A 69619-nucleotide genomic window follows, 5' to 3' on the forward strand; every position below is an offset into this window, starting at 1 on the left:
ACAACAAACACAAGAGGTTTTTGTGATTTCCACTTTGGGTGGGAAAAACTGAGAAACAGTGATTCGAAAGAGCTAAAACTAATCTTGGGTCTAGGACTGATTAGTAACCGTGATCTGAAGATGGTTGTCACTCCTCCTCCTCTGCCTGTGGTTCGAGGAACGTGAACATTTAAATAGTCAGAGGGAGTTGATTCATTAATGCTGACATGATCCACCTGCTGCAGCCAGGTTTCTGTAAGAGAAAATATATCAATATGATGATCACAAATCAAATCATTCACTAACAGAGACTTCGAAAGGAGAGATCTAATATTCAGCAAACCACATTTAATAGTTTGGTGTTTTTGTTCAGTTAAAGTTTTTGTTTTAATTTTTTTTTGCACAAGAGAATTTGCTTCTTTTGTGTTTTTTGATTGGGGGGGGGGGCAGCATCGGGTGAGGACAGGGCAGTTGACTCACGGAAATAAAGATGTTTTAGTTTAAATGAAGAAATTCTGTACCTAGTTTTTGCGTTTTGCTGTTGTACTCTCTATATGGCACTACAAAGTATTATAACTGTACAACTGTGATAAAGATGCTGGGGCACCATAGGATCAGATGGTTTCCTGTTACTATGACTGCTGCGCCTTAAGCGTCTATAATCCTAAATCATGCAAATACATCATATCATTCATTACGGAAAGGTTATCAGGTAACAGCTGCGTGTGGTACCACGCAAACTCAAAGAGCACATCCTCCAAGCAAATTTCCCCACTGGCTTGTCGAATTATCTTTTTACCCTTCCGAGTCCCCGTAGTTTGGGAGGAAATGCAGCAGTGCGGTTGGTTGTAATATTTCGCGGGAGTTTAGCTAGCGACGGACTGTTTGTTGTTGACACGGACGCTAACATTTAATAAACTCTTAACGCCATGAGTTTGTGGGTGGATAAATATCGACCGACTTCGCTCGGTAAACTCGACTTTCACAAAGAGCAAGCGGCTCAACTGAAAAACCTGGTAAGAAGAGAAACACCTTCATGCTTGTCCAGACTAGCATCAGCACTTGAAACGTTTGGTTAAGATACGTTACTCAGACGATTTATTTACTGCTTTGGTTTGGTCATATGTTTGTATAATTGGCACAACAAGCGGAGTTGAGCTAGCTTGTTTGAGTTTACAGTGCTGAACGTATTGAATTTTAGCATTGCGTTTACATACGTTTATCATTTGAACGATATGGCTTTCTCTGTACATTAGCCCGTCGTTCACGACAGATATTACTCTCTTATTTAACAGTGTGAGTGCACACTGAATAGTTTAGGGGGCATTTTAATCCATGGATAAAAGCTAAATAGTCATCTTAAAAGTGATTACGTGCTTAATTTAATTGGTATACAGAAGAATAACAAAAACTGAGGAGAAAGTTCTGCAAGTGAAAGAAATTTCACGCTAAATATTACTACATGGGTTCAAAAAAAGTTTTTCTCAAGAACGGAAACACACCTTAAGTTACTATTGTTGCAGATTAGGCGAATGAAATGTGTTTAAGAGCCCAACCAGTACTTTATTCTTGAATTATATTTATTATACTATATTAACTTATTTGCCACACAACTCAGCAAACTATGAGACCGCCACAACCAGCATCTTTTCAGGGCATTGTTTCCAGAAAAAGTCATTGTTTCTACACATTTTGGTCACATTCAAGTGCGTTTACACAAATAACACGTTCTTTGTGAACGCTTCTTTCAGGTTCAATGTGGCGACTTCCCACATTTGTTGGTGTATGGCCCATCTGGTGCGGGGAAGAAGACCCGCATCATGTGTCTGTTGAGAGAGTTGTATGGAGCAGGGGTGGAGAAGCTTCGCATAGAGCACCAGACCGTCGTGGTGAGAGGGAACTTGATAGATATCACAGCCACTAAACACAATTAGTGTGCAACTCCCCCACGATACTACACTCGCATCGCATCTGCTCTCAGATTTGATGAGCTTGCTGTTACGTTGTCTATAAATACAGTTACAACACCACTCTGATTTTTGACTACAGGCTCCATCAAAGAAGAAAATTGAGATAAATACAATATCCAGCAACTACCACTTGGAGGTCAACCCGAGGTAACTATTTAAGAAAGAAGCACATTGACTTGCCTCCATTTTACCATTTCTTTCCTATTAAGTTTCACAAAATTGCTCTTTTTCTCTTCTTTATTTGACAATAGTATTTATTATTACTTACTGAAAGTTTGTGGGACATTTAGGACACTCTGCATTTGATGAGCTGTAAGTAGTTCTGTTCTGTCTTGTACAGTGATGCAGGAAACCAGGACCGTGTGGTGATTCAAGAGCTGATTAAAACTGTGGCCCAGTCCCAGCAAATCCAGGCAAGCGCCCAGAGAGATTTCAAAGGTATAAGAGACTAACGTCACTCTGTGGCGGTGTACCTTGTGAATAGCAGTTTGTGTTTTAGAGCAGCGGCGCTAACAGAATAGGGGTTATATTCTTTGTTTTCTGTGAAATGGTTTCTGTCAGAAGCTTTGTTGAACCATAATGTGTCACTTTTGTTGGAACTGGAAAACTTTTTTTTCTCAGTGGTGCTGCTAACAGAGGTGGACAGACTCACGAAAGATGCTCAGCACGCTTTGCGTCGAACAATGGAAAAGTATATGGGCACCTGCCGCCTCATTCTCAGCTCTACATCCACTTCCAAAGTCATTGATCCAATACGGAGCCGTTGCCTGGCAGTCAGGGTTCCTCTGCCGAGCCCAGAGGAGGTGAGAAACGGTTCAGAGGTTTAGAAAAGTGCTTAGAAGAAAGCAATTTTAAAACTCGTGCATTTTCTGAATGCATGTTTCAGTTAACTGACATAGAAGACAAAATGTTCACCTTCGTCCTGTTCGTCTCTGTGATCTTCCTGTCTTCCAGGTCTGCAGTGTTCTAACATCAGTCTGTAAAAAAGAAGGTCTGCTCCTGCCACCTGAGCTGGCCAAAAAAATCAGTGAGAAGTCTGGGCGTAACCTCCGCAAAGCCCTTCTGATGTGTGAGGCCTGCAGAGTGCAGCAGTGAGTTCCGGCGAAACCTGTCATTCTTCCTCAGACTTATCCACAGGTCCGTAGCAAATGCAAACAAAACATATTTGCTGCCATAATGTTCTCCAGGTGTCCATTCTCAGCGGATCAAGAAGTTCCAGAGGCAGACTGGGAGATCTACCTGAGAGATACGGCTAACGCCATCGTCAGCCAGCAGACTCCTCAGAGGTATGAGAGAAAATTAATGGGAGAGGTTTAGTTGTTTCTCTTTGGGACAGAAGAAAGTTCAGACTGTAGCATATTATAATGCTGAACCCCAATTTGTCTCTATTCCAGGTTGTTGGAGGTTCGAGCCAGGTTGTATGAGTTGCTAACTCACTGCATACCTGCTGATATTATTATGAAGGTACCGATTTCCATTCCTCTTCTTCCATCACAAGTGTTAAAACCATTTCAGGTAGTTTTTATAGAACTGAATATTAATTTAATTTTTTTTTTTATTTTGTCATGAACAGGGTCTGGTAAAAGAACTGCTGAATAACTGCGATGGCCAGCTGAAGACAGAGGTTGCCCACTTGGCAGCCTACTATGAACACAGACTACAGCTGGGCAGTAAAGCCATCTACCATCTGGAGGCTTTTATAGCCAAGTTTATGGCCATCTACAAGAAGTTTATGGAAGATGGTCTGGATGCTATGATGTTTTGAGTTTGAAAAGCCCCCAAAGATAATACCCCAACAGGACTTTCAGTGGATAGATTTACATGCATATTTTGTGAGGCATTGTGGTAACATTGACTCAGCTTACCACTGGATGGATCTGGACAGTTTGGCTTCATGCCATGGATTGTTGGCCAAACGTCAGCACAGTGTGTAAACTTTGAGCTCTTGTAGTGAAAAAATCCAAGTACGGTTGTGTACAATTCTGTACTGTAAGTTTAAATGGAATCAGTGGCAAACACTGATTTGTACTAAAACTGTTCTGACAGGTTACATAACATGGGTTTGTGATAGACGCTACGTGACTAAATACAGAATTTACTAACATAAATGGAGTTTGCAAAAAAATTTCTGCAAATCCCTTGCTTTTTTCTTTATTGGTTTGTTTTACATCAGTCACATTTATCTTGAAGCCATGAAAATGTGATTGACAGGAGTGACTGATGGGTACTTTTTCGATATAAATGTCCTTACTGTTCGACATTGCTGATAGGTGGCTTGAAACATGGGGATACAAAAAGAGGACGTGCAGTACAACCGTTTCAACGCGGATGTAAAGCACTTGAGTAATTTTGCGATACAACCACAAAAAGGCCAACTAACAAATATTGTTAACACAAGGAAACATAGGAATAAATCACATTATGCTATAAAACAGAAACACTAATCTTCACCGTTACCCTGAACTTACCACAAGCACCTTTTGTCAAGAATAATCAACTTAAATCTTTCAAGAGACAATAGTCTTGCCCCTCGTGTTTAATTTTTGTCACCCAGAGGTGGAATCGGTTTGTTAATTTGTAATCGTCTTGTGTGACGTTTTGCTCGGTCTTATCGCTGGTCTGATTAGAAAGGGTCAGCTCGGGAAAACATTTAATGACGGTGATAACACTTAAAACGTGAAGCTGGCCAGACCACTTGCTCGGTTTTCACATGAAATCTAAAGAAATGTCACAACTAAAACTTTACCTCAAAATCTGAACCTCTGAGCAATAACCACAGTTTCTATGGAGTTTGTTTTTAATCCTCCCGTTAGTAACACTCTTTGTGTCTCTTGGCTGTGTAGTAAATAATAAGGCCCAGGGTGATCAGGACTCCTGAACCAACCAGCGTCAGGAAGCCAACCACAGGCCTCTTAACCAGAACCTGGCAGCCCATGCAGGGTTCTGGCTCATTGGGACACTCCTGAGGAGCAGCTCCTTGAATGGGAAAGCCATTGTGTTGGATGATGTTGCGGTAGTTGGAGAGCGAGGCCTTGATGATGACCTCCTCGTGGACTTGGCCATACAAGCCGAACCCCGGGTCTCTCTGGTCATTCAGGGCATAGGCAAAGTAACCCTTCAGGTTCACGCCGTCCAGAGTGTGTGCTGTGGATGGAGGGGGAGACGCAGCATGTGAGGTGTTCAGTATTTAGTCACCTTAGATTTCACATCTAGAAGTAGTGTTCTAAATGGTCTGTGAATAGTTGCCACCCAACCCAAACATTTTTTTTATACACAGGAAAAGGTTAAGAGGACAGCAAGCAACCTTGACCCAGCAAGTGAGTGTGTAACTCTGCTGGCTGGTGTGTTTGTGTTTGCAAATTAGCGTGCTCTGAGTCAGCTGACTATTCAGGGGTCAATGGCTAAAACAACTGTTTAATGATTAATCTGCTCAGTCACCTGTAAAGAACTGATTTAACAAGATTTTATTAATCCAAATAAGTCTCAGCCACAACAGCTTCGACTCACCTTTAAGTGCCTCGTTGATATAGCTGTACAGGTAGTAAACTCTCAGGCTGTCTTTGAAGCGAGCTGGGTCTTCCTGGACTCCATTAGCTATCACATAGATGGGTACATCATTGTAGTGCTCCTTCACCTTAACGATGAAGAGCAAAGTTAGTTTCTGTCTCCGTTTAGCAGCTTCAATCGAGGTTTATTATAATATTGGAACGCTTCATTTTTAATATTTTCATCTACTCTGTATAAATACAATGCTGGACACAAGAGGCAAAAAATGATTTTTACATAAAGGACCATTTAAACAGCAACTTTTTAACTCTTCCCAAGAAATGAAAAGACGCCTGATGTCCCCATCCTCTGGTGATGACAGTCTTACCCAGTTGAGCGCTTTCCTCAGACCCCAGGGCACAACAGGCCTCGGTGACATGATCCACGTGGTGTCTATCATCTCTTGGACCTCGAGCATTGCTGTGTAGGTGTATCTGCGCACATGGAGATGACGCATCACAGAGAGAGAAAACAGTCTCTGACGACACTGAGCTACTCACGAGTTAGTTGAGTGTCTGATTCTGATCAGAGCAGTTACAAAATAGAGATGAGTGTAGATCTTACGAGTTTTCCTTGGCATGAGTCACAAGCTTGGAACTGAAGTGGCTTATAGCAAAGAAGTCATATGTTCCTTTAACCAGCTGTCTGTCCTCCTCGTTGAAAACTGGTAGGCTGTGGGAGCACAGAGAAGATACCGCATTTATCAAGAAAAGAGAGAAAACGGATATGGAAGAAGTACAAGTTAGTTCTGGATTTGCTCAGCCTCCAGCTGCCCTGAGGCCTATTGGTTAATATATTTAGTGATACAAATGTAGAGCTAGATAAGACATAAAAAATTCTAAAATTCTTGACATTTAAGTCTTAACCAAAATGTTTAACAGAGACAGAATGATCAATTGACCGTTGTATAGCTAAATATATTAGCCACATTAAAAACATGACAGTTCCTTCCCACCAGTTATTAAATAATACTCCATCACATCATACCTTGGAATAATCCTTGTAGAAATACACACGCGGACAAAATTGTTGGTACCCCTCAGTTAAAGAAGGAAAAACCCACAATTCTCACTGAAAGCACTTGAAACTTACAAAAGTAACAATAAATAAAAATTCATTGAAAATTAAATAATCAAAATCAGCCATTACTTTTGAAATGTTGATTAACATAATTATTTTTTTTAAAAACTAATGAAATAGGGCTGGATAAAAATGATGGTACCTCTATAAAAGATTGAAAACTATTTGACCAGAGTGACATGATTAACTCAGGTGTGTCCTTTAATTGACATCACAGGTGTTTCCAAACTCATAATCAGTCAGTCTGCCTATTTAAAGGGAGACAAGTAGTCACTCTGCTGTTTGGTGAAAAGGTGTGTAATAAGACCATCTCTAAACAGCTTGAAGTTCCTGTGACAACAGTGGCTCATATTATTCAGAAGTTCAAGACCCACGGGACAGTAGCCAACCTCCCTGGACGTGGCCGCAAGAGGAAAATTGATGACAGATTGAAGAGACAGATCGTTCGAATTGTATCCAAAGAGCCCAGGACAACCACCAAAGAAATTAAAGGTGAACTCCAAGGCCAAGGTACATCAGTGTCAGATCGCACCATTCATCGTTGTTTGAGCCAAAGTGGACTTCATGGGAGACGACCAAGGAGGACACCACTGCTGAAAAAAAATCATAAAAAAGCGAGACTGGAAATTGCAAAAATGCATGTTGACAAGCCACAAAGCTTCTGGGAGAATGTCCTTTGGACAGATGAGACCAAACTGGAGCTTTTTGGTAAGGCACATAAAATCTATGTTCATGGACTCAAAAACCAAGCATACGAAGAAAAGAACACTGTCCCTACGGTGAAACATGGAGGCTCAGCAATGTTTTAGAGCTGCTTTGCTGCATCTGGCACAGGGTGTCTTGAATGTGTGCAAGGTAAAATGAAATCTGACGACTATCAAGGCATTCTGGAGAGAAATGTGCTGCCTAGTGTCAAAGCTTGGTCTCAGTCGCAGGTCATGGGTTTTCCAACGGGACAACGATCCAAAACACACAGCCAAAAACACCCAAGAATTGCTGAGAGAAAAGCGTTGGACTATTCTAAAGTGGCCTTCCATGAGCCCAGATCTGAATCCCATTGAACATCTGTGGAAGGAGCTGAAACATGCCATTTGGAGGAGACACCCATCAAACCTGAGACAACTGGAGCAGTTTGCTCATGAGGAGTGGGCCAAAATACCTGTTGACAGCTGCAGAACGCTCACTGACAAATACAGAAATCGTTTAATTGCAGTGATTGCCTCAAAAGGTTGTGCAACAAAATATTGAGTTATGGGTACCATCATTGTCCAGCCCTATTTCATTAGTTTTTTTTTTAAATGTTAATCAAAATTTCAAAAGTAATGGCTGATTTTGATTATTTAATTTTCAATAAATTGTCATTGTTACTTTTGTAAGTTTCAAGTGATTTCAGTGAGACTTGTGGGTTTTTCCTTCTTTAACTGAGGGGTACCAACAATTTTGTCCACGTGTGTAGTTGCTAACAGAAATATGTCAATACATTTAATGAGAGAAGTTAAAGATCTGTTGATGTTTCTACATTGTTAAGTCAGGTTTACTTTCTAGCCTAAAAAAAGTGACTGTATTAAAGAACGATTGAAGCATTCATACTCGAGCGAGTTGAGCTGCCGCAGCCAGCTTCTCATTCCCAGAGGATAGTCCCCGCTGCCAAAGATCGGCTCTGCAAACCAGCCGATGCTGAAGTCTAAAACCCTTTTAGCTGGCTCCACGTCTTCCCGGCTGAACGAAAACGCTGGTTCCACCCAGTCCATGTGCAGAGCCAGAGACACCTGAGACACACAAATCATGTTTTCACTCTCCTACTTTCCCCACTCCAGCACAGATCTTTCTGGCAATAGATTTCTGTTTAATTGTGAAATGAATAAGAAACTAATGGAAGAAAAAATGGCAAAAACTATTTCATGCAACACATCTATAAAATATCAAAATGGATCCTGTTGAAACTTTAAGTGCATTAGAAATAGATCTAAATAAGCATTTGTCTATATAACTTAGAACTATGAGAAGAAGCACCAAACACCACTGTTTTACTGACCTTTCCTCCCTGTAAATGTCTAAAGTCGCGGTCATACGCGTGCCAGGCCAGAGCGTGCGCCCGCAGCATCTGATGGCCCTCCAGGTAGCTCACCGTCGCATCATTGGGCTCATTCAGGGTGATCCACATCTTCACATGGGCCCCCAGTTCTCTGTAACAAAGCCTGGCATAGTCTGCAAAGGCCTCGGGAGTCTTCCTGGGAAAGCAATCAAATACGGACATTTTTATCTATGAATCTAAGTGAGAACAATAAGATAACATAATAACATCAAACAAAAGTCAGTAAGGCTTAAGATAAACTGTAGTAAACCATTGTTAACGTCACACTTAGTCCTCAACCCGCATGTGATTGAAAAATTGACTATGAATACTCTAAAAAAATATATATATAGTCATGTTTGCTAATGATTTATTTTCACCATTTACACTTACTTGGAATTAATTTATGTCAATGCAGAACTCATCTTAAATTGTAAATAAACCATGCCAAAAAGATCATGAGCCTTTCTCCCAAAAATAATTACAAATTGAAATTAAAAAATTAGATAAAGCCCCTGGGGAACAGCAGTGACACTATTTCACTGTCCAGAAAACGCTCACGTTCAAATTAAACTTAAAAAAAAAAGGCAAAATGGGTTTTCAAAAATCAAATATCATAATAAAAAAATAGTGCTGGAACTGGAAAAATCTTGCACCAGCGAGGTGCCCCCACCTGTTGAGCCACTTGTTGGCGGCGTCCAGCGGGGCCGGCAGGCTGCTGCGCTGGTGGGTGTGGTAACACAGGGTCACCACAGGTGTGACGTTCGCCTGCAGCAGCTGGCGGGTGAAGCAGCGGTAGTATCCCAGCAGGGTGGCGTTCGGATGTGTCACGTCACCTGTCGGCACCAGAGCAGACCAGTTGAGGGAGAAGTGAAAGTGGTTTACTCCCACCTTCCTGATTTCATCCACCTAAAGGCAGGAGGGAGGGTAAGCACGTCAGCACTCTCGGTGTTTTCAGCCCCGTGATAGAAACGCACAAAACTTGTAAACATGTCTTTGTATGCTCAAGCGGTTCAAGTCGCTGTTTGTGTGAAATAGTTAAAAAAAAAAAACAGATTTGAAACGGAGAAATTTCAATACATGGAACAGTTTTTTTTTCTTTGCATCAACTCTTGTTTTAACAACACTTCTTGAAATGTGAGATATTTTCCCATTCTCCCTTGATATCATAATCAGCTGCTCAACAGTTAAGGGCCTAAAAAAAACCTAATTATTTTTTAAGTTTGGATTGTAATTTAGCACCTTGTCTTCTTTACTTCACAGCCCTGCTGGTGGAACACAAACCCAATTTAAAAAATGCTGCATACGCTTACAATACAGTACATTTGCTTCCGGACGAAAAAGGATAATAGCATCAGGCCGTACCTGATTGTGTGTGTTATTTGTGAAAAATGTGTAGCACTTCAGAGTACAAAAATCTAGATGTTCTGTGTAGTTTTGAACATTTTTTAGGTAGGTAGGTATCAACTAATAGGTCCCTAAATGTTTGGCAGACAGACCTGCTGTCGGATTGTTGCGTAATCTGCGCAGTGAGTCGCTCTGCGTGAAGGTGGCGCGCTGAAGCCGTCCAGCCGAATCAACTCTCCGTTGTTGGAGATGTTCCAGAGGTAAACATTGGGGTCTGCAAACTGGGTGGGAGTGGTTTCGACCTATGACACGAGGCAAAAACAAACAAACAAACATGTCCTCGCTATAGCTTATTGGCAAAGTGACCACGGCGGTTCTGTGCCGCGTTGCAAAAAGCCGGCAGACTGTGACTTTACGTGGTTTATGATTAAGAGAAGATCCGCTGTCGTCCCCATTTTTCAGCTGGACTTTCACCAACAAAATTGCACGCAAATTTAAAACGGCACATACAATACGATGTGAAGAGAAGGAACTGTTCCCAGCTTAATATCCCCTTTTCCCCAAAACAAAATCAGAATGAAATAGCATTAATCTGACTTAATTGTCTGAGGGTATACTGTCAATGTTGTATTTCCCTCATAGGCAGCACACAAAGCTGGTGTTTAAAAGAAAAGTATCCTTTGGCCTTTTTTTTTTTTTTTTTTTTTTTTTTTTTTTTTTTTTTTACAAAACTTCACTAAATATCTGAGGTCGACAGTGGACCTCAACTGAAACAAAGGTAAAATAGAGGGAGGGATTGGGGTGGGGGTTGGGGGCAATATTATCTAAAGCTCCCATTCTAAGGAAGCATTTTGATTGTGTATGATTCATTATCTGATCTCTGCGTGTTGGCACTATCGTTCCCCCATGTCCGTGCACAAATGCGCACACACACACACATATATCTTCTTTTGTACACACACAACTGAAAAGCACCTGTATAGAGTTGGCAGATACCCCCCAGGCAAAATCACACGGGAAGACTCCTTGTGCTGGTCTGTTCTCTGGAAGCTCAGGGAAACCGTTCCTGTGGATGATGTTTCTGTGCGAATGACGACAAAAGAAAAGCCAGCCAAAGGTATGAAAATTAATAATATAACTGTTCGGTTAGTTCGGTTAGTTATATGCAATGAATGGTAAGAGTCTCTTATAAAGAAAACAAACAAAAAATAGCATCACTGAATATCACTTGATTGCTGTTGGGAACCATAAAAAAAGGACTTTTCAGCACTGAAGATGTATTAGTCGAAATCTGTGGGGGTCTTAATAGCGATATTTTTTCCATATAGGAGGAAATCATGTTTACCTTTGATACAACTATGTTAATACAACACAGAAACACTACAAGAGAGCTTAATGTTTGAATTTTAAATAGGATATTTTCAGTTTTGGCTGGAATCATCAATTGAAGCACATGACCTTCAGCAGTAACTGTTATCCTCAAAAAGATCTAAAATGTCAAAGCTAGTAAAAAAATTTAAAAAATACATTTAAAAAAAGCAATTAGTCAGGTTCAGACCAAAGAAAATTTCAAGTTCAAATACCTGGCAAAAAAAAGAATTTGGAGCTGAGCTTTATGGTTTTGCAAACAAGGTACATGAGTTGCTCTGAAATGTCACAAAGCTAAAATCAAACTTGTGACGCTACTCTTTATCCTGTCGGGTTTTGTTTTGTTCATACATGTTTCAAGGGTAATCCAAGTTCTCATAAATATGGGAATTAAAGGAAACAGAATGTTTTGAGTTAATATTAATCAATTGATGTGTAAATGGAATATCAAGAACATCATGTCTGAAACAAAGCTATTTAATGGCTGCATTTTCATGACTGAAGGGAGAGGATTTGATTCCTAGAAATATGCAAAACTTTCTGTTAGTGTAACAATTTAAGAGTTGCCATCTTAAGTGGAACTCTACTAGCCGCTCTTCTGACAATAAAAACGGATCTCTGCAAGTTTCTGCTGATTACATGTAATCTGTTTTATATAAATCGGAGCAGGTATTCAAACTGCTGCGGCTGTAAGTCAGTTATTCAAAATGTGTGATCCCGGACACCAAGTTGACAATGACTAAAATGCTAAAACTTGAGGCTTCAAAATGGTACTTAACAAAGGAGTGACATCATCGTGGCTACATTTCACACTGTATATATGATCTATGCAAAAAGCTTGCTGCTTGTTTAGTCATTTTTTAAACTTTTAGACTATAGAAGAGAAAGGGGAAATAATCTAGAAACATAAATGTTTTTTTTTACCATACCTTTTTTTTTCTTTCACCACGCTTAGCAAAATTCATACTTCTCAAGCCTTTATAGGAACCTCAGGTAACAAGCTGATACCTGATGTGCCGTTGCAGTTTGTCACTACAATGATCATCATTTCTTATTGTTATGGTGGGATGAAATCAATAGAGATCTGCATAAATTTCAATCTTGTGTACCCTGACATTAACCTGTAAAAAGTGGCTGATGTCTTTGGCTCCCTCTTCATGTCGGGTGTGTTGAAATCAACGTAGTACAGTCCACGTCGAATCCCATATTCTCTGTGCCACTCAAAGCCGTCTATCAGAGACCAGGCTGTGTATCCAATCACATTCACTCCATCTATGACGATTGCTGCATTTCAAACACATTCAGACAGATGAGCTCATGTTAAATCATCCTCAGTTGTTGGGAAGACATAGACTCACATTTGAGTGCTTCCGCGATGAAGCTCTTCAGGTAGTACATGTTTTTTGGGTCTTCTGTCTTGGTGCTGCCAGGGACGTACCTGCGTCGAGCATCAGGAGAAAACTGCAAGTTCAACACAGCAAACATCTTTAGGCACAGACTTGTCAGCACAGCATGAGAACCTACCAACCACTCTGCACCACAAATATGGGAGGCTTGTCATACTCTGCGTTCACCCAGTACAGCAGCTTTCTCAGATCCAAATCCTCGTGCTGTCCAAACTTTAGGCTGTCATTGATGAGCTGGAAGCTCAGGGTGGCTCCATGAGAAAGGGCGAAGAAATCAGCCGTTCCTCTCACCTGCTCCATCTCCTCTTGGGTGAAAGAAGGAAGCCGCGAGCCCAGCCTTGTCTTCATACAGGGGGGGTAGTCTCCATCTGTGAATAGCGGCCGGGCAAACCAACCCAGGACGTGGTCCAGGGAGCACTGGCATTCTTGTAGGCTTTCCATGCGGGTGCGGCTGGGCTTGATCCAGTGAGAGGCCAAGGCCATGGAGAGCTTGCCATGTTGCCGTGGGCGGTAGTAGCTGTTGTAGAGATGCCACGCAGCTGCATGAGCCTGGAGACAGATGGAGACAGATGATAAGCAGATGTAGGAAGCACAAAGATTGGGGGAGAATAAGGAGAATGGCTTCAGACAATAAGGTGAGAATAACAGACAAAAAGTTCATACAGATCAGTGGAGGTCAAAGTGCCTCACAGGTAGCTGATAAGCTAATACACAGAATTGAAAATTTAGAACTGAAAGATAAAAAAAACAGATAATCTTCTGGGCACCAAAAGAAAAAAAAAGTGTGAAAATGAAATATGCAGATATGAAATATGCAAATATGAAAAAAATGCAGAATTCCAGCAGTGTCAAATATATTTACTCAAAGTGTGATTTATTTTCTAAACCACTCATACTTCTTTTGAATATCTGCCTGTCTGTCCGTCTTTATATTTACAGTAATCCAAAGAAAAAACCTGACAGCCAACGGATAAAATCATCATCCAAAATATGTTATCAACTTGTAAATGATGACTTGAATATTTATTAAGAGACATATATATATATATATACACACTACATATCCACCTTCAGAAGATTGTGTCCAACCCGGAACGGGAGATCAGGGTCGTTCTTTATCCCGGGTGCAACCACACCGGTGCCATATCCATTCTGCGCCACCACAAACGGGTTATCAATGGTGATCCAGTACTTAACATCATCCCCGAATGTATGGAAGCAGAAATCAGCATAGTCCTTAAAAATCCCCACAAGCTCTGGGTTGCTCCAGCCGCCCAGGCTTTGCTGGAGGTGATCGGGCAGGTCCCAGTGATACAGCGTAACCACCGGCTGCACGTTTATCTCCCTTAACCGTTTGATGAGCGTCCGGTAGTAGTTGGTGCCGAGTTCGTTGTAACTGCCTCGCGTGCCGTTGGGAAATATCCTGGACCAGGACAAGGAGAACCTGTAGTGGCTGACCCCGAGCTGTCTGATGGCTCGGATGTCTGCGTGGATGTTGTGATAGCTGTCGCTGCCCACGTCCCCTGTGGTCATGCGGTTCCCACCGCGCGTAAAAGTGTCCCAAATGGAGAGGCCCTTTCCATCCTTCTCAAATGCTCCCTCCACCTGGTACGCCGCGGTGCCAACCGCCCATATGAAGTCTTTAGGGAAGGTGTCGTAGAGGAAAGCCTTGTCTCCTGGATAGGGCAGTTTGCTGAAGCGCCCCCACGTTTTCAAACCCGCATTAGGCTTCGCGGCCGCGGGGCTGAGGATGAGAACTGTCACAAGGACGATCAAACCACTCATAATTCCCGTTACAACCGGCCGTCCAGTCTGAGATGGTGGCCTTCACTTAACCATGCTTGGAGGATTTCCGTGACTGAACAGATGACTGGAGAGCGCAGCCAGCCAGCTGTGAACCCACCACAAACGGTTCTCAAAATCTATCAATTATTAGCCAAAACACCTGACGCACGAAGGTCACCAGGCACAACACGATTTTAACAGCCCCAAATGGTCAATCGTTTGCATAGCAGGAACACACTAGGAAGGAATTACGAGAAAAACGAGATGGGCTCATATTAAGCTTATTTATTTCCAAATGAGAATTTTAACTGAATTTGATCACCCATTCAGACACGAGGAGAGGAGAGTGACCCAGGTGCAAAACCCTTAATGATCACCATTACATTATATCCTCAGCTGGCTGATAATCTCCTAACTCTATTTCAACGCAGCCTGTCATGGACACCAAAAACCCATCTACATCTGTTTCTGGATCAAGTTCAGGCAGACTCTCAAACAGAGGGTGGGTGGGGGGTAAGATATGCAAACAGTGGAGTCAGTGCACCCTGCGGCACCATGTTCACATTGATTCCTTATCTTCCTGCTTTCAGCTGGTTGCTTGGAAACTCAGGCCTCTGACCTCTGGCCATCTCATTCATACACCAGCATCTGCTTAAATATCTGAGTACGTGTGTGCCAGTTGGATGGTGTGCTGCAATAAAAAGCTGGCGGTTTCAGGCAACATGAAAATTACATTTGATATCTAGATTCTACATATATGTGCACTTATTAGAAGTTGTGATTTTTTTTTTTAAAAGCAGCAAAAAATATTTTGGAATTCTAGATCTGAGATGATTGTATAATTGAGAGATTTTTGGATTAATTGAAGAAAACAAAGAGTTTGGACTGGAGTTTTGATCAAAATGTCAACTTCAGTTCAGTAGCCATCTGTTTGCATTAAAACACAAAGATAAATCAAAATGAATACGAAGCACAACCATGTCTTGAAAGCAATATCTAAATAGAAGTTCCTTGTTCCTAGTTTCTTTTGGACTGTCAACCCCATTTTGAGTGGATTATTTAAAAAAAAAAGTGTCTGCCCATTATTTGCTGTTAGGGGAGAAGGGAGCACTTATATGACAAAATAACTATCAGACAACATATGTTAGTGTTCCTGCAAAATGTTTAACTTCTCCAACATAAACTAATGTCAGGTGAAATTACAGGTGGGATTGCTGTAAAACACAATCCCAGCGCATGTTGTTCTAATATAAAACAAACACCAGTCAGTCTTGGTTGTAGTCCAAGAATTAGTCATGCACCGTTTGACAGACAAAAGCTGTTCAAACACCAAAATGACCGGTTAGGTCATCAAATCTCAGGCAAATCGAACTATCATAGCCAACAGAGTGAGGACGGCAACCATTCACTGAATTTGCTTTGAAAGGCAGCAGATTACACGCCCAGTCACGGATCACGAGCAGGGGCAGAATGTGGAGTGTGGGCGATTTTCCATCGAGCAGAGCTGCATCGGGAAGCTAAAATCTTAAGTGTGCATGCATAAGCAGTGTGAGGCACGTCTGCAACACAGGAAGACACAGAACACCACTGACCGGACTGTGTGCACACAGCAAAGAAAGCAAAAACCTCTGCAAATCTAAAGACTTCTTTACAAGTTGCATAAGAATCATCCAGTTTATCTAAAATGTGTGTGCTGGTTTGTGCAAAGCAATACCTTTAAGAGGTCAGAGAGCTTTTCTCCAGGTCGACTACAAGGTTCCAAAACCTTCAGAGGCTGCCATCTCCCTTTTTTTCTTTGTTTTTAACCTGACAACACATAAATAATGTATTGGTTGTTAAACTGAGCAGCCGATAATAACATGGTGGGTGTCATCAGCGGATCAAACATGCTCTGACCAAATGAAATGACGATGAACCGAGTCACCGTGGCCGATCACAGACAAGAACACACAAGACCTCAGTGTGAAATAAAGAGAAATCAAGGACGTCAGGTTTTATAGAGAATTATATTGATACAACGGAGGATCTGACTGGGTGGGTGTGAAGCCAAGTTAATCAGCAGTGACGAACACGACAACCACAGCCGCTCACAACTTCCTTCTACCAGTGAGTACAAACCTAAAAATGAGACGCACACTACAATAGTATCCAGAAGCAACTCTACATTTGGACAATTTTCTGACATGTTTTTTTTTTCTCTCTCTTTTTTTTTTTTTTTAAAGAATTCAATACATGGTAAAAAAAAAAAAAAGAAGAAAAAAAAGTATTAATATACAGAGCTGTAAACAGAAACATGTAAACAAAAAAGAAAAAAAAAAAAAGAGGTTGATGGATAATCTCGCTCCATTTTTAAAAGTAGGACACAGGGAAAGTCTGATAAGCAACATTGCTTTATGGGAACACTTTAATAATATCAGAGGGAGAAGGCTTTACACCCCCCCTTCCCTCCAGTCAGCATCAAACACAACAACAGAACATGAAACAGACATAAGAGAGTATTTACAATCATCTTTTTTTTTTGTCGTTTTGTTTGGTTTGTTTTTCTGTTGAATCGATTTCTACTCAATGTGGCGAACATCATCACAATGCAACACGAAGCGACGACCCACAGCTGATGATGCGGATGTTCTGATGTAGTGCGCATGTGGTATATGCAAGTGTGTAAATTGGTGTAACAGTAGGAGCGTCGGCATATGAAAAGTTTAAAAAGTTCAAAGTCCGTATTTCCTTTCCTGCGTCATTCCTCCTTGACTTCAGAGGAGACGGGCTGTCTTCTATCGTTCCTCCATTGTTTGTAGCTCATCTTCTTCGCCCCACTGCCTTCTTACGACCCTGGGAGCAAGAAAAGAGTTGGATGAAAAACTGATCGTGCGGATTTCTTTATTCTATTTATGATTCATCATGACATCGTTACAGTTGAATCAGTACCTTCGGTGTTGGCTCTTCTTCCTGCTCCTCCTCTTCTTCTTCATCTTCTTCCTCAGAGTCATCTTTAGCAGCAGCGGCCTTCGATCGGCCACCACGCCTGGAAACCATGGAGGCGAAAACATACTGAATAAGAATGTCTCAACGAGCGGAAGGCAGTTGATGCAAAAAACAAAACAAAACAAAAAAAAAAATAAACATGACGACACAGCAGCACGGCCTACAGAGATTCAAAACTAAACTGTACATAAAAAAAAAATAACGAAACTGTCATCCAAAAGGAGCCAAAAGTGGGTAATAGATTTGGAGCTAGAAAACAGTCCCTTGATAAAAAGTGACGCTTTCAAACCACTTCTACTGTGAAGTCAGTTGCATGCGATAATAAGTGGGGGCAAGGTCATGAACAGAATCTAAACCTGTAAAGATTTGCACAAACAAAGATGAGCGTGTGGACAGTGTTTGGTTGAGTGTGAAAGTGTGAACTAAAGTGTGAAAGCCTGTATCGCAAAACTTGTATTCATCTTACGCTGGTTTCTTGGCAGCTGGCTGGGCTGATTTGGGTGGACGTCCTCTCCTTTTCTGTGGTGTGGACTCTACCGACTCTGAGCTGGTGAACAAAGGCAAAATGCAACCGGCTTCAGTGTTTGAGTCAAAAACTAAACTAGCTAACAGAACTCATAGAACGTGTTATGAGGGGGAAAAGACCCAAATTCAAAGTATATACACACCCTTGTGATCGCCGCGGTGCCCTGGCTTGCCTTCCTCCCTTCGTCTTCACCTCCAGATTTTCACTGCTCCTGTCATCCTCCTCCTCCTCCTCCTCTGCTTCCTCCTCCCCCCTCTCCTCTTCTTCCTCCTCCTCCTCCTCGTCTTCCTCTGGTGGAGGAGCTGCTTTCTTTCGCCCCCTCCGTCCCTTGGCAGGTGTCTCCTGGCTGGGAGTAGCAGACTTCGGAGGCCGGCCCCTGCGTCCTTTTTTTGGCGGGCTGTTCTGTTCATCCTCCGGCCGGTTGTCCTCATCCCACTGGTCCTCGGACTCGGCGGACGCAGTTGTGTTGGCAACCGCCTTTTTACGCCCACGCTTCGGCTTGCTCTCCTGGTCGTCGCTGGAGGCCACGCCCCTTTTGCGACCACGGGGCTTATCGATATCCTAAAAAAGAAACAATTACTTTTTTTAAACACAGGCAGCATAGAAGGAGAGACGGCGTTTGACATGCAGCAGATATCATCCAGGCCTCAAACCAGGCCCCTGAGAATGAAATGTTAGTTATTTGTGTTTTTATTTGACAGGAAGTACATTTTTTCTACATTTCGTAGGAGGGAGACTTTCTAACAAAAAGCATATGCTTCCAGGCCATTATTAACGACAGTTTATACAATTTGGATGTGCTGTACCAATTGCAGGTGGTGTTTGAACAGCAGATTGAAACATCGGGACAAGGATTTACGACAGGCAGCACTCAACCACATCACAGCAACACACTCTTTTCCACTTGTGAGTCACTGTGTAATTTCAGATAACGTTTTGGTTTATTTGACCAGTCTTTCCTTTTAAACATAGCATAAAGTCTCTCTTTATTGCTGTTATTGTTTCTATAATCATTTATAAATAATGTTAAACACTTCTACAGCTTTTCCAATAAGATCACACTGTATTCAAAAGCCATTCTGTCCCTGTCTGCATATCTGAACGGTGTTGTGGTTGCTCCTGATGCAACCTCTAAATAAGGCATTATCTGTCTTTATTTCACCAATACTTTAAAACGAATGAATGAACGAACTCGTACTATTGCTCTGTTAGCACATAGCTGCTGTTATGTGGCTACTTGCAGCTATAGGAGAGCTAACGGAGGGAATTCTACACAGGCACTCTACTGGGACCACTTCATCCACACGCATGGCTGTAGCTCATTCACTCCGGTAAGAACGTACATCTTACTAAAAGTCGTTGTTCATGCTGTCAAAATTTGATAAATATCCTGCCATGTCGCACAAAAAAAAAACTAACTGAAGTTAGCCGACTGTCACAGAGCAAGGAGTAAATAAACTGTGCTCCAGGGGGGCGTGTGGATGAAGTGGTCCCAGTAGAGTGCCTGTGTAGAATTCCTTCCGTTAGCTCTCCTATAACTGCAAATAGCCACATAACAGCACCTATGAGCTAACAAAGCTATAGTACACGTTTGTTCGTTCGTTCATTCATTCGTCTTAAAGTATTGGTGAAATAAAGACAGATAATGCCTTATTTAGAGGCTCCATCGTCTTTGCCCCGTTCACTCCGTTATCTGAATCGTGAGTTATCTAAATAGCTTCAGAAGTTTCCGCCAAACTGTTGTCGGTGAGTAGATAAAAGTATTTCATGCCAGAAATAAGGTCTAGGTTTAAAAACACCCTTTAAGAGTCTGGAACAAATTACTTCATAATGGATGACCAGATGATTCATTTTTATTATTATTTCCATTTGGAATAAAGTATTTTCTCACCTAATTTCAGAAGATATGAATTGATAATGTCTGTAATACTCACATTAATAATGTATAGATTATAAACAACCATCAGTATCTGCTCAGACAATACCCAGAAACACAACTTAAAAAGTCCAAACGTAACATTACTACATCACAGTAATCAGTCTCATGTCACTGTGGTATATCAACATATACATACAACTACATGTACCTTGTCAACACTGTCTGCTCTCTTTAGGCTGAAGTCCTCATTCTCACTATGATCCATCTCTGTGCTGTCGTGCCTGAAAAACAGCAGTCATCAGTTAACATATCATATGCAACGAAAAGCTCAGGAAGTGTCTGTGTTTTGCAGTCCCCCAAAGTTTAGAAAGAGTCCACATTTACAGTCAGTGTGTGCTGTGAGGCTTGTTCTCAAGGTTGTGAATAATTAGCTGCAGCAAAGTGTGCGTCAGTTCAGTGACTGGAAAAGCTGAATGTCCGGAGCTTGAGGAATTGAGCGTTTAACCAGGTTAAAGGCTTGTCAGCATCAGGGTTTGCATTTGACTGAGCATTAAGCTGCTTTTTAAATGGTATAACCTGGTCTTGGCGCGCTGTGGAGAGCCTGGGTTGGACGAGGAGTCGTTGTTACTGGTGGTCTCCATACGAGAAGCTTTACTCTGGAGCTGTTTACCAGCTGACGACAGTGGCTTGTTAACTGCACCCAAAACGTTAGCCGACTTGGGCTTAAGGAGGAGAAGCATGAAAAGTTGGGTTGGATATGGGATGATCAAACATTAGCATTTTTGAATATGTATATATATATATTTTATTTTACCTTTCCTGGAGTGAAGAACGCCTTCATCTCTGAAGGGAGGTAATTTTTAGTGTTGCTGAAATTCTGAAACAAATAGAAATCTGTCAGAAGGCTCGTTTGTGAAGCATGATGAAGATCCCGTGGAGAGGATTTGCTTCCGTCAACAATTACCATTAGTCAGAACATCTGCCGGCTTTTTTTAAATCAAGCTCCCAATCAACAAAAAGTCAGCTTTAGACTCTCAGCACTTCCCTACCATTAAAGTTCTGTCTCATTGATAAACCCCAGAAATAAGCCATTGTGCTTGAAACAAAGAATAAAAACCCTGAATGATAGTTTGGGCTCAAACACTGACCTTGTCTGGTTTGGTGAAGAAGCGTGAGGGTAGCACGGGGTCTTTAGGGGACTCAAGGCTGTAGGTGGTGCTCTTTGACATGATGATGTTCATAGCTACATCGCACACTGTGTAGAGTTTCTGTACAGTGAAGAAAGAAAACTGATGGGCAAACTTGGCAGTAAAACAAATAAGATGCATACTATTGATCTGTTTTGAGCATATCTGATTTAAAAAGTAGCATGTACCTCATTAGTTTTGGGATCGTTGGGGGACTGGGCGTCTTTTGTCTGTTTGATATTCTCCACCATTTTTCTTATGAAAGCGTGGCTGTTGTTCTCATTCTTGGCCATGATAATCTCAAGGACAAACCACAGAGCCCTAACAAGAGAGAGAAGTTTAACCACCAGAGCTCTGAAATTCAAGATGCAGTTTTGAAACAAGTTCTTGGAGATTTTAGTGCGCCACCTTAAGCTTTCATTAGGGCGTGTATTCGCCACGGCAGAGTTTTGATAAACTTATGCCAAGTCATCCAAAGTAGTGTTAATCTATCTACAACTTCTTGTGATGATAATAACTTAATGTCTTCTCTGTCAAATCCTAAGATTCTAAGTCAAGTTAGGGTGTGGACTTTATGGTCTCATGGCTCCCTGAACCACTCCTCCACAAGTTGAACCCTTAAGTCCTGGCATTGTCAATCTTGGAATATGCACGAGTCATGACGGAAGAAGAAGAAAAAAATCTATTGATTGAAAAAACAGGTCTTCAGTATATATTGGTAGTTTAACTGTTTGGACACATAACAACTGAATTTTAGTAGTTTCAGCAACCTTCTTAGTTATCTGTTTGCTTCATGTAGACACAAAAATGGACCCTTCTTAAACAGTAACACCTTATCCATGAACACAAAATGTACCTTCTGACATGGTTGTTTTAGGATTAGAAGCTTTATAAGAAAAAGAAAAGTGTAATGCCACTAAAACTGATCTAATTCAATGCTGAGTTTTTATAGCAAAACTACAAAAACTACAAAAACACGCACCAGGTTGAAATAGTTTGTACTGATCTATAAGATTCTGCTGCTTCATCATCAACACTTTTCACTACTTACTCTTTGATTTCTTTCAGCTGCTCGATATCCTGTACTTTCACGTAGTCTGGGTCATGTGCCAGAAGGTGGATGGTATAGGGCACCACGTACTCCGGCAGCAGAGAGAACAACTTGTCTGTTGGTAGAAATTGTGCGTTTTCAAAAATTCATCCAAAAATGTTTTATCCTTTAAGCATTTAAATCTAAATTTAAGCATTTGAGGCTTGTTTCAAGCTGCTTTTATAGCTGCTTCTGAGGAAATAAATGGACGTCTTTTCAATTTTTTTTTTTTTTTTACCGCTGATGGCTGAATGCTGTTTGAGGTACTCTCTGCGTATGTTGACGTTTTTCACCAAGCACTGCCGAGCGTGAGCCCTCCTCTCCTTCACGGGGTCCTTGGCACACAAAGCGAACACTGCCATGTATTCCAGAGGCAGACGAAGGCGGCACAGGCCTCGGTGAAGCTTCTGGGCATAACACTGTCGCACCTGGTAACACTCGTCCTGCAGCGAGAGAAAGGTACGAGGAGAAAAGTAACCGGTCATGAGACGGAGGAATTGGAGGATGAGAAAGAGGAACAGTGTGGGAAAAAGAAGCAACAAAGGGAAATGTGGACGAGGGAGGACACTGGATTTTTGTGAGAAATAACAAAATTGTTTCAAAAACAATCTTATGTCTAAACAGTAAACTAGAAGATAAAATGCAGAGCCTAAAGCAGGGATGTCAAACTTCGGTCCTCAAGGGCCGTTGTCCTGCAGGTTTTAGATATTTCCCTGCTCCAACACACCTGATTGAGATCAATGCTTCATTAGCTGGTTTGTGCAGAATGTAACAATCTTTTGAAGAGATTAATTTAATCTGAATCAGGTGCGTTGAAGCAGGGAAACATCTAAAACCTGCAGGACAGCGGCCCTCGAGGACCAGAGTTTGACACCCCTGGCCTAAAGAAAAAGCTTCATACAACAATAAGGGACCCGTGGAAGTTCTTACATTGATGACTAGAGCACAGAGTTGATATTGCTCCAATGTGATGATTTCATGATAGCAGGGCTCCTGTGCCAGCTTCAGCAAGGCGCACGCTGCCGCCAACCGCAGCCGTGACATATCTGGTTTGCTAGGTAGGTAGGTAGATAGGGGAAGCAGAGGAAAGAGTAAGAAAAGATTTCTTCATTTATCTACCACAGATGTTTACAATTTAAGCCCCTGTTCCCAACAGGTTCACAAAACCATTCAAATGTTGCACATAACTGAAACATGGCTCTAAATCCTAAAACTTATCACAGGGCCGACAAACACAAGAACTGACTTGTGGCTGATACAAACAGAATTTACCCCATTTTGCCCTGCTCAGTTAGATCTCCATCACTGTGCAGAATAGCTGTCAGCATTCTCAGGGTGGAGTTTCCCGATTTGCTCTGGTTGTTCTTCACTCCCAGCAACCACCTCACCATCAGCTTTATACCCTGGATCTGAGTGGAGATGATTGGAAAAGTGCAGAGTCACAGGTCTTTTCTGGTGGCAGCAAATTGCACCGCCAGTTTAATTACGTTAAATATGAAGAATTTCCTCATTGATGTGGGGTGGTGAATAAAATAAAACTGTGATGTGAACTAAATGAACAGGAAGACTGAGTTTTGATAGTGATCCATAAGAGTTCAGCACTGACCTTAGCCAGAGTCTCTGGAGATACTTCATCATCAGGAACCCAAAGTTTGGTTGTCTTCTTGCCTGGGATCTACAGACACAATAAAACTTATTCAATATGCTTATTTTACATTAAAAACGATGAACAGCTTCTGGAAACTTTGGGTAGTGTTGGTTCAAGGTTTCACCCAGCTGCTTATTTTCCCTAAACCTTAAATACTTGAAAATACTTGCTATCGGCCATCCGATATACACAACGAGTGTGTTTGTACCCTATCGTTCATGAGCAGATCCTTCACAATGAAGTTGGCAACAAGAGATTTCAGTGGTGCGGCAAACTGTTCTGGGGCCAGCTGGGCCAGGTGACCCAGGGTGGTCAAAGGAGTGATGAGCTGCTCCAGGTTAGCAGGGTCCAGGCCTTTGTGCAGGGGCTGGAGACATACACAACCATTCATCAATTCTTACATCCAATCGCAAACAGGTTGATCCACATGTGGGCAAAAACCTGAACATCATCTCTGAAAATCATTTCACATGCACCAATATATGGAACCAAAAACTTTGGCGACTGACCTCAAAGATTTGGGCAAAGTGTGTGTCTCTGTTGCTGAACATGGCGTTGATGCAGTGGATGGCATATTTGGCCTGGCGAGGGGGGCCTCTCTTAGCTTTGGCTTGCAATACTGGCAGTAGAACACTTGGGGGCGCAGGCAGGAGAACACCATTAAAAATGAACAAAATGAGGCATTGTCTCAAGTCACAGAGAGTCTGGCATGACTTGTGCATTTTCAGTCTAAATTACGAAGCTGCAGAGTAATTCCAGTGCACGGCCGAATATCACATAAGAAGTGCATATGTTTGTTGTGTAAAGAAATTAAAGAAAACATACGATTTGATGTGTGGAAAGCTCTCCTCCATCCTGTTGCCTGTGTTCTTGAAGATCTGCAGCGCTGCTTCGGCCACCTTCTCGTCGTCCATTTTCAGACAGCCCAACAGAGACTCGAACGTCTCTGCAGAGTGGAACGACACCGGGTGTGTGAAGGAGAGCACCTGTGTGGGATTTAAAACAGATGGAAAAGCTTTGTGAAGAATTTATTATTTTCTTCAGTAGTCAAAAAGTTTAAAGCCTTTTAGACATTAATAATGACTGTCGCTTAGAGCTTCACATCTAGTGCGTAACTGTAGGAGGAACACAATGAATCCTCGATTTCTTTTCCTCCCATTTGTCATTACAGCTTCATATGCAGATTTTCAGTTGGGGTTTAGCAGCACCTTAAGCAGTTCTAGTCCTGCTCGGATGGCCTCTTCAGTGGGGACACCCTCCTCTTCATCATCAGCTGTTCCATCTATAGATTTGTTCACCTGTTTTATCAAAGCGCTGACGGATGAAGATGGCAGGGATGAAAAGAAAACAGAAGAATTACAGCACACTGGAATCAAATGATACTTTTTGTCTTGGAGTTTTGCCTTTGCACACAAACTCAGTACCTGATGGATTCTGTGTCAATGTGTACCGGCGCAATCCTCTCCAACAAGAACTTTACCATTTCCAGGAATGGATTGCTGGGTTGTTTGGGGCTGCCAAGCTTCTTAGTGATGTCCCGCTAAGAAGATGACAAATAATAAAGAAATACAAAAGATTAGAATAAAACGGTAAAGCAGACACTGCAGTTCATTAGGACTTTGGTCATACTTTCAAAAAAATAATAATAATAATTTTTATTAATATAAAAGAAACTGCCAAAACCCACCACACAGACTTCAGCTTGCTTGCAAGAACAGGTAGGGCTGACCAGGGTTTCTAACTGATCTCTGATCCGCTCATCATCATCCAGGACCTGAGCCAGCTTTTTGACAAAGTCCTGAGCTTTGCCTGGGTCAGGCAGGTTCCCTGTAAACACACAGAAAGCTTGTCTATGCAATAGGTTTGAAAAGAAAGGGTAAGCTATACTAAGAAGACAGATCCAGGCTGGAATGCAAGTTAGTGACTCAAGAGAGATCTCTTACTTGTGATCACCATGATTTTGGCATACACAGCTTTGCTGGAAGCTTCAGACTGCAGCAAATTAAAGAAGCAAAAAAAATTAATAAAGGTTTAGAAAAACAGAACACAGGGGGCTAGATATGTCAACCTGTTGATCATGTTTGGTATGCACCACTAAAAGGTACCTTGGGTTTTTTGATCAGGTCCAGCAGGTCTTTGACATTGTGTCTTAACAAGTTCTGGCACTTCCACATCTCATTCAACGCTCTGAAAGAGACACAAATGATGAGAAATAAAGGTCTGATTACAGTTTTAAAGAAAAGACAAAAAAAATAAAATAAAATTTCCTTCTGGACATTTATTTCTAATCTATTTATTCACAGAGAGAATATGAAGAAATCTTGAAAGACTTACTTGACAGCATTTGTGTCCAGGGTAGCATACAGGTAGTAAAGACACTTCATTCTTTCAGTGGTCTCCAGGTTGTGAGGAACCATGTATTGGGCAAAGACTCGCTCCACCAGCAACCTGTTCAAACAGGGATAATTAAATAAAAATGAGAGAAGTAAAAAAAAACATGATTTTATTGGGTCACTGATCATTAAACTTGTAAATTAAAGACAGTTTTTTTTTTTATGTATTGGGCAAAGACTCGCTCCATCAGGAACCTGTTCAAACAGGGGGATAATGAAATAAAAATGAAAGAGAAGTTAAAAAAACATTGTGATTTTAATGGGTCACTGATCATGAAACTTGTGAATTAAAGAAATTCCTAAGCAAACAAAGTACTTACTGTGCTGCTCAACTTGTCTAAAATAACACAAATGTGCACAAAGGAACTGCCTTCTGCAGTACAGACTTCCTGCTGGCAACTCCACTGCAGTACAGTGATTTAAAGAAATACTACTAGAGGACATTCTTCTGTGGTTTGACCAGATAGCAACGTTTCATGGAGGCATTTTGGTCTTTGCTCGTCTTTTTGTAGATCTCGCCACTCTGTCTCATAATAGATAAATCTACTTCCACTTGAGGTTGTAACATTTTGAAAAATGGCACAGAACAACCCACAGAGGGGTAAAGCGAGCATGTGTAGGCGGAGAAGCAATTATACACCGAATTTTCTAGTTGAAGTCAGGTGAGTGATGCTGCAGCGTAAAATAGCAAAAATAAGCAGGCCTCGTCTGAGAAAACAATTGTAACTGCTTCGCTTGGCAAAATACTGCCTCCTCTGAGCGATCAAAACGCTGTGATACACGTTATAATTGGAGTTTGAACAAACACTCTTCAGATTCTGAGGACCCGACTTAGACACCATCCTGCATTGATTAAATTCTGCGGTGAAATATTTTGATGTGATGTCATTATCTAAATTCTTCTGGTTATCCACAAATAATTCTAGTAAACTCACTAAGTGCAGCGTTTTGCTTCTAAACACACAAAAGCTGCGACTGCATAAATGAAGAGAAATTGAAGGGCCTCAGAGCCTGATTAGCACAAGGAAGTGGGTTTAACTGCTCTAGCCTTTAAAGTCTTACCCACAGGTATTAAATGCTTTACTGAAATTCATGATGTTTTTATATATATACACATTTATATTTCTTTTCTTTTTTCTTCCCGTAAAGAAAAAGGAAGCTGTGCTCACAAACCTGTCGTCAATGCTGTTCTGGTAGTAGATATGAAGTAGTTTGTCTTTGATCCAGGAAATCTGTTTAGAGGCCTCCCTGCCTCCTTCTCCTTGCAGCGCGTACTTCCTGTAGATCGATGCCAGGCCCATCATTGCCTCCCTACGCACACGCCACTGATGGAAGACAGGAAATAACAAAAAAAAGGAGAGACATCTTTCACATTACAGCTTTGGTTAAATTCACAGTTAACTTGCCGCCAGTCTAGCCGGCAAATCCTAAATGATACGGGTCAACTTGACGAAGACTTTTGTGTGTTTTTAAGCCAATCATCCAGGTCAACGTACAACACGCTGAACTGTGAGAACACAGACATTTAGAATAAAATTTGCTCAATTACTCTCTTGTCCAAGGTCCTCTCCTTCACAAAATTCAGCAGAGCATCATTGACGAGGGATAAGTCTTTCTTAGCAGCAGTTACTATAGAGACAATGACATCATGGCGGATTGCCTCCTCCGGGTCATGTGATCTGACTCTCAGGTATTCTAGGAAAAGGTTAAAAACAACAACAGATAAGTGGGATATGGGAAGACCTGCCAACTTAACACTGTAGAACCATCAGGCAATTATTCTAGTTTAATCTAACTCATTTTAAATGATAAAAAATTCGAATTAGGAGATTGTAGGTTATGGTAAAACCTTCATAGAGAATCAAAATGTCTCCCAATTTACAAAAGCATGTTTTCAGGAAAGTGAGTGAAGTTCAAGTTTTAAAACTGAAAAGTAAAATGAAATGATTTACCTGTGAGGTCTTTGGCCAGGTCCGGGTGGTTCATGAGACAATGACTTGCAAACTTAACGCACTCCAGTCTGATAGGCACATGGATGTCATTAAACCTTTGGGGCAAAATGTATACGTGTTGACATCATCGGCTCGAAAAAGTTGCCAGATACACACACACAAAACATGAACAAGTCGACAGGTATTTGCCGTATGTTCATTCTGTAAGCAAACAGCGACAAAAGCACAAGACACAACATCTCTGAAAGCATAAACAAATATGTTTGATATCATAAAAGAAAAGAGGAGAGATCTCGCGAGACACAGTATTCCTAATGTGCAAAAATGTCAATCCTCTTTACTTTAATCCACAGGCAAACCGACAACAATAAACAATTAAAAACCGGGTTAAAACATTTATTTTAACTTTTGCACTGACACCCACCTGCCCAGGTAACACTGCCAGAGTGGCTTGTTCTGTGCAGCCAACTCCGAATCCTTGGCTCCGAACATCTTAGCTAACAGCTTCACCACCTGTAGCCTCTCATCATTGTCATTACTCTGCAGAGAAAGAGACAGACAGAGACATGATGCACTGAATGTGGCAACGTTGATTAGACAAACACGCCGAGTCATTTCCATCAACTACATCAGAAACATTCCCACTTTCATAGCACAGTGACTGCAGTTTTATTGGCATCAGTCTGGGTATGAAGTAAGCCATGGAAGAGGAGGAACAGGACACACAAAGGCGAACAGGAAAAATAAAAAGAGGGAAGGACTGAGGAGGGAAGAGGAAAAGCAGTAGGGAGACAAATAAGAGAAACAAGAAGGAATTGATTAAATGAGCGAGCATGAGTGTGTGTGTGTGTGTGTGTAGTCTGTCGGAGAAAGATTTTTTATCACAGCTATTATTTTGAGTAGACAGCGGTGAGCTACACTCTCTCTGAACAGTTAATGAGGGTTATCCATCAGCAGGATGCCTTTATGAGACACTGCAGAGGCAACATTATGCTGACTGACTGCTTTATCTTTCTAATGTGAATCAACAAACCTGTGGAGAAGGTGAAAATATGCAGTTCTGTGGGTAATGGGTCAGAGAATCTGGTTTTTAATCCACGGTGAAAAGAAATATAAACCCATTTTAAAAGTTGGAAGGCCAAGTATAATAATAATAATAATAATTCTTAAAAGAAGGATGCTATCATTTTCAGATTATTTATTACTGTTTAGTATGACGTATGATAGAGATAACATTTCAAATCATGAAAAGATTATTGTAAAAGTAACTCCTATTTCGATAAATACACATATGAATCGCAGATGGTACATAATTGACAGTTTGTCTGTACCTTGAGTTTAAACTCCAACTGTGGCAACACTGAGAGGAGCAGGTGGCTGTCTATGTTGTACAGCTCCAAGATGAGGTCAAAAACATGCTCAGACAGATCACTGACCGAGGTCTTCCCCAGCATGAGCACCTGGTTGAAGAACTGTAGGAGAAGGACAGAAGAATAAGAGGTTACACGTAAAATCATGCACAAAACACATTCTTTGAAGCCGGTAGGAAACCAGGACACCTCTGCTCAGCACTGAGCTCGTTCCTCAAGTTGTGAGATAATGTCATATTTAACCATACAACCCGTAACTTTAGAAAAAAATCTGCAAATATGTATGAATACTATAATAGTGATTCATCTGGAAGAACATTTATTGTGTTCGACAGTTGTGTTTAATATGCAGCACATCTGTCAGTGTTATCATGGGCTCAGATATGAGCCTCTTGGAGAGCAAGGACTGGTCCTGGTTTCAATTCTGGCAGAGTTAATATCACAACTCTTCCTTTAGACTACATGTGAAACTTTGAAGGCCAAAAATGCACTTATAAAAAGCCCTAAAAACTGTAAGTTTTCAAAAGTGTGACTTCAACACAAATGCACTCAGCAATGTATGAAAAAAACACATGATGGAAAGTGTCTTGATGATCAAATCTTACGTTGGTGATGTAGGGTTCAATAGCTTGAGCAGTCCTCTTCAGCAGGGCTTTGGCCAGGTCATATGCTTGTTTATTCAAATTCTAAACACACAAAACAATCATATATAACTTTAAAAAAAAAAAGAAGACAGATCATAGAATGCTCAGACAAACTAAAGTCAAGTCTAGAATTTCCTGTTCTTCTATGTGAAGAAACCCATCAGGATGCTCCCTGCAGGCACAGATGACCACACTTGCTTGTGCGCCAGCATTTAAGCTGCTCTACCTCTTCTTACCTGCAGGGGTCTCACTGAATTAGAGAGGATGGAAAATTGGCCTAAGTCTACTGTCAACATCAACTCACTTCAGGCTGTCCCTCATTGAGCAGTTTCTACTTGTATAATCATTTGTGGTGGTAAAGTGTGTGTACATCTGAATGTAAAAAGCTAACGGCGGTATTTTTGGGTACTTTTGTCCATAGAATTCTGCGACTGTCCTCTCCCTCGCTCATTCTCACTGTGTGCTATTATTTGTGTGGCTGTGCCACCTGCGAGCAGATCCATATTGTTCCTGAGCAGATACCTTGTGTGCAGGCACGAGGTTGACCAAGACAGTGTCCAACAGCTCCTGTGACACAGTGTCTCCCTCGCAGATGATGGAGCTCATCAGGTCCACCATATGCATGTGCACTTTCTGGTTGTGGCCGTTGCTGGAAACGAGCCAACAAGAGGTTAAAGACTGAGGAGCTTTAGCATTTCAAACATAACATTCAAAATCGGTTCTCGTTGAGCCACTTGAAACAGACTAAATCTAAATCAGAGTGCTCTCACCCATTTAACACACAAATCTGTAAATGTTTTAATGCACCGTGCCTGAGAATGACTTTATTCCGGCAGGCATTTCATAATGTAAATATTCATAGTGTAAATGCGATGTTAAAAGGACTGCATTTTTTTCCGTCTTGTTGACAACTCCAAGCACTTTTACAAAACAAGCCTCAATCAAAAATTCACACAAGCACTAGCACCTCCCTTGTTGTTGAAAATGCATTGATGGGTGCACAAACTCGCAAAAAAATTATCTGCATTACAGCTGGAGCTCAAGCTTGCTACTTTACTCTGGATGTCAGCAAGTGCATCTTTAGTCCCATTACCTCCCATTCACTTCTATACTCAAACACGAGTGCAGCATTCACCCACACTTAGGAAAGCAGTGTTCTCTCGATTTTTTCCCTGTGCAGTGAAAAAGCATTGTATTTTCACAACCTTGACTCACACAACCACAGTTTTCCTCCAATGGCAAAGAGCCAAATTCTGTGCCGCAGAATTTAGCCCTCAAGGTTGCGTTCAGCAGAGTGAAATTTAGAGGAGCGTTAAGAGGGAAAAGAGGGGAGAGTAGAGAGAGGCATCAAGGAGAAACAGCTGGACTGTTACTGTGCTGTTTTACAATGTGGCAGCTAAGACGTACTGTGGAGCTAAGAGACAGAGCAGCACACCCCAACCTGCCCCACCCACCCCAAAAAAAGAGAGAGATAAGAAAGAAATGTGTTAAATCACATTTAAAAAAAAAAAACACCATGGAGGCTACTGAAGACTTACTTGATGACCTGGAAGAGTGTTCTGTAAAGCTGGGTGAAGATTTCATTGCTGTCTTCAAGCTCAAAGCAAATATTGTAAGACTTCACCCAAGCTATGTTCTGGACAAAGACAGGGGGCAAATGTTAGCGTTGATGCATACCGAGGAAGTAAAAACATCAATGCACCACAAACTTTAAGACCGGTACGGTGACGCTGTCCAGCAGTCACACGACAGTGTCACTATTCCTTTGTTGTCGTTTCAGCGGCCACTTTTTGAATGTTCACTCTCCTTTAAGCTCCGACTCTGGCCTCAATTAATCACCAAGAGAAATATCTGGCCCTTTAGCAGTTAAATGATCCAATATGTTCACCGGTAAGTTGCTAACAGAATTCAACGCTGAGGAGAAGGAATAAATGGGGCTTTTAGAACTTTTTTCCACTGGTGACAGATGGCTGCAGAAAAAACAAAAAAAAAAACAAACAAAAAAAAAGAGACAAAACAATGCTGTGAGAGCAGTAAAATCAAATCAAAGCTGAGATGCTGAAGGCTGGGTATCTAAACAATGAATTGAAACTCTATAAAGTTCTATTGCCATAGGGACTTTTTACATTTAGCTGTTCTTGTGAAGAATACAAAGCAGTTAGGCCTTTAATGTCAAGTGATAGAGATGGATCTGGCAGGCGGGTACACTTTTGACAAAACAAAAACACTTAAAAATGTGCTCTACTAAATGCTAAAGTAGGATAATAAAGGGTTCATCGTTAAAACTGCTCGATTTGCATCATCTAAGTTGCTTAAAACTGTCCATTTATACTCTATTTCGAGCACAAGCTTTTCCTCACAATCTTATTGAACGTGAACTCGTAAACAAAAGACAACGACGCTTCATCTGAGTCGATCTGATTTAATCAGGAAATGGCTTTTTGGTGCAAAGTCAAACTGGTCAAAAGCCCCTTGAAAGAAAATTGATGCATTCAAGCAGGAAGACTGAAAAACAAACTAAACCTCTCATAAAGAATGCCAAAGCAATATTATTTTTCTTGCTTAAATACAAAGGGATTTGTAGTCAGCTTTATTATCCATTTAACGTAGCTCAGTCTGCTGCAGCCTGAAGATAAAATTCAAAACTACAAGATCAGATAAACGTGTTTCCTACATGTAAAACGTCACAGCAGCCAAGACAGAGCGCATATTCTGTCACAACTGCTTCCTTTTCTTGCTTTCTACACTCGTTGCACCTCAGCATAAGTAAATGTATTCAGAGATCAGAGATCAAATGCTACGAAAAAGGGTAATTCAATGAGATAAAGCAAGTATGAATGCTGATCTGCACCGAGTGAACCGTCAGACCAGTAGGTCATCAAGAAGCTCTGCGTAGGTTAGGCTGCTCACACCTACTTTGGAAGAATCGCTGTTGTCATTTATAAACTTTTAAATAAAACTTCATTTCACCAGACAAAGAAAAGACAAAAAAAGAGAAACAACCTTCTTTGTCCTGGCTGGGATTTGGAATACAACTTGGGAAATAATTCACACTGGAGTTAGACATATTGGTTTGTATGGCATCTACAACAAAACCCAGAGAAGCATTCTGTAGAAATTCACCACTTACATAAGACTTTTTTTTAATTTTTTTTTTTTTAGAAAACTGTTTCAAAGGGGCGGCTTAAATAAATCTGGATCTCCAGTTACTCAACAGGACACCAAAACATTTCAGGCTTAACCCCACCATGTGCTTAAAGAGTCCCAACAGACGGGACTCTTTTGATAGGCACGATTTGATGTGTCTTCCCACAACATTATCAAATTCCACACATAATTATCTTTTAATCTATACTTATTTCCTTCTCTTGTTCTCCCCTATTAATGCCCCTAAAAACTGTTAAAAGATTATTCACATAAGCAGTCCACTCATCTCTCTAAAAGCTGCAGCTCCGACACAAACAGTCACGCACCTCCAGCAGGTAGAAGTATCTGTTGAACTGTGCACTTTTAGTGTCCTCCAGTCCTTTGAGCTGTCTTGTTATGAACATGAAAATGTCCTGCAAGCAAGAAACAAACACAATGAATAATCTAGGTACAGTTGATTGTGTTGCCGGAATCACTTTGTAACTTAAATGCCGATTTCTGTTTGACCAAAACACGACTTGTGTTAAGAAGCTCTTTAGAAAGGTGTGAGAGTGAAAAAGGTAACTGTATTGCAATTTTGTAGCGTTTGTTTTTGTGTAGCTGAGCAAAATTGCATTGAATGATACTTTCGTGATAACACTCGAGTAAAAACCTTCATTGACGCACCTTAAGTTTATCTGGAGAGGTGTAGGGCGCCTCTGGGGCGTAAATCCGGAATATATCTGCGAGACAGCAGGCGACCAGCAGGCGCACATCTTTGTCTGGGTGTTTGAGAAAGAAGTCCGACGCCAGGTGAAGGGCCAGGTTCAGGTACAGTTCCTTTTCTTCTTCAGAGTCTTGGTCCATGTCCATGAAAGTCTTCACAACCATCTGAAAAAGAGGTGTGGTCATGTTACAAAGGGTGAGCAGTGTTTGTGTTTGTGTTGGGTGAACAACGCTAAACATCTGCCCAAATGCATTAGTCACAATTTAATGAGGTCGTTGCAAAATCAGTTTTTAATATTCATTCTAAGCACCAGCAACAATTCTTAACAAGAGCTTGGCTGTTCTGAAAACAGCCCGACCACGTACCAGGTAACAATTTGTGTACCCAGAGTAAACAATCGGACAATATGCGCTGTAGAGGGAGTAAGACACAGACCTTGAGCCTGCGGACCATTTCCTCTTTGGAGATTTTGTCAGAGATCTCCTTGACCCCCGGGGGGTAGGTCACCTTCCCGTCTGCGGCTCGAGCTTTAGAGTGAGCCATCCTCTTTAGCTCTTCACTGCCTGGAGAGACAGAGAAAAGAGTGTGTGAGAAATCAGCAGAGAGCAACATAGTGGGTGTGACAGAGACCATCAAAGTCAAATTCCTTGAAATTCTACATCTTAACCAGAAAAATACAGAAGAATACTTAGGATCTTAACCATTTAAAGCTTTTTAAAAGAAGTCTACAATGTTCTTAAAGGTTTTCAAAGCACAAGGATGGCTTTCCACAATGAAATTTGATGATGAAAAGTGCGCAATGGAAAGAGCACAACAGACTTTTAACTCAGCTGTTGCTCCAGTTATGTTAAGCATTTTATTACCCCGGCTACTAGCATTTCAAAGATTACACCCAAATCGTGTGGAGCTCTCACAAGATGCCAAATGTGAAGATCAAGCCACTGATAATTATCAGAGGAACCAATCAGATTTTAAGAAAAGATAGGAAAGCGTTGCAGTCTTCTCTCTATTATTTTGCACTGTGGATCAGGTTTGTCATAAAAAAAATATTCAAACTCGATAACAATACCAAGGAAAATATTCAATACTCGATACCATGGAGGGAAAAATAGAAAATGAAGAGGCATGAAAACCATTTGATAAGTACCTGCTGCGGAGCAGCAGCACAAAAAGGAGCACTGATTAAACCAACTTTAATGCATCTCTTTCACATGGTTTTCCACCTGACTGCATCATTGATAGACGATGTGGTCAAAGCAGACAAATTACAGAAACGGTCAAACTTCTGTTTTATTTTAAAGCAAAAATAGCGAGTAATAATTGACGAGAAAAAAATAAATTAATAAACACTTAATTGAATTATTTTTGAATACAGAAACCAAAAAAGGAAATCACCTCATATCAAAATCCCAGCAAAGAAGTCATTCCCACAATTGCTGGACCACAGTAATAGTGGCACATGAAACATCTTTCATATCTTTTCCTTATAAACTGTGTGACACTTTTATATTGGAAGGAGATCTCTCCCCACTAGAGATGTAATATTACGGTAAAGCGCTGTGAAATTTTAGACGATAAAGATTACAGTTTATGTTTAAATTAATCTCATTATCGCAGTGGATTATTGGGATATGCAATAGCAAACTCATCCAAGTCTCCCAAGCTTCGAGCAGTGTCTATCCTCCTGCAATGCAATGACGTTTTCCGTTTTTGTTTTGAGACACTTAGCAGCTACTAGCTCGGCAGCTACTAGCCGTGATAGCAGCTGTTTTGCTAAGTGTCTCCAAATGAAACGGAACCGAAGGCAGCCAGTCTACTGTCAGGTCCACTGAGCGGAGCCGACACAATGTAAGGCGGCGTAAAAAATTATGTAAACATGCTCATTAACGTTAGGGAGAACATATGGTGATATTAAGTTAATATTGACAGTGAGTTATGATGTCTGTACTTAAAATAATAAAATAAAACGCTGTGTTAATTTAATTCACTGTTCACAGTGTTGGCCAAACACACACACACTCATTTTCTCACGCAGGCACTCCACTCACTCACACAAACACACTTCTTATGTATGAACAAAATATGTAAACAAATTTTGTTTACAAATTACAAAATAAAGTCTCTTTCTGTGCCAGTTGTTTGCCCCTTTAATGTGAAAGTTTCATTTCGATAAGATTTTGGCTTCAAATGTTTCAGTATGACAAGAAAAATCACAAAATTTCATGAAATTATTTCAATGTATGTGTTTTTGGACATTTGTACAGCAATTAAGAATACTGCGATAATATCGTTAACTGCGATAATTTGGTCACTATAACCGAGATATCAAATTTTCTATATCGTTACATCCCTACAAGACACGCAGATTTCTGCTCCCTTCTGGCATTTCATAATAACTATGATGACTTTTAAAAAAAAAAGCCAAACAAACCTCAGGGCATATTTCTAAGTTGTTCTTGTGCATAAAATACAGTCTTCAAAAACAGTCACGAAATGAGACATTTAAAGCCTTAGAAGACTAAAAATAATGTTTAGTTAGTTTTATGCCCTGTGCTGTGTCTCTGTTCAGCTGCTAGTGAAAGCAGCGGTTGTATGTCTGTCTGCAGTGGATCTGTAGAAGTCGTCTGTCAGCAGAGGCAAAGACTGCAAAATTGGTACAGCAAATGAGTATCTATTAAGATACTGGATCTTAGTATCAATTAGGATCCGCCAGTTTTTTTGACAACCCTGCGCTGAATGCTTCATACCAAGGTGAGTTCTCTTGTGGACAGAATAAACAAAAAGAAAAAGCGCAAAAAAACCAAACAAAAAACAACTTAAATTCACATGGTAACGTAAATGCAACATGCAAAAGTCCACATGAAGTAGGCAGGAGAGAAGACAGAATAACCACAGCCGCTCACGACGCTCACAACCCACCGCTTGTACTTCTTCTGCCGCCGGAAGCAGCCAAAGGGGCGGGGCTTATATGTATAGCAACTAGCATATATATATAATAATAATCCATCCATTCATCGGTTCCCTCTTTCACCATGGATTGTACTCTTGGCAGCCTTCTTTGTGTTTGCGCTCTGCCATTTTCCACCTTTTTTCGCCTTTGGAATCCAGATCGGCCCTAATTGGCTGTCGTCACGTCGCTGCTCATTTGCATAAAGTTGAGGCTTTCTCTTGAAGCTCACAACGCGCCGCTCACAACGCCGGCCGCTCATCGGCGCCAGCTTACATTGAAAATGAATGGCAGCTGGCCGCTCACGCCACTTTTAGTGTGAGCCCCCGGTTAGGATTATAATTTCCAGCGGAGACAACGATCGTGTGTCATTTTTACAATGTGTTTCTACAAAAAACTGAGCAGTGCAGGCAACTTTAACAGCAGTAAACGAATGTTAATAAGTCAACAAGCAATAGACAGACCCCAAAACATCTGAAGGTCAAGACTAAATATCTGCTCACTTAACCTGAGTTCAGCCAGAGTTGAAGCTACTGAAAGCTCTGCTGTTGATATCTTTGATTTTAAAATCAGAAGCTGTTTATAGGATATTTCTTTAGTTGCTGATTTACCCTAATGTAAGGATGAAGCAGCTCACTGAAATGTAGAAATGAGGCTCTGGAAACGCCAAAGGGTCTCCTTCTACTCTTCCTTATTCAACAGAGGGAAGGCGGCCAGGGGACTAATGAGCGTTGGAGCCACAATCCAGGACGAAATAAATATCCAGGAATACATCACGGAGATGAAACGCGAAGTGAATGCCACAGACAACCGAAACCCAGTGAAGGATAGAAGGAATACGAGGAACCACCAAGGAAGAACAAGACCCTAGAAGATATGTACCACCGACAGATTCAAGAAGGCGTTGATACTGAGAGGTCCCATCAGTGGCTGGTCTGAAACATAGCATGGAGGCACGAGAGCAATTGAGGCTGGGGTCTACCACAAAAGACAGGATTCAATTCAATTCAATCCAGTTTTATTTATATAGCACCAAATTACAACAATTGTCATCTCAAGGCACTTAAATAATATAGTCCAATTCAAACCAATTGGAATTCAATTCATTGTAATCATAATCCAGTGAAATCAAATTAATTTAATTGGATTAATGAAATTAAGGATCCCAAAAGGCGGTACAAAAGAAGTGTCCGAGACACTCCAGCACATAGTAGCAGGGTGTAAGATGCAGATAGTTACAGCATACACGTAACACCATAACCAAGTGGCTGGAATAGAGTTCAGGAACATCTGTATCATTTATTGGTTGAAAATGAGAAACACCTCCAAAGGCAGTGGAGAATGATCCTGTGAGACTATCGGATCGAGGCTGATCAACTTGTGATGGTGGATCAACTGGCAATGTGGTGCTCAGTTGACAAACTGTATAAGAAAGCGGTTGTGATGGATATCCCAAGTGACAGCAACATAAAAAAGAAGCTCAGGAAAAAAAATTAAGGACAGTAAGAGGAAGCTGAAAATATATGGGAAGTGAAGGCAACAGCAGTCTCCTCCGCTGTAATCAGAGCACTCAGGGCCGTGACCAAAAGAATGTGAGAGTGGCTCCAACAGATCTCTAGAAGAGCATCAGAGAGCTCTGTCCAGAAGAGCAAAGTCCGAGGAACAGCTAAGATACTGCATAGGATTCCAAAACTCCTAGGCCTCTGGTAGAGAATCTGAGCTCAGCAGCCAACAGGCAACAAGTTACTCACTAAAAGGTTTCTTTAAAATGAAAACAATGCATATATTGAACACGTTTGTGCTACAGTTAAGAAAACAACAGAAGACAGTTGGGATCAAGATACATAGACTGCAGCTCCTTCTTGAAAAAGGAAGTTTAAGTTTTTCAGTTACTGTTCCAACACGCCATGTGTTACAGCGTCACCCTTAAGGTGCCTGGCTGACAGAATGTCTGGCTGATGAGGTCACACTGAGGACTTCACTCAAGGTGCATCATAATAATTATTGCAGCACGTGCTGGATTTTTGAAGAAGAATAGTTTCTTTTATTGCTATTACTTTTTATTATTATTATTATTTATATATCTATATTATTATTATCATTATACTTTTTTTACTTGTTACTAATTTATTACTGGTTGTTTTTCTAAAACTTATAGTTAAAGTTGAGTTTTGGTGGCGCAATAAACACTTTTTCTTTTTAAAATCAATGAATAATCGTGTTTATTTATCGTGATTTCAATATCAATCAAAAATAATCGTGATTGTTATTTTTTAATTATCTAGCCCTAAAATTCACCATGTCGACTCCATGGTTTTGTTTTTAGGAGTTAACTGTCATGACAACACAGACACACAGAGTTATGTCATGGTGTAAAAGGGATGTGTGAAAATTTGCAGTTGGAGAAACAGCTGATACAGCGCATATGTAAACAATACGTTTATTAGTCAAGTCACCAGCCTTGTTGTTATTTATGCAAATTGGCATTGGCATGTTTGGTTGAAGAATGCCAAACGGGCGACATGTTTTAACACAAAGACAAAAATTCATTTTGTTTTTAGCTACTTGAGGGGGTCTGAAAACTAGCTCAATTTAGCAAGAAAGTTACGAAACGGAAAATAATTCATTTGAGCTGAAGACTGGCCAATTCAATCACCAGCTCCCTCCTATATCCAGACTGTGAACATGCTTTCCCCCCTAAAAATCAACAAGTCTTTCAGACAAAAGTATGTTATTGAAAAAAAAGGCTAATGGAACACTGTTTCCTTTCAGACAATGTTTCAGACATTACGCCGTCACACTGCTTCACTTGCAAAGAAGAATATCCAAATGGCCTCAGTCAAACCCTGTGGGTGAATGGCTCTTATATGTTTTTTTCTTCTTCATTTTTTCATACCTTACCCTAACTGAAGAAAAAAAATGACACCAATTTGAAGTTGATTTACCTAATATGCAGTGTTTTTTACCTTGCCGCTAAATTGCTGTGCTTTGTAATTAAATGTCAAACTGTGGTACCTTGTTTACAAAAAGCAGTCCTCTTTGATTTTAATATGTAGCAAAGAAGTGACTAAGCCATCACTGCATGGAGGTCGTCTGGTGTATGTATCCATCGGTAAGGTTTATGAGGCATGGTCAAAACACGATAAGCTGTGTCTGACATATCCTGAATGACAAACTGGACAGTGAGCTGGGACGAATGAAAACACAGAGATCTGACAGAGACTAATATCTAATTCTTTCAAACATAAGACACTTTCACATTCTCCATTTCTCTGGCACATTAACCTCTTTAACTTGCTAAGCAAATCGTCTGAAATTGGTAACTGCAGCCTGGATTGTGTTGCAACGTCTCTCTATGTTTCTCTAATTACTAAAGAGAAACTAATTATCATTAAGCAGCCTGGGTCAGCAGGTCTGCTATCTGACACAAAAGATGGATTTGGAGGCCGCGATTCGATGGTATGAATCGCAACCTGGCAATTTTTCCATAGCTGCACGCAAGCTTCCCCACACACACCCACACGGGAAGGAGCCAAACGCACACACTGGCAGGCTGCCGGATTTCTTGGTTTAGACCTTCTTTTCCACCCTACAGCGGCTGCCAAATTTGAGTCCATCCCTCCATCGCTGTACCATACTGAAACGGAGAGCTGCCAGCCAATCAAAGTAGAATATTTCTTCATTTGCGAGTGTGTGTACATTCACTTGTGAATATTTCACAAGAAGCAGTAGAAAATAATAAAAAATGGGCTTGTGTTATCCCACACAAAATGCCTTTAACACAAGTTATTTTGGACTCATTGCTGGTTTATCACAGTCAAACACATTTGATTCTCTGTTCGACTGCTGCCTCTACTTTGCCCTCTCTGGTCCTTTAAACACAGCTGCCAGCGGAGCTCTCAAGACTCGGGGCAATTCTCCTTCCCTAATCTCAACCTTGACAGAGAAACCTTAGGTTTTAACCCTGTGGTTGATAAACCGGGAGGAGGGCGAAAGGGAAATGGACAACATTTTCTGATTCAGTAACATCTTTGCCAAAAGTAAACCAGTGAAGGCTGCCCAGAAACAACAATGAGGCAGAGAGAAATGCCTGAAGTCAGTCCAAAGCTTATGAGCATGTAACAATAACATTGGGATAAACCTCAAAATAAGTATAGATGAAAAATAAAAAGCCATACCAGTTACAACCAGACAGCACTGCTGAATCACACATCTTTGGCACTGAATCTATCCAGAGTGAGCACAATTGACCTGTACCAGTCTACATATTTATGCCTATGCGCTGTTGTGTCTCCATCGCTCTGGAACTACACTGCAAAGCTGGTTTCTCATGCCACTGTCTGGAAAACTAGGAGTTATGGAAACCCATGCTGGGGCTGACAAATGTCAATTATGAGTTACCTGTAGTGAAATCACAGCAACAAAGAAAAGCTGGAAAATGTGGAAGGAGACACAACATGTTCCATCCACATGTCATACTAAAATGGACCAATCATAACTGCAGCACACTCTGTTGCCACAACTTGCTGCCACATTTCTTGATAATACAAAGTGAACTGCGCCCAGACAACACAGCTCGACTGTACCTAGGAAAGTAGATTTAAAGCAGGTGCAAAAATAAACATTTGTATCCATCATCAGATATGATGATCTCATGTCAAACTAAAGACTACAATGGCGGCTTTAGAGCAGTAATATACAAAAAAAAAATTTAAAAAATCAGTTTTCCATTGAGGTAATGTAAAGCAATAATCAACACATGATATTACAATTTTTGCGGTTATTTTCTTACCCGATTTATTACAGGAATGGAATGAAAACAGAAAATCCAATCCAATTGTCTGTTTAATCCCTTAATCCATAGATTTCTTGCAACCTTCGATTTACTGACAAATCTCTAATGTTGATGAATAAATCCCAAAATGCTAGCTGTCAAATCAAAACACACTGCAGCACCCTGCAAGTGACCATCAATAAAACATCATACAGTGTCTTAATAACTAAACTCCTCCTCTTTTTAAATAGAGATTTCTTTAACCGCTACTGCTCCCGTCAAAACACTGTCTAGTCGGTAAAGAGCAGAAAGTGTGCACCACGCCAGGAGAGTCAACTTCCAATAATTAAAAAAAACCCAGAACTGTTAAGATTATTAGATGTGCCCGGTCAAATAAAAAGAAAGGGGGTGGAGGGGGAGAGACCTCGCACACTAGTGGCTCACAATAATAAAGAGTCGCATCCAAAACAATGTATCCGATTACTACCAGCATGAGGTTCAAATTATTTCCGCGATTAAATTACTATAGAGTAAAATACGGTTTATAAATAGAAATGCAACACTTTATGCATAGAAGCTATGGTTATGATACCACAACACGTAAAAGGACAGGGACTACAGTACAGCCAGACAGCTTGGTTTCTGTAATGTTGACCAAGGCTAACTCGGTTAGCTGCCGATAGCTAGCTGGTTTGCACGCTAGAGCCTTCACTGACTAGCATACCGAGCTAACATTAGCAGCAGCAATCTCAGTGACAGAGGGCGGACAGAGTAACGTTGCATGGAACAAAACACCCTGGCTAGCAACCGTTATATGGATACCGATATCCCGACCCCAGTCAATCGATCAAGTCGACCCAGTGTTAGCCCATACCACTGAGACACTGAGCCAAGTCAACAGGCTAATATATCACCAGCTAACCATTTTGCGCCGCTGGACCAGGTCAACCAGCGCTGTGAATCGGACAAGGCTGCCGAGAACACAGGCGAGCGAGGCGGGCTGCGCTCCTCCTTTTCGCGCTGGAAACCAGACTACTCCACGAGAACATCCTGAACTATACCTATTTTTTCGCAAGTGCCCCTGGAAATATTACGAGTTTACAACCAAAAAGATTTCACTTTTAGTGCATTTTCTTACCTGTTACGGTGAATTGTGATAAATCGTGTCCTCCTCTGCAGCTCTCTTCCCCCTCCTAGCTCCAAAATGGCGCCAACATGCATAGATTCAGTGCCCATGGGTACAAACCATCGGTGGGAGCGCAGCGCCACCTATGGGTGAGCCCACGTAGGTCGGCTTGGCCTCTCAAGTGACGCTCTTACCATCCTTAACTTTTTGTACAGATAGATCATTTTCCCTCTTAGCTATGAAATAGTAATGTGTCTCACATAGTTTTTCTTTGTGACAATTATTCAAACAGTGAAATATATTAAGAAAAATATTGCCTCGGAGAAGAGAGAATGTACTAGTTTTGTGGTTGTATGGGCTATAAAACTAGTTTATGTCGTCAGTGCTGCTCTGAATGTGGAACATCAGCCAGTCATTTGACATCACAATAGTTTCTTTTAACGAGTTGGGATTTTCAAACTGAGCAGTGTAGATACAAGCTGTGCATGGAACTACGAGTATTTCGTTGGTGCCTGAACGCACCAATGACCCACGATTCAAACAGTTTTTTTAATGCGAAAATTACTTCATAATAAAAGACAGCGGCACAATAAACGTAATGTGGTCATTAGAGTGATATTCACATTTCTTCTGCAAATTGTATTCACAATCCATTCAGCTGATTTTGACAAGTCCTATTCGGTTTTTGAAAGCACTGCTGCCTCTTAAAGGGTATTATATCAAATATTCCATTATTCATGCATCCGTTTAGACATTTGAGGCTGCCGTAGGGCCATTTATTTCCCCATTATATGTGTCTGCCAGCCGATTCACACACCTCTGACATCTGTTCATACTGTAGAAACTATTCCGTTGTTAATTGTGTGTTAATTTCACTGGATGAAAAAAAACTATTATGTGTCACTTCTGCAAAGATCCTCTTGCCAAGCTGGTTCTCTGAGCGTCGAATAAAAACGAGAAGGTGTATCTGATCTGCTTTGTCCGTCTCCGATGGGTCTACTCTCTGCCCAATATGAGCTACAGGGGGAGCTCCAATATTATATGTGCGATTTGCTCTCTTCAAAACAGATGGAGGCACCTGCAGGACCAACATAGAAAATCGTGGGCAAATGTCCAGTTTTTGCTGTGAACTTTTTCTACGTACGTCACTTCAGATCGAAAAATAAATCCAGAAGGGAGAGTTCAACAATTACAAACAAATATTCACATTTGAATCAGAGTAAGGTTACGTAGAAGTACTTTAATGTCTATAACAATAGGGTTCATTAAGACTTTAATGCACTTTAATTAAGATTGCCCATAAAATAGAGGCACACCTCTGGGTGTGTTATATTCCTGGTTGGAATAATTGATGTCTGTATGTGGACAGATTATGTCCAACATGTAGTATAATTTCAAAATGTATCTTATCAATTCAAGTGGAACCTGCACATCCTGGTTTCAATTAACCAATCAGTGCTGCGTGTGCGCATTCGTATAAATCCCAAGAATAGGAACTGGGACTGGTTTCATGGCTCCAGGATGGAGGGGTTCCTGTCCACGTTTCCGCCCTACAATGTCTACGGTAACCCTGCGTGCGCTCCCCCGGCTCAGGGCGGCAGCTGGGGGAAGAGAGAGGGCCGCTTCATGACCCCTCAGGGCCTCAACTACCTGGAGCTCTGCAAGACCATTCTGTCTCAAGTCACCCCTTGTTTAACCCCTCCTCCACCCAAGAGGGTAAACACAAAAGAGTGCGGCGTGCAGGTGAACGCCAAAGTGGATAAACTCGTCCAGTGTTCGCTGGGTCCCAAGACGTTGCTCTGCACCGACCACCCCGCCTCCTCGAAGTGTCACAAGAGTCCGGATGAGTTCAAACCGGAGAGGAAGGCACTGTTCAATACGCCGCCGGTGAGCAGCCTGCGCTTCCTGAGACCCGTGTCCATCTACTCGCCGGTGTTTGATCGCAGGCTTTTGCTGAAAACGCTTACCGACAGCTGTGGAAGTGAGGGAGCCGAAACCCCTGAGGAAGCCGAATCTGATGCGGACACGGATCACAGTGGGAAGGACGTAGAGAAGAACTTGGGCACTACTTTCCACCGGTCTTCAAAGGGCTCCAACTTCCAGGTGGGTGCGAAGGATCCCAGGTAATTGTTGGAGTTTCCATGGAAGAATCTGAGCTGCAGATGAGGATCTAGTGGTCTGATATAAACGCTCATGTCAACATACAGGGCCTCAAACAGATGCCCACTTTGTCCTAATGACTGTATGAAAGTTTGAATATATTTCACACTGGCATTGTATTCAACCGGTTATCTTGTGTTTTAGTTCCTGGAGCAGAGGTATGGCTTTTTTCACTGTAAAAAGTGCAACATCCGGTGGGAGAGTGCTTATGTGTGGTGTATCTCTGGAACCAGTAAGGTACTGAGACTGCAGTAAATTATCAACAGTCGGTAACTTTGCATTTCTGTGTTCATAATGGTGACTTTCATTCTGTCAGGTGTACTACAAGCAGCTCTGCCGGAAGTGCCAGGTGGGGTTTAATCCCTACAGAGTGGAATCGATCCTCTGCAAGGTACCCACCTTTATCATTGTCTCAAGGATATCTCATTGGCTGTCCACGTCTGAAAGTTGCTCTGTGCCTTAAGACTGTTCAATATAAATTATTCTAGTTTTTAGCATCCTTCAACAGGGAGTGAAACATCTCCTGTGCTTGTGCCCGTAGTTCTTCACCCACTTTGCGGTCTCCTTGTGTTTCAGGGTTGCTCCCAAACTTGCTGCAGCTGTGAGAAGAAGCAGAGGCACATTAACATGAAGAGGCCTCACCGCCAAGACCTGTGTTGCCGCTGTAAAGGAATGAGGTTGTCCTGTGACGCTACCTATAGCTTCAAATACATTGTCTGAGCCGCCCGGCACGACTGTCTCCTTGTACATCTCCTTGCATCTGCCTTGAAGGTTGAAGTCACGCCAGTGATGTCAGCAGGAATCTCAAAGCGTTGCATAAATTCAAGCCACCTTTAGACGATTCGTCCCACGTTCTTCAATAGCAAAAATGCCGAATTTTTGCCTTTGTTTATTTGAGGCGTCTCAAAAAACCCCCGAAAAAAAGCTAATTTCCCTGCATTAACTGTGCAGCTCTGCTAAAGATTAAATCTATTTTTGTAAAAGGAAATAAAGGATATGAATTATAAACTGCAACACAAGTTGAAACTCTGAAAGTCCTTTATGAAACATCTCTGCATAACTGAACAAATGGTTTGAATAGCTGTACACATCTACAATGACATTCCTGGGATATTGGAAATGTTCTCGAGAGTTTACACGTTCGTCCCATGTCAAATTTGTTTATAGCAGACAGAATGATGGGTGTGAGGGTGTTGTTTCCTCTGGGACGTCTGTATTCCCGCAGCCCATAAAACATGTGATGGGTTAATTGAAGACTCTAAATTGAACTGGGCAAAGTGGGTATAAAAAAAAAAGTCTTCCAAATGAGGAGTCCAAAATTACACCCACTGTATGACTATCAACTTCTGTGGTGAGAGCATTTCCTATTTGACTGGATACCAAATGTCAGTATTTGTGTATTTAAAACAAACAAAAAAAACACTAATGCATCTGTTGGCACCAGTGACTGTTGAGGATTCTACAGTAAAACAGCCAAAATGGCTCAGTTTTGCACATATGTGCACCACACACGAGATGAATGAAAACCTTTGCAGTCTGTAAGATGCCTTCGCTGAGAATGCACGGGTTCAGATCTCCTGCTTGCCAACAAGGAAGCAGCTCAACAATTGCTGTTAGTTCACGTGCTTCCAATCCGCTTCGACTCTTGATCATCGCCACCATGTGCTGTTCTTCTATCACACAACTTTCAACACAATCAAAAGCTTGCATGTACTGCAGAGTCGGTACCAAGTTTAAGTCCAGTGAGACACTTAACAAGGCGGACAGGCAAGTGAGTTAAACCATATGTAACATATGGCACATCATTAAATTGAAACCAGTGAAATGAAAAGCTGAGGAAATGGGTTTTGATGTCTTTACTTTGAGACCAACTTGTACAGAGCTTCAACTCAAAACAACGTCACAAAGGCTAAAATTATTTACAGTGTGGGGGAAAAAAACAACTGTCCTCATCTAAAAAGCTTTAAAAATGTGCAACTTCTTCATTTGGCATGCAAACACGTTCTCCTACACACAGAAAAAAAAACTCACACCCACATGAGCTTGAAGCTCCCTTTTGCACCTCATACAAACGTATCTTTCAGATAAAAGGATTTTGTTAATAAATAGTTCAAACACTCCATACAGTACACTGAATGCATGCATGGCAGTTTGATTTGAGAGAACGAACATCGATATAAAAGTCAAATGAGTGTTGATGTGCAGCTGATCAGATATAAATAGTAACCATGATGTGTACAGCAGAGAGTTCTGGAGGGAGAATGAGGGAGATTCACAAAAAGGGGCTGACGACAGGAAGTGTTCAGAAGTAGCACTGGCTTTGCTTTAAACATCGACAATGAGTGCTGAATGTCAGCATTTCCCTTATGTGTAACTAACTACAAAACCACACACAAACATGTGCTACTATGGCTGTGTGACCATGACTATTAACAGTAGACGAACAAGACAAAAATATTTGAGTGTACATGCAGCATCCTTTTGGCAAGTGAACACAAAGTTAACTTGTAACAGTGTAGGACAGTGAGAAATATAGTGTGTACACTCACTAACGATGCTACAAATAGCCACAGAAGAGCATATGCCACACACAGATAATGGCATGAATTTGCCCACCAGTGTTCACAACAGTAATCGGGATAAGTTGGTTCACTGATACAGAATATAAACGGAGTCAGAGCAGCATTAAGGAAGTGCGTGTCAAAACTGCGTCTGCTCTGTCAGTCTGAAGCAGGATTTCTGGGGGGGGACTGAAGGATCGTAGTGTACAGTAGGGAGCATTCAACTAGGTCATGCATTGCACAGTTTCCTCCAAAGCAGGTCTCAGAACAGTAGATACAATAAGAGAGAGAAGTCACTCCAACTTTTCCTTCTCTGTAAAAGAGACGGCCGTTTTCTCTCACAGTAACATAATCCCCTCTCTGTAACATTAAAAAAAATACCAATAACCCCATTTAGTGCAATAGAGGAAATTCTTCCAACGATGCTACGCAGTGTCACAGGCAGTTTTCCTCACTGTCTCTGGTGTACTACCAACAGATGACATCCTCCTGAAGGAGGCAGCAACAGTCAGTCATGTTGTTCCCTCTGGGAAGCAGGTAAGAAATCCAAGCTCAGAGCCTTCACAGGTCCTCAGGTGCAGAACAGATAAGATGACCATCAAGCAGGAATGAAAGGATCACGATACTTTTACAACGTGTAGCTGTGGAGCAAAGCTAATGCTTGGATAGAATCACATAAGCTCTTTTTTCTCAGTACCAGCTATCTTGTGATATCCAGTGAGTCTGGGATTCATTCCATTATGTGTCAAATCTTCAGGTCTGTCACCATCTCCACTGTCAGACATAGATCTGAGGTTGATGAGGAATAGTTAGTTTCAGGTTCTAGTATTCACAGACGTTTAAGCTTTTTAGGTCCTCAATTGTAATAACTTGATCGTCTCAGGTCTGGACATCAGACGGTTCAGTATTCAGGAGCCCCCCTGCTTTCAGCAGGGGCAGGGCAGCTTGCCCCACCTTCCCCAGGTAGCGCGATAAGGGTGGTGCACCCCCACGGAGGGAGCAGCAACAACCCCATACTGCAGGCTCTTCTGGGCCGGTGGGGCAGGAAGGAAGAGGCGGGGGAGGGGAGAGGGATGAAGATGGAGCAGGGCCTTGAGTTAAGACTGTGTCATGGCCTGGGTGCACAACTGAGGATGTGCGTGAGTGCTTGTATGGAGAGCAGGGGAAATGGGGAAGATGTGACTCCCGAGAAGAAATAGGTGATGCAGAGTGTGTGAGTATGGCAGCCTCCGAGGCCACAGTGGGGAGCGTGTTAGGTGAAAGCGATGATGTTAGGTGTTTCTTGTTGTGTGGATGTGACGGAGGAGAACTGTGTGATGGATATCCTCTGAGAGGATAATAAAGACTAGTACTCTCACTGAGATAAGTCTTTGTTGGCTGTCTTGTGCGTGGCATTGTAAAATCTGGTTGGCCTGTTGTATTTGAGGTGCTATGCGATGAAAACAGCTCTCGGGATTTTGGAAAATCAAGAAAAGAGGCATGAGAGTTTACAGTGGGTGATAATGGGGAGAGCAGGGGAAGTTTTAGGTTATGGTATAGATATGGTTCTGGATCTAGTGTTGAGAAGAGTGGTAAGCAGGTATCTGCCTGGAGCTGTGCAGCTGGGGCAGTAGAAACACTGGAGGAGGAAGGGGCCACGTATGTGGGTGTTGTGCCCCTTCTGTGTGAGCAGGATAAGATGGCAGAGTGGGAGATGGAGGTGGTTTGGGAAGCGTCAGTGGTTGCAGAGATGGGGGTGATGAAGGTGGGGACGGAGGGGGTGGGGGGCTCCTGAGGTCTTGTCAGAGGCTTGTCCCGGAGGCGCTGGAGTCGGGGAGGTAAGTTGTGACGACCCGGTAACCCTGGGCGCGGCGGATCATGTCGCGGATCTCCCCGTTGAGCTCCAGCAGCTTGGAGCAGATCAGACTGAGGTCCTGTCGGGAACCAACCAGGGCTATTGTGCCTGTCTGGCCCAGAGTTTGGTGACGAAAGTAAACATTGAGCAGCGTCTGGACCTCACTTTCTGAGCTGCCGCCAAACACCCCACTGGGCCACTGTCTCCTGAAAAGAAGATAACAGGAAAGAGGGAAAGGTCAATGGAAGGAAGAAAATGACACATTGTGTAGACACATGTCACATTGTGTTTGAGTGGTCATTTTCTGGCTAAAGTTGCAGCCAAATGAAGTGTTGCAAAATATTTGAAACAAACACTGACAAAGAAGGCCAAGACCTGCTGAAAAGCTGAAATCATTCATCAAGTAAAAAGGGGAACCTTTTCACTTTCAAAAACACAGTAACTGATCTCAGTGTTGCTTCTGTCTAATAGATTATCAGCTTCTCTTTTTTTAAATAAAAAAAAAGTCTTATTTTCAACATTTGATGTTGACTTTGAACGATTTTCAATTCAATACTACGTTAAAATAATTCACAAATAATTGCAGTAAGGTTTTACTTACAACACCAACAACATCCCAACTTTGGGAAATGGTTTCACACTGGTTTCTGATTAGATGTCATGTTGTCCTTCAACTGAATTCCAACAGGAACAGTCACTGTTGCACTTGTCACACAATAACATTTTACTGCAGAAGCACAGTTTTAACTGTTAACACATGAGTGTGTTGGCTGGCGAATGTTTCAGTTTGATAGATTCCAATAGCTGGACATTAAAATATCCTCATTTAATGATAATAAATATCAGCACAAATGTCTGGGTCTTGATGTTATCTGGCAACTATGAACTGTTTGTAGTAGTTTTGTGGACAGAATTGTTACTCACCTGCATTCCTGGATATACCGAACGGCTTTGGTGAACTCATGATTCCTAAGGCACTCTAGTATGGCCTGCACAGCTTCTTCCGAACTGGCGAAGCTGGGCACAACCATGGCTGCCACCTGGGTGGCGTGTGCATGAGTGTGGGCCAAGTGTTTGTGTTCCAAGTCGCTGGCCACCGCCGCCTCTGCTGCCTGCAGGCTTGTCTTCAGATCAGTGAGCTCTCGAGACATGTTCAGCAGCTGACAGGTGGGAAGGCAACATTGATTAATGTTGTTACAAAAAGAACATTAGGTGTTTCTCAAAGTTAAGCAAGAATCCTTAACGGTTACATTTCTCAGATGTGACATTACCATCTGTATGATGTCAGTTTTTTCAGCTTTTGTGTGTATAGGGTGTGTCCAACGTGAGACCTTTAGCGTGTCATATGTCAGGGATGTTCCATTATGTGGTTTCTAAACACAAGACAGGAGTCTTTCCTAGCCTAAAAAGCATGAGGCTTGAAAGGTCTGAGCCTACCAAGTAGGCATCCTTGACTTTGAGATGCACCTTATGATCTCAATAAGATTTAATTCTCAAGAGTAACATGAAGACTTTTTTTTCTCAGGTCAGTAGACTTCCTGGACTTGAAATGTTTAAAAGTTCCCTTTTGAATTGAAATTGGACAAAAAGTTTTAACAAAATTAAATAACAATTCACAAACACAGTGTAACAGTTCTGCTATAACCCTGTGTGACCAAATGCTACAAATCAACTACAAATTACAATTATATGTATAGTAAATATATTAATATAGCCACAAGAGTTCCACTGAGTTTGCTTTGTAAGACTTTTAGTGATGTTGTTACTGAGTACGATTTGACTCACCTCAGGCACTGAACTGATGGCATGAACTTGACCAATGAGTGAGCAGTAGGACTGAAATAGTAAGAGGAGCTGGAAGTGCAGCTTGTAAAGCCTCTGACAAAGCTCCAGTTGCTATAGGACAGTCATAAAGAAAAAAAGAATCAGTAGTAAAAAAAAATAAAAATCACATTTTCTGCAGATACACACAAGCATATGAGTAAAATGGCAAGTTAACTAACTGATAGTCTTGCGGAAAGTATGTCAAGCAGATTATTTCAGAGAAATCTACAGCAGCAAAGTGAAGAAACTTGTAAGAGAACTTACTGCAAGAGACTCCATTTGCTAGACAGCGAGAGTGCATGTTAGGGCATCAGAATGAGGTGAGAGGAACACAGCATCAATCAAACACATGCAAAGCATTGTATTCACCATGACTACTAATAGTCAGGCTACTGAGAATTAGTCAAAGAGACAGCAACTTTCATTTCTATTTCTTAGTGGCTGGTAGAAAAAGTCAAGAGGCGTAAAGCAGATAAAACACAGCAACAAGCAAAGGGAGAAAGCATCTCAGAGTGACAAAATCCCAGAGGAGCAACACAAACATGAAGCGTAAGATAAGTCTACTCGGATCAAATGTTTTAAACTTCTGTTTGTTACAGTAAATAACTTGTAAATAAGCCGTACCTTCTCCTCTGAGTCTCCAGGTTGGCAGGTAACCACACTGTCACCAGGACACCGTGGAAATGTATCCTTACAGTTCCTCAACCACTGAAGAACAAAATTTAAGAGATATGGTGAACATTTTTTTTTTATTGCAAGAAAATATAAAAAAAACATGATGAGTTATCTGCAGGGCTTCAGTTACCGATACAGCAGACTCCTCTCTGGTGTTGTAGGTGTCCAGGTACTCCTGCAGCTCCAGCGCACTGAACTTCATCTTTTCAAGGAGACCGTAGGACATGATCTAGATAAACCAACAAAAAGAAAATAAAAGTTCAGCTACTTATGACTTTCAACCAGCCAACATACAATAATCAGCACCAAGTCACCAAAGTCAACCAACAGTACGCACCGTGTCGGCATCAATGTAGATTGTGGGACAGTCTGAGCATGTGGTTAACATCTGTGAGGACCTGAGAAACTTTGACCCAATGCCCCTTAATCCCTCACCAAGATAGGTGGCAACATCAGTAGTCAAGGTGCAGAATTTGCCCTGGATGTTCTGCAAAAGAAAGGATACTTTAGGAATGAATGTACTGTAGTGAATGCAAATACTTCCAGATAGAAGATGCTGCTTGGAGAGATAAAAAAAATACTGTCATAGTCCCATGGAAAAAACAGAAAAATATAGAAACTCTGAGTAATGAACTATGTATACTTTAAACCAAACCTTCAACTGGTTTACCTTGAAGAGAGATGAGAAGACCTGAAAAGTGTAAACAGCACAGGACCCATCTGAGTCAGTCACGAGCTGGTTAACATGACAGCGCCACGCCTCCTCAGCATCGTCACACACTGTGGGCTGGAATGCTGCCAAGATGGCAGAGAAAAACGGAGAGGGGGGAGGAGGAAACCCCAGGTCTTCCAAATCATCTACATCATCATGTAAGCTGTTTCAATGGGAATGAGAAAAAACTTTCAATAACTTCCAAAAGAGTTTCTCGGCTAATGCGTAGTATCCAGGGAGCTGGACAATGTGATAATGCTTCTGTGTCATTCAGATTGGGTCACAGAATAAATGTCATGAGAGAAAAAAAACATTATGTATTATTGCATGAAGGATGTATGGTTAAGAAATACTCATACAACTTTATATTACCTTTACATAAGATAACGTCTCTTTTAATTTCTACTTAGTAATTTGGTTTCTACACTTTTCATAAATTCCTATTATTATCTATAACTGGAGTTTGTGCATATGAGAATTTTATAGCAAGCATACTGAATGTATCAGTAAATCATTTAGAAAGCCTGTCTGTCAATGACAACTTACCGCTGAATTAAACTAAGTATGTTCTGCTGTCGTACATGCAAACATTTTGTCTGTTGCATATTTAAAGAAGCGCTCTAACAATAAAATCATATTTCACTGAAACAACGTGACATTCATTCTTGCTAGTTTACCTGGGTAGACAGTTGGGGTCTAGAAAGTCCAGCGGAGGTTGGCAGTAGTCTGGATTGAGGCCACGGTCTAAATTTGGCAGCTGATCCTGAGGTTGCCCTGGCAACTCCAGAGTGAAGCTCTCACCACAGTCTGAGCCATGAGGTAGCTCATTGGCACTCAAAGACAGCTCATCATCTTGAGCCTGAGTGTCCTCATCCTCACCACACACCCTCACCTGAGGAAACAATGACATTGTGTTTTGTCAGATAATAACACATAAATCTACAGAAAGTCACAACTGAAGGCATAATGATGTGAATTATTCCTCACATGTAGGCCACTGTGATAATCATGGATGACTCCCTGGCCTGGAGTGGTAGCACTGAATGATTGGGGGTCGGCAGATGTGTCATAAGAGGTGGACAGAGAATCAGTTTGGTTGGTTTCTTCTGATGGAGAGGGGTAAGTCTAGAACATAATGGAAGATTATACATAATAAATAAGGTTTTGCAGACTTTATTGAGTTTTAACAATATTATTGATCCAACTGTTAAGGCTGAACTCACAAGCTGAGAATGGGAGAGGCTCTGGCTAGTTGAGGACTCTTCTTCCTCCGATGACTCGTCTGAGTCGTGTGGATCTTCGTGACCCAAACTGGGGGTGCTGCCTGAGTGCTGGCTCTCCTCTAACAGGTCACCCAGCTCTGTGCTGTCCAGAGATCGCCGACGCACGCCCCAATTAAAGTTATCAACAGTCTCACCCTAGATGAAACACATACACACACGCATATTGGACGACAAGAGCAGAAGCACTGGTAGCAGTCGATTTCACAGCTGTGAGAACATTTTCGTGTTAACTCTCAAAACAATGAAAAGTTGCTGCATTTACAAGCACAAGATGCTAAATGAACTGTTATTTATGGTATGAAAATATGCTGGAAAGGAAGCCTGCATTCAGGATAATCTATCCCATAAAGACTTGACAAATAGCAGTAATGTCAGAAAGTAGTTCTGCAACCAAGCTGTGAAAGCCACATGAAGCTGTCATGATATTTTTTCCCAGTAAGAAACAAAGGCGCGAGCAACACCACAGAGCTGATAAAAGCTAATGTTGAATGCTCAGAGTGGGACACCTTACCTGGAGCTCCTAGGCAGCAAGGGGAGAGAGAAAGACACATAGTTAGACAGACAGAGAGACAAGGAGCAACACAGAAATACATTTAAAATATTTTAATGTTAAAGAAAGGCAAAACACACAATGGGGGGAAAAGGGAAGGAACGAGACGGACACTTCTAACTGTAAATCAAATGGCTGTGGGTGAAATAAAGAGCTAAATGAATCTCACCTCTCCGTCCTCCAGCTCAACATCCAGGAAGTCAAAATCCCGGAAAACCCTGAACTGCTGCTCGCTGGCAGTGTCATCTAGTGTGTCTTCTCTGGTGCCTCCTTCCTCTGATGACACCCCACTCTCCCGCACCTCCATCATATCCAAGTCACCACAGGATGAGAAGATCACCTGTGGACAAAAAAAAATTTAAATAAAAATAGGGATGGCAGTAGGACATAATGAAAATAACACGAACAGTTTCAAATTTATGGTGTAACTTCAAAAGCGTGAATTTAAAAAAAAAAAATGGACAGAGATCGCAGTTTGCAGTAAAATATTGGCTTTAGTTTATTCTTCTCAGCTATTAACAGTGGTACAGTATCGTTAAACAAATGAAGATAGCCTACCGATGGATTCTTGGTGAGTCCAACTTCCTGTCCACAAAGAGACAAGACGCTCACGAGCTTCTCTCTGGTTCTTTTCTGTGTGGAAGAAAGATGGCAACAAATATAAACATCAATCAAAGAGATAACAGACATAAACTCTTTTGTTTGTTTAAAGTCAATACGGTTATTGACACCCAGTGCTTTGATTGTTTAGTCTTTTATATACAGGAATCATGATGTTCATTTTAAGACCATCCTCACTTTACTTTTAGCGCACTGTACTATGCTGTTTTTGCTTGTGCTGCTTAAAAGACTTCTGACACTACCTGAGATGATTGTGGTCGCCTCCAGCTGACAGGCACCAGGATGGTATTGGAATTTGAACCAGAGGAGGTGGATGAAGTACTGCGGGTGACAGCCATGGCTCTGGCCTTCCCATCTCTCCCCCCCGAACCCTGAAGCCCGTCAAATCGACGCCCGATTACCGGTGTCTGTGAAAAACACAAAGGCATTTTGTGGTGGTTTGAATCTCTTAAGTATTTCCCTGGAAAACATCCTGATTTATCTCTGATCATGTTTAACAAAGCAGTGTACAGTAAATTTAAGTTTACTTTCTCACCTCAGAAATGTCAAAGGTGAAATCCAGTGTTTTCCCAGGCAGAGCCTTGGCTGAACCGTCCCATACTCTGCTAACCTCTAGGTTGGAAAGATCACCCTGTGTGTGGCCGTACACCGGATGTACTAGGCTGGCAGAGCGTGACACTACCAGCTTTAAGATGTTTAAAGCATCTTTCCAGTGTATTGTCTATAAAATCACAAGTTAAACAGAATAAGAGAGACAGTCAACAATTCTTTATATCACAGCGATACACAGAAAAAAAAGGGAACAGCACTAAGTGCTGAAGGATATTTACATGGACAAACTTCTCAATGGTCTTCATGACATCACCATTGAACTGTTTGACTTGTACAGCAGTCAGGTCCATGTGACTGAGCAGACAGTAGATGATCTGAAGGAGAGACTGTTGCATACTGGGGAGGCCCTTATCCAGCAGCTGAAAGATAGAGAGAGACATTCGGTGAGTGACAAAGTAAGAACAAATTCTTGTTTTGAACCAGTGTCGGCGTATGTTTGAATTCTAGATGTCAACGACTGATTGTCCTCTTAAAAAGTGTAATATTATTGAAAAAGATAGCATTCTAGCAAAATAACAAAAAAAAAAAACAGATTCTGAACCAAAATGGACAAACAAAGCACTTACTTAATATACTACTACCTTAGAATGTAATGACTGGAGCATAACATTGGAGGGAGAGAACTCTGTAAACCTCAAAATGGGGGATGGGGATTTGGCAGCACTTACCTCAGCCATATAGGTGACCATGTTGAGTGTTATGTTGGAGAAAGCCTCATGCAGGTAGCGACAAACTACACTGACCCAGGAGAATGGGTCCCGCGTGTAGGAACGCGTCTTATAGAGAGTCATAACATGTGCCAAATGAGACAGCTTTGTGTTCTTCTCCTCCAGACACACCTAAGAAAGGCATAGAGTATCAGAAAGAAGAAGCACACAGAGTATGAGAGAAATAGTCATCCTTCTTCAGCCATATTAAAGTGGATTTTTTGCTGCTTGTCTTCTAGTCCTATAAAACTTTCTTTAAGGCCTAATCTTCCAAAAAGACATGGGAGGAAAGAAAGAAAGACACCTAAGCAAATTACACAAGGCCAAAAGGAATCCAGAGCATTAATATACCTGTGCAATCCTCTCAGCACTCTCCTTGCAAAACTGTGTTGGATGGCCAAAGTGCTGCACCAGGTGGGGCAGCAAACACAGCACATTCAGAGGAAAACCTACACAGGAAAAGAAGGATGGGCTTTAAATCCACACAGTATAAAATCATATACTGTCCCAATGGCTTATAAGATCTAAAGTATGAAAATAATTTGGCCAGAAAACATTACTGCTATCCACTATATCTACCTATAGACTGTGAGCTGTCAACAACAGGTACACGGGAAACTGGTGTGAGTTGGCAGAAAAGCTGTAAGGTGAGGTCAGAGGTCGTCTGGGAGGTAAAACCCTTTAACAAAAGCTGCTGAATCCCAGAGAACCCAGTCCATCCAAGCTGAGCCTGCAGCTTCTCCAGGCGTTCGCGGTTCTCGGCTCTGTCTAAAGGTACCTGCAAAATAACAGTTGTTTGAGCAAATTTTGGTGTTTTCCTTAGAGTTTTACAGTTATTATTGTCTTATTCTTGTAATAAGTTTGAGAAGGTTTGCTCTCATTCTAAACATGCAACTGTGTGAGGTTATTCAGAAAGCTTCAGGAAATGTTTACATTCCTGTACTTTTATTTTTCAACTCTGGCATAACTTTTGTTTTTATAGATCTAGGTAGGTGTAATTCTTATCTACCTTTGACAGCAGCTTGTGAACAAGGCGAAGTGACATCTGGTATTCAAATTCAAAGTCCGACTCCATGAGTGACACCGCCACCCAGAAGACAGTCGCCAGTATTGATGAAGGATGGGAAACGTGTGCAGGATCAGACAGAACACTGGGATCAATACGACTGGTTGATGATGTGCAGGATCCTGGGGTTCTTGCTATCCGGGCAAGACCATGACTATTGCCGGCCTGTAGATCGAACATAAACACTAAATCAGCAAAATATAAAAAGCTCCAATTATTGTCCCATTCGACTGATGAAGATTCTGTATTTCTTGCCTGTATACGATCAAGAGTCGCACTGCGAGGTGGATCACAGGACAGGTTGCTGCACTCGCCAAATTTCTTTGGGACAGAATAGGAACGCTGGTGGCGTTGGGATGACAGACCAGAAAATCCTGGGCCGGGGAAGTTCAGCTGACCCGTGCTCTTTCTGTTCATCAGTTTGTCACTAGTTACAAAGTCTGGAGAGGATGTCCTAGGAACCAAACACAGTAAAAACAGAAGTGTTATTTACTGAGAGTTGTATCTAAAAAATAAAAAAAAAAACATGATATTAATGAACATGAAGATTAATTAAATCCTCAGATAACTTGTGATTTGAACAAAAGACAACTTCTCAACAATTGAATCTCATTGGGAAGAGGTAAGAAACGGAAAACTTTTCTCTACTATTTCTTTTGCTGCGTTACACCTATATATCAAACCTCTACTTTAGAACAGAAGCTGACCTGGTAAGAGCTGCCATGAGGTCACTGTTTTTCAGACACTCGGCTAGATTCACCACCACTGACTCCAACGTCAACAGCACCTCCATCACATAGCCCTGAAACCCAGATGCGCTCAGTTATACAGGCATGTCAAATACAAACATACTTCCCACCTTTACCCGACAGTACTTGAACTCTATCGCTCACCTGCACCTCATCTCCATGTTCTCCCACCACCTCAACAAGGCGTGAGACCAGGTCAGAGACAGCATGGTTGTTGATTGGCTGTTTGAGGGCTCTGAAGATCTGGAAAGAGCGCCCAGCGTAGTGGCGCGAGGAGCTGCACAGAGCTGTCTGTAAGGCCACATCACTCAGCTGTTGCTCCAGGTGGAAGTCTGTGCAGAGAGATGAGTGTAAAGACAAAAATAAACATAGAAACACATACACAGGTACATTGTGAATCAGTTTGGGCTCAATTTGAAAAGATAAGTGAATGTATAAATTCATGAGGTAGTAAAAGCTCTCTAACATTTTTGTTATTCAGTGAGAGGCATTTATTATCAAAAATAAGTTGTTTCTCACCAGACTTGGACTCCTTGAAGACAGAAATGACATGTCGTAGGAAGTTGGAGAGCTGCTCCGTGCTCTTAGAGTTGGGGTTTTTTGGAGTGATGTCCTCATGCGCCCACAGTGGCCCAAACGCTCTGAGCAACAACAACACAGTACTCCAGGCACTGTATACCCACCACCAGTAGCACCACATACAAGTTACACAAGCACTTAAATGTGTTGCACATTTCACTCCTTACCATGGAGACACTGTGCGCAACAATGATGTTTTCACACACACGTAAATAAACACACTCCAACACTTGTGTGCCCAAATACTTCAGTGGCACCTGTCAAATTCCATAAAAGCTCATTGGAGTTGTGTTTACCTGGTGGAGAGGAACTCGATGAGTTTGTTTGTCTTCTCATCCGTCTCATTGGGTGTATCCTCCAGATCCTCCAGATCATCAGGTGTTACAAGGGGCAAATTTCCAACGCTGCCTGCTGTGCTGCCACCACCCAGACTAGCAGAGGATGAGTTGGAGGTGGAACTGAGTCCTGAGTCTACCACCGGAGATGCCTGCCACTCTCGCAGAAAGTCGGGCGCATCTAAGAAAACACGATGACAGAGTATAATAGTGCACTTTTATACCCTTTATTATATTGTAACGTTCTTCAGTATTTCATCAGTAGTTTTATGTGAAAATGTGTGCAACAGAAACATACTCGTATGCATGCTGACTATTTTCCACTTACGTGACTGCTGGTACTCTGTGTGGTAGCTGGATTTAATAGTGAGGGTCTTGTTGTCACTGATCTCCCTCGTCAGCATCAGAACTGATGCTATTACCTGGAAAAACAAAATTAAGTGGTATCCTTCAGGGGCAGGTGAAATTTGCCAGCAGTCCTGTCACCGAGTGTGAAAATGCATTTCGTAGTGAACGACTTTCCATGCACTACTACGTTCCGGTGTGCTTGTTGCGGCTCAACTTAATATCCGACCTGAAAGTTGTTGTTGCAGGAGAGGGCGATGAGGAGGTGGAGAAGGAGACGTTTGCTGTGCTCATAGACCTCTGGTCTGTAGTGGTCCAGGCCTGTCAAATAGGTATCCATGCAGGTTAAAGGAAAAAAAAAACAAACAACAAAAAAACTGTATTAGCATTTAAAAAACAAAAAAAGAGTACACACTATAAAGTAATAATAAAAAACAGTCCAATTAAATACTTGTTATTTACTATCCTATTGTATTACTTGAAGCTTATATGCATATCTGTCTAGACTGCAGAATTCTTCTTGAATGCCCACGGCACATGGGTTTTACAGCATGGATTCTTAAACAACTTAATGTCCACAGAAACAAAGAAAGCATGACATGTACAATCTATCTTGAGGATCAGTATGCCGAGTATGCAGAATGTGTAATACCATGTGTCTATGTGACCAGGTAGGTTTTAGATTCTAGGTAGGTTTAGTCTATTTTTAGTTCAAGTGTCTTTAAATCCACCTCAGGTTTCATCATTGAGAGATTAGAGCTGGATGATGGATGAGTTTATATGGTTGGCCATTAATAACTCCAGTGTTTTTTTTAATCAAACTAAAGTCTATTTACGTTCTATGTTTTTCTAAAATGATCAAAAATTATCTAAAATGATCTTACTAAAGAAGAGTGTGTTTTGTGTGAACCTACCCAAAAAGAGGGCATGTAGTAGTAAAGGCAAGTGTAAAGCCCAGTCTTCTCTCACGCTGTGGTCCACCACCATTTCAGTCATAAAGATTACAGCAATGTTACACCTGAAGACCAACACAACACAAAACTCCTGAGATAAACTCAATAAAATAAACAGTATCTGTACTTTTCATAGTCTGACGTAACGAGCAGCATAACCATCCTTCAAGGTGCGGATTAAAACCAATGTAGCCCATCAAATAGCCCACATACAGTATCCTAGGAAAAAATGGATTTATCTTGCTGCTTCTATTTTTTTATATTTCATCAAAAAAAATGTAACAAGAACAAAATTCCTTTCTTAAATCGGTACGGAAAAAAAACATTAAAAACATTAAAAACAAGCGCATGTCCAGTTTTTCTTTAAGTAGGTTACGATAGTTATATGAGTAAGTAAGCTTTAGCCAGGTGTAACTGTCTATGTGAACATCATTTAAGTCTTATCTTCAAAATGCTTTAGACTAGTTGCTTTGCTGACTCTGTTATCAGTTCCAAAGCCCTGTTTGCTTTCTGTGTAATTTTCTATGGTCATTTCAGAGTAGACTGCTGCGCAGTGCACATCCTGTGTGTATACCTATGCAGAGGTCCTCTCGGGGTGATGGTCTCAGGAAGGTAGTCAACCAGAGGTGCCCAGCAGCCTCCGTTAACTGGCATTGGTAAAGGCTGAGGATGGTTGGTCTCCAGGACACCAAGTAGCCATCCGGCATATGGTGGAAGTGGGTCAGCTATGAAGTAAATTAAGATATATTTCACCCATAGAAAAGCATGGTTTCTCTCTGAACCCAACTTGTTAAATCAATAAGGGGTGGAACCAACTACACATTCCAGGTATGTGGGGATAAAATTGTATAGTTCAAACCAACCATTAGGAATGAGCTTGAAAGATACTGCAAGATGAACCTCGCACAAACCAGATTACATGTTTTCTTTATGCTACACCAAATTAGCTGTCCTGTAGAATTTGTTAGCTCAAATCAGGTCCAGAAATAATTTGGAAGCTTACACAATTTGTTGTCGTTTTATCTAGATAGCTGTCATTTAGAAGATATGACAGATTTATTAAAGTCTCTGTCCTAAAATTAACACAGGCTCAACGTTCAGACTGCCAAGTTTATTTTGAGGGTTTATGCATATCCAAATCAGCCTAGAGGTTCATGAATTAAAGCTCTTTAATACACTGGCTTGGTTATATAATAGAACTGACTTTATACTAAGCTGACTACAGCTCTGCACGGAACCCTTTGAACACAAACAGTTGTGAGTTTGACCATAAAAACTGGCTGTATGAAGAAAATGAGTAACAATCACCATTAAAGTCTTTAGCTCGAGTAGTGAACATTTTAGACTGACAGGGAAAATCTATGTTCTAGAGATTTCTTGAGCTAGCAGCCTGTAATGTGTGTAATAACACATTCTCCAGTACGTTTGTTCATTCACTGTCATGAGAGAACTTACTCTTTTCATCCTCATACGAGCCTCCAGAGCTGTTGCTGTAGCGAGACTCCAGTCTGTTGTGAGCCCTGGCCCTGCTGAAATAAGCGCATGACATTAAAAGTGAAATTCGGTTTCCAGATTTTTCACGGTGTTCAGTCTTCTGTGATTAAAGCAGTGGAACTGATATGATGTCTGACAGCTGCCTCTTAAACTAAATTGGTCTCACTGTGGCAACCCAAGCTGATGTCGTCTCTTTTTTTCTAATACACATATATACAAATATATTAATACTTACCGCTCCTCATTGTCTCTGACCAGCTTGTTCTCATCTGTATCTGTCAGGTTCTCCTGACCAGCCACCACAGTGTTACTGCTGGATGTGGTGCCTGCACGTAAAACATTTAAGGCTTTTTAGAAATCCAAGCACAGTAAATAATCTGTCACGTAAAAAGCTGTGAGAACACAGGAGCATATCTACTCACCTGTCTGGGAGGTGGATGCTTTGTTGCTGGCAGCAAAGCGATAGAAGGGAGGGTTGTCACAGTGTAAAACCACAGGGTTGACTGGGTCGGTCTGCTGCAGTTCAAACAGGAGCTCCTCCATAGTCTGGATGGTGTTGTTGCGACACAAGTAGATCACCACCTTCTTGATCTAAAACATAATTAAAATATTTTCTTTGCTGAAAGAAGTTTTTTGGACGTATACCCTCACCATTAAATTCAATATATTAATATCTTTGTGGCGATCATTTCATTTTACATACATAAGGTAACAGTGTGGTATCACTGCTCACTCCACACAGGCTGATAAGGAACTGCAGGGTGATCCGCAAGTTGTTGCTCCACCTCTCATTGGACACCAGAGCATTCCAGGCATTCTCAATCTCTGGTCCTGGAACCTCGTCTCCATACTGATCATTTAAAAAAAAAAATCCAGTTATAAGGTGGGAAAAACCTCTAGGGAGCACAGAGAAATTTAACAAATAAAAACAAATACTGTTTCCCACCTTTGCCGTCATGAACATGAGGTTGTTGAGCACCAGTGAGGTAGCCTGCAAGGAGCCCCAGCCATTACCTCTCAGACTGAGGGTCATGCCCTGTCCCTGACCGTGAGAGTCTTCCTCAGGTGTGCAGGGGCTTGAGGCAGGGGGTATGAGCCCAGTGTCCACTAGTTCAATGTTACTAAGCCAGGGTAGCAGGTAGGATAACATGATCTGTCTGCCATTTGGATGGGTGGTTGGGAAACGCTGGCTCACCTCTGCATGATCAAAAATGTTTCAGGAGAATTTACTGTGTACAATCAAGATCTTTGAGGAAAATGCACATTCTTTTTATGTTTTCAGTTACAAGAGACCCACACTGTCAATGAACAAGGCCTTAGGGAGCAGAATGGCTTTGCATGTGAGGGGTTAAAAAGCAGAATTTGATTTTAGCAAATTTCCTGCTGGTATCAGCATTCTATAGCTTCACTAAATGAAAGTATTCAGCATATGACTGCTTTGCTAATTTGATATCCATCGCTATTGCAGAAACATTATCTTCTAGCAAAACATAATATGAAGGGGGTGAGAGTATTTATTTACAGCTTGGTCAGCATTTAGGATGCACATATATCCCTAAAATAAACATGACGTTGCTCTAGTATAGACCCAGATTTCAGCACTTTATAAGTTAGTTCTCCAGGACTTTTTTTTCATTGTACTTTGTAACACAGTGATGTTCTACAAAATAATATACAGTGTATGAACATGGATAAATGTTTAAAATGGAGGGTATACCTGAGAAAAGAGGCAGTGTGAGCTCTGGGTACATGCTTGCAAGCTGGATGGAGAGCTGGCAGAGGTTGACACTGTACAGGGGAGGCAGGGGGCCGTGTGTTCCGTACAAAATATTACCAGGCTTCTGCTCCACCATGCGCTTAGAATACGCACACAGCTTAGATTCCAGCACCTGCACACACATATCCATCTTATACTGGCAGGCTTGGGATTTAATAGTAATTTTTCCACCTCTCTATTTGCAGCTGATGAACAATTGAAAACGTAACCTTGTCCTACCTGCATCAGCTGCATGGAGATTTCATAGATTTCCCTGTTCGTGTCTGAGGCCTTGAACAGCACAAGATTGAGCAAAGTCACCAGGTCACATGGGTAATTCCTGGAAAAATAAACAGAAACAGGTGTGAGTTGCTGGTTAAGCTGAAAACTAAACAAGTGAATGTTAACAGATATGTGGATATAGATATATATACAGTAAATACACAATTTATGATTTCATTGGTAAAACTGCAGCCAAGGGAATGATTTGTGTCAAGTAAACATTGTTTATCTAGACAGAGAAAATATCAGCAGGGCAGATTGGAACACATAGGAACAGATAAAGGATTACCGACCTGTTGCCACAGACTGTGGCGATGGCCTTGAAGCAGCCAGAAGCCAGTTGGTGAGATCCAGTGAAGCAACGGTCCACGGCCCAGTTGAACAGATTGATCTGATCGGGGTTCAGTTCTAAAAGCAGGATGACCACTTCACACCCCAGACGGTGCACCTAATGGCAGACATGTGATCATATAAAGGCACTAATACACTGACATAAATAGTATAGAAATGAGAAAAACAGGGATTTTAATGTCAAGTTCATGAAAATGGAAGTGCTGATACATTATCAGATTATTAGAACGATTCAAACTACCTAAATCTCAGAATATATTTTAAGAAAAACAGCAGTTACAGAGCTGGCCTACCCGTAGGTCGTGACAGGCCAGGATATTGTCAAGCCATTTGTAGAGATAGCCATCAGTAGAGAGACCAACATTGTCAAAAACTGGACCGCAGCACAAAACTGCCGACATGGCCTGGAAGACAAAAGCAGAGTTCATTCTCAGGTTTCTGTCAATAAAACAAAGGAAACTAACTTTTTGTGCACAGTAGAGTTTAGGAATATGGGTACCACTTACCTTGAGTGCACAGTACTGATAGCGAGTGATCTGATGGTTGCGGTCACTGTAACGGTCAAGGGGGGTGAACATAACACTGAAGGGTCCAGCCCACTGGCTGAAGAGAATGAAGAGATGATGCCTCAAAGACTGTTGAGGGAAGAGGAAGCGCCTGTGGTGGACTGTACAGATGCAAGAGTGAGACACAAAAGACTCTATATGACAGCTTCTACTCACATTTGTAATCAATAAGGAGTTTTACTGACTGACATGAAAACCTACCCTGTAAATGCAGGACACATACTACTGAAAAGCCAATGTATTTTGTAGGTTGTAGAGTCATTAAAAGGCAACAGTTATTTACCAGGAACACACTGGATCAGATTAGCCACCATCCCGCTGAAATGGGCTCTGATGTCTTTAAGGACGTCCAGCTCCTTCTCATTTTCAGCTTCCAAAAGCATTCGAGTTAGATCGACATACTCGAGAAACAAAGCACCCAGTGCCAGGGAGTCGCGCTCCAGAGCCCCATTGGTGCTGTAGTGAGAAAAGGGAAGAGAGGCCAGAAGTAACAGATGGAGGAAAATAAGAAAAGACCATGTATGTATCTTATCATGGAAATATTCAAATTCTCACAGTTAAGAGTTGTCACGTGAAACCTTAAGCCAGTGGTTCTCAAACTTTTTCTGGCATACCACCTTTTGGAAGGGGGCCCCATGCCAGAACAAGAATATGACAAAACAGGTCAAGATTAACTTTGACTGCTAAAAGATGTCAAGATGAAGACATTTCTTTTCTCAAAGTAATTCATTATGTGTTCAGAGTTGTATGGCCTTAAGCTGCAAAAGGGTTGGCTCACAAGCAACCAATGACAGTGAACTACTGGGGTATGTCATCACAAAAAGGACTTCTCCACAAGAGTCATTCCTCATAGAAAAAAACAATAGTTACAAGTAGTACATTGTCCACATAAAGGCTAGAAAAAACTATATACATATTTGTAACACAAGTATTTTCAAATGATGTGCAAATGTGTGAACAAAGTGTGAACTTGATGGGAAAATGCATGTAATTACATAAAGAAGAAAGACGGTTTGGCTGTATCGATTCACTGCACCAGTATTAGTGGCGGCAATTAGACTGTTTTTTTTTAACGCACATCTTTAAAAAAAAAAAAAACAAACAATAAAGTTCAAGAGTATTTGATAAGAAAGATGAATTCTGTTTGTGAATCTCTCACCACAGAGTTGTGCTTTATTGTTCACTCATGCTATTCCTTTTTTTTTTTAAAGCAATTTTCCTGCAACAATCAATTTTTCTCTTGAAAAAATCTGGTGGCTTGCTAATGTGACTGAGGCATAATGTCTTCTTGGTTTCTTTTTGATTTGGCTTCATACTGTCAGCTGCCAGAGTTTTCAGAAATACATTAACGAACAGCTCTCCCCTCATCTACAACCACATTCCCTGGAAATACAAAAGAAACATTTCTGTCTTGGATTGTGGCAGTTGATCAGTGTTACGGTCTCCCGTTTCTGTCCTCTATGGATCTGAAGTTTTGTGCGCTTTTCTTTTCATCCCCGTAATATATTTCTCAATACTTCTTTCCATCTGGCTCAGTTTTTTACTCTCTGTCACACTCTTCTGTGTCTCTCCATCTAATTGCCACAGAAGCAGGGTCTGTTTGTAGTTTAAACCCAAAATGAGTCAGAACAATCCGATGTCGAAGCATTAGTTCCGCCTGATACATTTTTCCGTCTGAAAAAACAGGAGGGATCACTCCCTGTTATGTCACCACACCCTCACAGTTTCCGAATCACTACCCCAAACTCACGTCATCAGAGGAACATCAAGATAACAGAAAATACTTATTGCTCAGTAGGTGCCGCGTGTTCTACCTGTCACTGATAACTCCTGCATTTGCAAGCAGTTCAAAGATCCTCAGCAGCTGCAGCCGGAGAAGATCCCTCCTCTCTCTGCGCTTCTTGTTCTAAAAGCACACGCAGGGTGTCAGTTTAATGCTGCACTGTGGGGTCTGATCAATAATAATGTACATTTCATCTGCAAAAATATTAATTCTGCAAATCAATAGATTGCTGCTTGATGGGAACAGGCCTAACAGCCATGACAAACATTTACTGTCAAATAATTTTTTTTGTAAATACAATTTTAACTCTGTACTAACATATTGACATTATGCTTCATCAAGAGTATATTGGAAATCATTAAAGTCGATCTAATCCGTGTTGTCTGTGTGTGTGTTACCTCAGGCCTACGTTCCAGTGCTTCCTTCATCAATGGATGGAGTTCTTCAACTAGCTCCCTGTAAATAAGACGGAGCAAAAATAAACTGATTTCCTCATTACAGGCTTGCTGAGAGAGGAAGATCAAAAGTTGTAGAGAAGGAATGAAGATGTTCAATGAACAGAATGGTTTGTAACACAAAAAACACTTTGTGCAACAAATATCACATACCCCAAAAGCACTAATCCTCAAAGGAAGTTAATCTTTTTCATAACAATGAACTCCTCAGAAAACATTCTGGGTTAAAAATAGATTAACTCTTTCAATATTAAATACCTTCTTCTCACAACGGAACCTCTGTCCTTTGAAAAAATGTGATACATCTCTTGTTCTCTAAGAATTCCTCTTCTACATCTTCTCTGAATGTCACAAAAGTATGTGACTCGTGCAAGTTATGATGGCAATGTACAGACAGATGGGAGTAAGTAATAGGGAGCATAAAAACCACCAAAGAAACATGTGTGTCTTATGTAAGAGATAAGTACATATCTTGCACATCATCCAGTTTTTACTGCGATCTTAATCCAGCATCTATTCTCAGGGTCCACACCCAAAAGCAACAAATGAAAAACAGAAAAGTAAACCACAGATCTGACATGTAAGGCGAAGGTTGTGTGTTTTATTGTAGGTTTGCATTTATGCAGGCTTCTGTTCAATTACCTGAAGACCAGAGCATTTGTGCATCCAAACCCCAGCACCAGAGACTCTGTGATCTCCAGGCTCTCAGCTCTCATCAGTGGGACGAGCTGTTTTAATAGCCAGGCCACAGAGGGAGTGCCTATCACCTGTAACAAAAATATATATTAACAATCCAAAACTGATCAACTCAAAACATTACTATCATTATTAATTGATTCTAGGGTTTCACCGTGCTACAATCTACAATATCGGATTGGGGATAAATTGTTTCTTGATAAGTTTCATTACAGTTAAAGCCACATCCATCAATTAATCAAATATTTTGAGGATAACTGATGAACGCATACACTGGTAAAAAAATTAAAGGCAATTAGCCTGCAGCTAATAATCAATATTACTTAAATTTATTTTCACACGCATAAATATCCCATGACTCTCATGTTGCATAGAGATGAGAACTGTTTGGGGATTTTGGAAAAGATAAAAAACTGACGATATTCTAAACACATAAAAAGCTCATGAAGCGAGTGAAAGCATAATATTAAACACGTAAAAATAATCAGAAAAATCTATAATGACAGTAAGGATGAGAACTATTTTCCTTCACGTAATGCCATTATTTTCAGGACATGGAACCAGATACCAGACACCAGGCCTATTAAGTAACCGCCGTGACATTCTGAGCATAAATACACACCTTATTGTCGTAGGTGACACTGCCGTCAGGTGTGGTGGCGGTGATCTCAGGTGTAGATGCCCTGAGGTGACCTGGGGACATGATGCTGGGTTTAGCCACACCTAGACACAGGATCAGATAATTACGCCACAGAGAGATGTAGCTGTCGCTTGTGCCTGCAGTGCTAGTCTTCTTTGCATTCACTGGACTGCTGCAGAAATATAGGTAAGAAAGAAGAGGAGGAATTTCACCTCATATTAGAACCTTTCATACACGTTTTTAACTGGATATGAACTATAATCTATATCAAAATTGTGTTCTTGTACTTGGGGTCAACTAGTGGCAGCAGCAGCTGGAGCCGTGTGAAAACATAGGGCCAGGCATATCCTAGAGCAATGGAGCAGTGCTTGGGAAGGTGCTCCTGCCGCAAGAAGATGTGCAGACAGAGCACCCATGGGTCCTTCACACACAGGGCGAAGATCCAGACATGGCTGGGGCTCTTCACATCGTATGAACTGCTCACCAACCGAGCTGTCCACTCAACCAGCCACTGGAGGTCAACATGATGGCTGAGGGGCAACGTGGACTAAAGCGTGGGAAAGAGGGGATTTAGAGAGAAACAGAGAGAAACACACAGCAGTAAAATAAGTCATCTGTAACACTGTGTTCTACTGGATCTAGAATACTAATCTTGTACTCACTGAGTCAGAAACAGCCACATGAACAATGCTGTCCATTACAGCTGGGCTCAGCTGATCCATGACCTCTATCATGGGTTTGTCATCGTCCTGTAAGGCGTGACATTTATAGAATCAGATATTTTTACAACAGCATGACACAACGAGAAATAATTCACAGGTGGCATGTACTGCATCTCTAATCACATCTAGAACCAGATGGCTCTCCTTGCATCCAGCTATTCCCATGTACTCTTTCAATCTTTTAGCAGAACTTGCAGCTTTCTGATGTATTTCTATATTTGTTTGGTGAACATGTGTTTTTTCAGCACTGTACCTCAGCATGTCCCAGGGCTGTGAAGAGGCAGCGTATTTCTCTTAATACGCCGACAGCCAACTTCCTTGTGCTGATCTGACACGAGCAGAGGAGTAGCAGAGCCAGGCCCTCCACTGCATGGAGCAC

General features: G+C 41.4%; 5 protein-coding genes across 6 annotated transcripts in view; 2 read left to right on the forward strand and 3 right to left on the reverse strand.

Annotated features, from left to right (window-relative positions):
• Positions 1–808: 808 nt before the first annotated feature.
• rfc3 (replication factor C (activator 1) 3) lies at positions 809–4070 on the forward strand. Its single transcript, XM_072374591.1, has 9 exons — positions 809–995; positions 1731–1868; positions 2029–2096; positions 2290–2387; positions 2571–2752; positions 2904–3040; positions 3137–3235; positions 3344–3413; positions 3523–4070. Exons 1-9 carry the CDS (start codon positions 909–911, stop codon positions 3712–3714), a joined length of 1071 nt encoding a protein of 356 aa, XP_072230692.1. The 5' UTR covers positions 809–908; the 3' UTR covers positions 3715–4070.
• On the reverse strand, positions 4048–14703 carry kl (klotho). The gene is made up of 13 exons (XM_072374590.1): positions 13839–14703; positions 12889–13319; positions 12723–12802; positions 12486–12648; positions 10972–11077; positions 10149–10298; positions 9323–9558; positions 8611–8806; positions 8166–8344; positions 6060–6167; positions 5824–5929; positions 5457–5583; positions 4048–5093 (listed from the first exon to the last, which is right to left on the reverse strand). The coding sequence occupies exons 1-13, from the start codon at positions 14553–14555 to the stop codon at positions 4759–4761; spliced, it is 2934 nt and encodes a 977-aa protein (XP_072230691.1). The 5' UTR covers positions 14556–14703; the 3' UTR covers positions 4048–4758.
• Positions 14704–17079: 2376 nt separating this feature from the next.
• pds5b (PDS5 cohesin associated factor B) lies at positions 17080–43032 on the reverse strand. The gene is made up of 35 exons (XM_072374310.1): positions 42942–43032; positions 34518–34645; positions 34043–34246; positions 33703–33789; positions 31768–31865; positions 30752–30878; positions 30191–30271; positions 29547–29687; positions 28640–28755; positions 28216–28310; positions 27813–27958; positions 27437–27588; positions 26205–26318; positions 25976–26057; positions 25814–25862; positions 25558–25697; positions 25295–25410; positions 25079–25184; positions 24696–24856; positions 24380–24503; positions 24079–24237; positions 23829–23897; positions 23495–23631; positions 23153–23276; positions 22461–22665; positions 22184–22298; positions 21321–21453; positions 21094–21213; positions 20760–20822; positions 20522–20667; positions 20154–20226; positions 18209–18627; positions 18007–18087; positions 17484–17580; positions 17080–17387 (listed from the first exon to the last, which is right to left on the reverse strand). Exons 2-35 carry the CDS (start codon positions 34623–34625, stop codon positions 17355–17357), a joined length of 4221 nt encoding a protein of 1406 aa, XP_072230411.1. The 5' UTR covers positions 34626–34645; positions 42942–43032; the 3' UTR covers positions 17080–17354.
• Positions 43033–44258: 1226 nt separating this feature from the next.
• zar1l (zygote arrest 1-like) lies at positions 44259–45939 on the forward strand. Its single transcript, XM_072374941.1, has 4 exons — positions 44259–45032; positions 45234–45326; positions 45406–45480; positions 45666–45939. Exons 1-4 carry the CDS (start codon positions 44451–44453, stop codon positions 45807–45809), a joined length of 894 nt encoding a protein of 297 aa, XP_072231042.1. The 5' UTR covers positions 44259–44450; the 3' UTR covers positions 45810–45939.
• A 3196-nt stretch (positions 45940–49135) lies between these two features.
• fryb (furry homolog b (Drosophila)) overlaps positions 49136–69619 on the reverse strand; it is a 41393-nt gene continuing 20909 nt past the window's right edge. The window contains exons 20-66 of one of the 2 annotated variants that reach the window (XM_072375344.1): positions 69494–69619; positions 69181–69267; positions 68806–69065; positions 68501–68690; positions 67825–67949; positions 67126–67183; positions 66759–66850; positions 65228–65400; positions 64885–65045; positions 64672–64782; positions 64321–64475; positions 63986–64085; positions 63707–63878; positions 62936–63186; positions 62693–62839; positions 62412–62580; positions 62225–62315; positions 61951–62024; positions 61070–61220; positions 60457–60560; positions 59772–59863; positions 59526–59619; positions 59159–59378; positions 58803–58924; positions 58428–58615; positions 58242–58336; positions 57790–57988; positions 57478–57699; positions 57048–57246; positions 56820–56917; positions 56430–56600; positions 55980–56120; positions 55685–55870; positions 55392–55556; positions 55087–55161; positions 54698–54868; positions 53919–54113; positions 53683–53820; positions 53373–53587; positions 52654–52858; positions 52321–52470; positions 52114–52212; positions 51933–52016; positions 51573–51590; positions 51270–51380; positions 50409–50644; positions 49136–49690 (exon numbers count right to left, since the gene is read on the reverse strand). The exon at positions 69494–69619 is cut by the window's right edge and continues 39 nt beyond it. In XM_072375344.1, coding sequence (XP_072231445.1) covers positions 49432–49690; positions 50409–50644; positions 51270–51380; positions 51573–51590; positions 51933–52016; positions 52114–52212; positions 52321–52470; positions 52654–52858; positions 53373–53587; positions 53683–53820; positions 53919–54113; positions 54698–54868; positions 55087–55161; positions 55392–55556; positions 55685–55870; positions 55980–56120; positions 56430–56600; positions 56820–56917; positions 57048–57246; positions 57478–57699; positions 57790–57988; positions 58242–58336; positions 58428–58615; positions 58803–58924; positions 59159–59378; positions 59526–59619; positions 59772–59863; positions 60457–60560; positions 61070–61220; positions 61951–62024; positions 62225–62315; positions 62412–62580; positions 62693–62839; positions 62936–63186; positions 63707–63878; positions 63986–64085; positions 64321–64475; positions 64672–64782; positions 64885–65045; positions 65228–65400; positions 66759–66850; positions 67126–67183; positions 67825–67949; positions 68501–68690; positions 68806–69065; positions 69181–69267; positions 69494–69619 — 6945 coding nt within the window. In that variant the 3' untranslated portion in view covers positions 49136–49431. The other variant, XM_072375345.1, reaches the window with a different exon arrangement.

The sequence above is a fragment of the Leuresthes tenuis genome, unplaced genomic scaffold (assembly GCF_036924035.1).
Source record: "Leuresthes tenuis unplaced genomic scaffold, fLeuTen1.0.hap1 SCAF_21, whole genome shotgun sequence".
Taxonomy (NCBI): Eukaryota; Metazoa; Chordata; class Actinopteri; order Atheriniformes; family Atherinopsidae; genus Leuresthes; species Leuresthes tenuis.

Coding starts and splice junctions, on each gene's coding strand:
- zar1l (XM_072374941.1), top strand. CDS start 44,451: ATGGAGGGGTTCCTGTCCACGTTTCCGCCCTACAATGTCTACGGTAAC. Junction 45,033..45,233: donor CAAAGGGCTCCAACTTCCAG/GTGGGTGCGAAG, acceptor CTTGTGTTTTAG/TTCCTGGAGCAGAGGTATGG. Junction 45,327..45,405: donor GTATCTCTGGAACCAGTAAG/GTACTGAGACTG, acceptor TCATTCTGTCAG/GTGTACTACAAGCAGCTCTG.
- rfc3 (XM_072374591.1), top strand. CDS start 909: ATGAGTTTGTGGGTGGATAAATATCGACCGACTTCGCTCGGTAAACTC. Junction 1,869..2,028: donor TAGAGCACCAGACCGTCGTG/GTGAGAGGGAAC, acceptor TTTTGACTACAG/GCTCCATCAAAGAAGAAAAT. Junction 2,753..2,903: donor CTCTGCCGAGCCCAGAGGAG/GTGAGAAACGGT, acceptor CCTGTCTTCCAG/GTCTGCAGTGTTCTAACATC.
- pds5b (XM_072374310.1), bottom strand. CDS start 34,625: ATGGCTCACTCTAAAGCTCGAGCCGCAGACGGGAAGGTGACCTACCCC. Junction 21,214..21,320: donor ACGATCCCAAAACTAATGAG/GTACATGCTACT, acceptor TTCACTGTACAG/AAACTCTACACAGTGTGCGA. Junction 18,088..18,208: donor GCACCGCGGCGATCACAAGG/GTGTGTATATAC, acceptor TTTGTTCACCAG/CTCAGAGTCGGTAGAGTCCA.
- kl (XM_072374590.1), bottom strand. CDS start 14,555: ATGAGTGGTTTGATCGTCCTTGTGACAGTTCTCATCCTCAGCCCCGCG. Junction 12,803..12,888: donor TTTGTGGTGCAGAGTGGTTG/GTAGGTTCTCAT, acceptor TGCTCGACGCAG/GTACGTCCCTGGCAGCACCA. Junction 9,559..10,148: donor ACGCAACAATCCGACAGCAG/GTCTGTCTGCCA, acceptor TCCTGCCTTTAG/GTGGATGAAATCAGGAAGGT.